The 71,804-nt window shown below is 44.1% G+C and overlaps 1 protein-coding gene across 2 annotated transcripts; it reads left to right on the top strand.

Moving 5' to 3' along the window:
• Nucleotides 1–39,565: 39,565 nt before the first annotated feature.
• Nucleotides 39,566–69,587, top strand: LOC106548636 (actin-binding protein WASF3). 2 transcript variants are annotated; one of them, XM_087727400.1, is made up of 9 exons: nucleotides 39,566–39,735; nucleotides 49,605–49,763; nucleotides 52,241–52,375; nucleotides 53,623–53,776; nucleotides 54,951–55,068; nucleotides 57,101–57,216; nucleotides 58,001–58,264; nucleotides 66,332–66,723; nucleotides 68,608–69,587. In XM_087727400.1, exons 2-9 carry the CDS (start codon nucleotides 49,631–49,633, stop codon nucleotides 68,763–68,765), a joined length of 1,470 nt encoding a protein of 489 aa, XP_087583526.1. In that variant the 5' UTR covers nucleotides 39,566–39,735; nucleotides 49,605–49,630; the 3' UTR covers nucleotides 68,766–69,587. The 2 variants fall into 2 exon arrangements, with proteins under 2 accessions (XP_087583526.1, XP_087583525.1); XM_087727399.1 differs by having other exon boundaries at nucleotides 39,570–39,735; nucleotides 57,101–57,276.
• The last annotated feature ends 2,217 nt before the right edge of the window (nucleotides 69,588–71,804 follow it).

Below are 71,804 nucleotides of genomic sequence, written 5' to 3'. Positions count from 1 at the left end.
CTTCCCTAATTGAGAATTTTAACATTCTTAAAAAATTGGAATGGTTCTGCATATATGATATTTTATTGAATACTTTTTGAAAAATTATATCTCCCCCCCTCTTTTTAACACAAGGACATCACTGGGGGCAAAAGAGACAACTCCTCTTGCATTTAAAAGGGTCATGGAAATATACCAAGGAGGAGAAATTTCCTGACAGTGAGATCAATGAATCAGTGGAACATCTCCTGGAGTTGTGGGTGCTCCAACATTGGAGGTTTTTAAGAAGAGACTGGACAACCATTTGTCCAGAATGCTATAGGGTCTCCTGCTTGAACAGGGTGTTGGACTAGAAGACCTCTAGGGTCCCTTCTAATTCTGATATATTGTTCAAAGGTAGCCAGCTGGATCCAGGTGTCTCTGAGTAGAGGCTTTCGATTATTAGCAACACACACTTTGAAATGTTTTGATGGAAAAGGCCCTTTCTCTGTGTCCTAATGGTTGCAACAAAGGATACTTTGCTATGTCTATTCTGGATTTAAGGTTAATGGAATGGGTGTAGATCCTTCAGCAGAAGGCCAGGCCTATAGTTAACTTTGCCTAACCAGGGGTTTCCAAACTTGGCAGCTTTAAGACTTGTGTACTTCAACTCCCAGAATTCCCCAGCCAGCTATGCTGACTGGGGAATTCTGGGCATTGAAATCCAAAAGTCTTAAAGCTGCCAAGTTTGGAGAGCCCTGGCCTAAGCTAGAGAGACTTGTCTATTATTTGGATGGGGGTGGGGGTGGGGTGGGGGAGATTTCCAGAAAACCCCAGAGCAGTCAGCTGGACTGAAAAACTTGAAAACACCCTGAAAGAACACAATCCAATGCTGCAAAGGAAACAACGTTTTGTGGCAATGAAGTGACCAAGGCTTGAACTCAACTCAAAAGAGACATCACTTACTTAGCAAGGGCTTCTGTTTCTGACAGAATACCCGTGCAATTCTGCTTCTTTTTATTAGACAAGCCTTTTTTTCTAATGGGACTTTCCAACTTTTAATGAACGCAACATGAGCTTTCAATGTTGCTACCCTGAGCAGCTGAAAAAGTAAAAACTCAGAAAAAGCAATGCTACAATCTAATTGCTTTATTCTGTGTAGCTTCCAATTCTGAATTCCAATTTGTTCCTAGGTAAGCAGTGGCCACTAACATCCCATGGACTGTCAGTCTCTTTCTTTCCAGTACTCTAGGCTTGGCAACAAAGAAAGGCCACTGCATTGCCCACTCTCGGGGCATAGTGCAGTCGGGTCATCTGGAATCTGGAAACTTGGCTCAACAGCAGTAATGGCAAGAGGGATCTTGGAGTCCTAGTAGACAATCACTTGCATGTGAGTCAGCCACGTGCCGCAGCTGCCAAATTAGCCAATACAAATCTAGGCTGCATCAACAGAGGGATAGAATCAAGATCACAAGAAGTGTTAAAACCACCTTATAATGCCTTGGTAAGGCCACACTTGGAATACGGTATCCAATTTTGTTTATTACAATATAAAAAAAGAAGTTTAAACTCTGGAAAGAGTGCAGAGAAGAAAAACAAAGATTATTAGGAGGCTTAGAGATAACAAAGAACAGTTGCAGGAATTGGGAATGTCTAGTTTAGAAAAAAGAAGGACTGGGGTGATATGATAGTAGTCTCCCAATATCTAAGGGGCTGCCACAAATAGGAGGGGGGGGTCCAAGAAATAATGGATGGAAATTAATCAAGGAGAGAAGCAACCTAGAACTAAGGAGAAATTTCCTGGCAGTGAGCACAATTAGCCAGTGAAACAACTTGCCTTCAGAAGTTGTGGGAGCTCCATCATTGGAGGCTTTTAAGAAGGGACTGGAACCATTTTTTGGAAATGGAATAGGGTCTCCTGCCTAAGTGGGGGGTTGGACTAGAAGACCTCCAAGGTCCCTTCCAGCTCTGATTAAATTACATTAAAATGTCCACCCTTGGGGCGCAGTGTGGTCTGGTCATGTGGAAACCTAGGAGATGACCGTCAAGTATCTTTGGGTGCAAAGTGCCTTGTTGCTTAGTGCTCCTGTCTGGCCCCAGCCAGCCTCCCCATCACAAAGCTGGCATTTTGCTGGGAAGCGATAAACAAGCCCCTCCAACCTCCTGGGTTGACTGTCATTCCCTTAGAACAAGGACTCCTTTCATTTCCAGCCCCCCTCCCTTCCCATCCCCAGCCTTGTCATCCAGAGCCTCATTCAGTGTACATGGCACAATACGACTTTGGCCAGCCAAGAGTGCCCAAACCTTCTGCTAACGAGACACATCGTTAAGCCTCTTTTCCTTCCGGCAGATTTATTTATCCCTCGTCTTGCTAGAGCAAACCATAGTCCCACTCTGTGCACAAGGCTGCCTTTTTGTGTCTGCAGGACAAGCTTTTTGCAAAATGCGATTCCTACTTAGGACAAACAAAAGAGGCCCATAACTGCCAGTGTCAATTTTTAGCATAAGGGCGAATTTGCAGGAGGCCGCAGGAGAAGAAATACCGGTATGCCTTTCTACAGACTCCTCACATCCCAGACATTTAATCTTTCAACTTCTCCCCTCTGGATGTGTCTATAAAGCATTGCATGCCAAAACAATTAGACACAAAAATAGTCCCTGCGCCCCGGCATCATTCTGCTGAACACCCAACTCCCACCCCACTGTCTTAGGCCTAAAGATATTCACCCAAGTAGTAAGGCTGTATTTCTATTATCCTTCTCATCTTCCCTACTACTTTCTCCTAATGATACCTATGATTTATTACTTCTTGTATCTTATGATTAATGATTGTAACTATGATCTATTCTATGATATATGACTTATCACTTTGCTGTATGCGTGTATACTGAGAGGTTATGCACCAAAGACAAATTCCTTGTGTGTCCAATCACACTTGGCCAATAAAGAATTCTATTCTATTCTATTCTATTCTATTCTATTCTATTCTATTCTATTCTATTCTATTCTATTCTATTCTATTCTATTCTATTCTATTCTATTCCTTATAGCATCCAATAACATTGATTTGCTTTTTTTTCTGAACTGCCTTTCTTTGCATGCACACAGGTTTCACTCACTCACTTTCCTTCGTGCCCACAAGCCAAGTTTTTCCCAGGTAAGTTAGCCCCTTTTCGTAGTGCATGACAGAATTGAAATCAGAAATGAAATCTGTGATGTTTCAGCTTTAAAGTTTCTTACAGCATGGAGAAGCTGAAAGTACTTGAAGAGAAAAGAAGTGGGAAGGAGAGGGAGAGACGGAGAGTGGGGGGGGGATCCATTTAGAAGCCATTAGGGAAAATTAAGTATTGTGGGAAAATGTTGTATTGCAAAACATTCCAGTCGGGAGAAGAAGGGCCCAACGACAGGCTAAGACATTCCATTCATGCCATTCTGGTGGCAGCTTCTGGAACTAAACTTACCAGAAAAGGACTCCTAACATTCCCTAAAATATACTTCTTGAAGTTACTGTCCAAACATTGCAAGACCATCACTCTCCAAAGGGCCGGATCAGCCTGGTGCACAGGAAGAGCTGGAATTCCATCTTCTGTCTCTGAAACAAAACATTTTCCAATATTTCCCATCAGGCCCCAGAAATAGGCAGCTACTGCCTTGACAGGAACTGCGCCACCCATTCACATCCAGGAGACTTTATTTGGTCGCATTTCTCACTCTTTTAAGCAGCTTCAGGTTGTGGAAATTGAGCATAATATTACAGGGGTGGTATTCACTTACAGACACAGCTGTCTGCACATGCACTTTGCTCGTGCGCACAGCTTGCACACAGCTTGCAAGCATGCCTGAATAGGATGGTGTAGAGCCAGGGTGGGTGAGCAGGCCCACCCACGATTTCCACTACTGGTTCGGGTGAAGCAGCCTGGTTGAACACAACCTCTGAGCATAAGGCTTAACAGGCTACTTCAGAGTGATAAGAAAGGGACAGCATCAAGATCACAAGAAGTTATAATACTACATTGCACCAGGGAGGGCACACTTGGCATACTAAGACCAGTTCAGGTTACCGTGACTGTAGTTTGGACAGCATCACCACCAGATGGATTCGTAACTGGCTGACCAACCGCACTCAACGTGTAATCCTCAATGGAACTGCATCTACATGGAGGGAAGCATGCAGTGGAGTACCCCAAGGCTCTGTTTTAGGCCCAGTACACTTCAACATCTTCATCAATGATTTAGATGAGGGAATAAATGGGGAACTCATCAAATTTGCAGATGACATCAAGCTGGCATGAATAGCCAACATTCCAGAAGACAGGCTTAAGATACAGAAGGATCTTGACACACTTGAACATTGGGCACTATCTAATAAAGTGAAATTCAATGGTGAAAAGAGTAAAGTTCTACATTTAGGCAAGAAAAACGAAATGCACAGGTACAGTATACAGTACAGTATAGATGGTACCTTGCTCAATAGTAGTAACTGTGAGAGGGATCTTGGAGTCCTAGTGGACAACCATTTAAATATGAGCCAGCAGTGTGCAGCAGCTGCCAAAAAAACCCCACAGTTCTAGACTACATAAACAGAGGGATAGAAGAATCAAGATCACGTGAAGTGTTAGTACCACTTTATAAAGCCTTGGGAGGCTACACTTGAAATACTGCATTCAGTTTTGGTCACCACAATGTAGAAAAGATGTGGAGACTCTAGAAAGAGTGCAGAGAAGAGCAACAAAGATGATTAGGGGACTGGAGACTAAAACACATGAAGAATGGTTGCAGGAACTGGGTATGTCTAGTTTAATGAAAAGAAGGACTAGGGGAGACATGATAGCAGTCTTCCAATATCTCAGGGGTTGCCACAAAGAAGAGGGAGTCAAACTATTCTCCAAGGCACCTGAGGGCAGAACAAGAAGCAATGGCTGGAAACTAATCAACGAGAGAAGCAACTTAGAACTGAGGAGAAATTTCCTGACAGTGAGAACAATTAATCAGTGGAACTGCTTGCCTCCAGAAGTTGTGAATGCCCCAACACTGGAAGTCTTTAAGAAGATGTTGGATAGCCATTTGTCTGAAATGGTATAGGGTTTCCTGCCTAGGCAGGGGGTTGGACTAGAAGACCTCCAAGGTCCCTTCCAACTCTGCTATTGTATTGTATTGTATTGTGATAGAAAAAGATGCAGAGGCCCTACAAAAGGCCCCGGGGGCCAGATCCAGCCCATGGGATGCTTAGATCTGGCCTATGGGGCCTCTCTGGAAACAGTGAAAGACCAGCCTGTGGTGCCTTTGCCAGCGAAAACAGGCTCCCAGACTCCATTTTTGGCTGGGACGGCCTCCTGCAACCTTCTGCCAGTGAAAATGGAGCTCGGGAGGGGCGCACCCCCCTCTCCTGAGCTCCATTTTCACTGGCAGAGGGTTGCAGGAGGTCGTCCCAACCAAAAACAGAGATTGGGAGCCCATTTTCACTGGTAGAGCACTCGGGCCATTAAAGGCACCCCTGACACTAGTGATGTTAAGCTCTCCCCTGATGCGTCCCTCAATGAAATAGAGTTTGACACCCCTGCCCTAGAAGGATGCAAAGAAAAGCCACAAAGATGATCAGGGTTCAGGAAGCTAAATTGTAGAATGAAGAGTTGAGGAAAGTAGCTCTATCCAGCCCATCAAAGCCCAGGCTTAGGGGAGGATTGATAGCTGTCTTGCAGTATCTGATGCCGGGTGTCACATGGAGGAGAGGATTGGCTTATTTTCCAAAGCATCAGCAGGCAGGATAAGAAATAATGGGTGGAAGCTCATTCAAGAGAGATCCAACCTAGAAGTATGGAGAAATGTTCTGACAATGAGAAGTATTAATTGATGGAACATTTTGCCTCCCAGAGTTGTGGGTACTTCATTGCTGGAGGTTTTCAAGAATGGACTGGACAGCCATTTCATTGAGGTCTCCTGCCTTGGACTAGAAGACCTCTGAGGTCCCATCCTATGATTCAATGTTCTATGTTCTTCCTCTTCTCATTGGGAAATAGATATTCTGCAAAAAGCCATCCTGGAGTTTTGAGAGGGGTCTCTAGAAGGGGCGTCAGACACGGAGGCTGGGTCGCCCAGATATTCCGTTTTCTGAATGGAGCATCTCTGATGTAAGCCAGTTTGCTCACTTGTGATTTAGGAGGGCAAATGCCTTTCATTTCTTTCTTTAGAAATTCTAAGACTCGTTTTTATCATCCTGTTTATGGCAGAAAAGAATGTAATTCATCTAAAAGAGCTATTTGCGTGTCTGCACACAACCAAGAGATTGTGATTCTAGCAGGAAGCCTGATGGGCCAGACTGGGGTTCAAAAAGTCAGAGACCTAATTAGAAGGGTGTCAAAGACACACAAGAATCCACCTTTTTGTTGCTAGCTACAATGTGTGTGTCTGTGTGTATAGCCTAGATCTGGCCTCCCTCTTCTAATTCAGTGACACTCTTAGGGCACCATATGGTATGCAAGATGGGCAGCATAAACATTCAATAAATAAATAAAATGCAAGAAGTGAGTGGGAACCCAAATCTGGTAATATGGTTCCCCCCCCATAATTGCCTTTAAAATGGGGGGGGGGGCACTTTCCATTGGATGACTGAAAAATTGTGGGAATTGGAATAGGACCCATTCTTATAAAACAAACAAGTGGAAATCCATTTTCATCCACGTCTTGCATAATCTCAGTACTTGTAGTCCTCAATTTTCAATAGTTCATTTAGTGACCGCTCAGTTACAACAGCCCAGAAAAAAGTGACCTCTGACTGCTTTTCACACTTATGACTATTGCAACATCCCCACAGTCCCATGATTTAAATTCGGAGGCTTGGCAACTGACTCATAGTTATGACGGTCGCAGTGTCCCCGGGGTCACGGCATCTCCTTTTGTGACCTCCTGACAAACAACGTCAATGGGAAAGCCAGATTCACTTAACAACCAGGTTACTACTTTAACAGCTGCAGTGATTCACTTAACAAATGTGGTAGGAAAAAATGTAAAATGTGGCAAAAGTCAACAACTTTCTCACTTAGCAACATAAATATTGGGCTCAAATGTCATAAGTCGAGTACTACCTGTAGAGGCCTTGTGCTGAGGGAGGCTGAAATGTACTGTATGTGAAGAATAATGGAGTGGCACAGCTGACTGGGGAATTCAGGGAGTTGAAGTCCACCCATCTTGCTGAGGTTGACAAAAACTATTCTACAGTAAACTGGGATGGAAGTTATCCAGTGGTTTAAAATGTCCCTTTTATACTTTTTCAGTGAGTTACTCTGTATAATTATGTGAGAGCATTTTATGTAAGTTTAGTCAGAAAAAGATGCCTCCTACTCCACAAATCTTTTTCCCAGGTAACTATGCATTTCACTGCAGCTTTAAATATTTCTTAATCCTGTTTTCCAACTCATGCATGAGCTGGGAAAATAGTTTATAACCATGTTCCAAACTAAAGCCTTCTGACAATGGGTGTTAGTATTCAACAAGATTGCAACCATAATTGCATCCCCTAACAACATAAAAACATCAGATGAAAATCCAAAACTGCAGTTCAGGGCCCAATAAAAAAGAGGAATAGTTCCATCTTGAAAAGTCTAAGGAAAGAAATCAAACCCCAGCCTGGTTCTTATTAACTGTTGCTTATAAATATATATATTTATTCAACATTTATCCCACCTTTAGTATTTTATAAGTAATAAGAGCCTCGGTGGTGCAGTGGTTAGAATGCAGTACTGCAAGCTAACTCTGTCCGCAGCCAGGAGTTTGAGCATGACGAGCTGAAGGTTGACTCAGCTTTCCAGCCTTCTGAGATCGATAAAATGAGGAGCCAGATTGTTGGGGGCAAAAGGCTGACTCTGTAAACTGCTTAGAGAGGGCTGTAAGGCACTGTGAAGAGGTATACGACCTCCCCGTCGAGATCCGTACCCTCACCACCATCCAGACCTTCCGCGCAGCCCTCAAGACCTGGCTCTCCCATCAGGCCTGGGGATAGGTTCCCAATTTTCCCGCCCGAGTGTTGACTGTTGAATGAAAGTTGTGTTTTATTATTTTCTTTTGTTCGCACATCGTTTGTCTTCTGATATTGCACCCCCTTCCCTGTGATTGTAAGCCGCCCTGAGTCCCCTCAGGGAAAAGGGCGGCCTATAAATCTTAATAAAATGTCTTTAAAAAAAAAAAAAGTCTAGTGCTATTATTACCTTCCCTGCCTTTCCCACTTCCTTCCTTCCGTCCTCTATCCCTCCCTTCCACTTTTTCTTCCTACCAAGCTGTGGAGGCACAGTGGTTAAAATGCCATATTAAAGAGCAACTCTGCCCACTGCCAGGAGTTCGGTTTCACTGGCTCAAGGTTGATTCAGCCTCCCATCCTTCCAATGTGGATAAAATGAAAACCCAGATTATTGGGGGCAAGAGGCTGACTCTGTAAAACTGCTTAGAGAGAGCTGTAAAAAGCACTATATGAAGCGGTATATAAGTCTAAGGGCTATTGCTATTGCTAAGTGCTAGACGTAACTCAAGGACAGTGCAAATGTGGTTGTATTGCCAAGCACCAGAAGTTCGGTCATGTAACTGGGGAGGCAACCATTGTAACTTCAGAATCAGATGCTAAGGAGCCCCAAGGTAGGTCTGTCATAACTTCAAACAGTTGCTAAGTGATCAGTTGCCAGTCAAGGACTACCTGTAATAAAAGTATGTCCCAATCTACATGGCCTTCATTTCCTAATCTGATCTTCTTTGTTGGTCTGATACCCAGGAGGCTTTACACAGCATCACAGTGGGCACAAGATGCCCTTGGAGTAGAAACCCTGAGCAAAGTGAATGCAGGTAGTCCTCAACTTACGACCACCTTTGAGCTCCAAATTTCTGTTATTGAGACAGCAGTTAAATGAGTTTTGACCCATTTTATGATCTTTCTTGCCATAGTTGTTTTATGATCTTTCTTGCCATAGTTGAATCATTGCAGTCATTAAGTTAATAAGACAGCTGTTACGTTGAGTGTGTCTCCCCCACTGACTTTGCTTGTCAGATTGCAAAATGGGATCACATGACCCCGGGACACTGCAACCGTCATAAGTATGAACCAGTTGCCAAGCATGGGTTTTGATCATGTGACCATGGGGAGGCTGCAATGGTCATAAGTCCCTTTCTCAGTGCCGTTGCAACTTCACTCATTAATAGCAATAGCAATAGCAGTAGACTTATATACCGCTTCATAGGGCTCTCAGCCCTCTCTAAGCGGTTTACAGAGAGTCAGCATATTGCCCCCAACAATCTGCGTCCTCATTTTACCCACCTCGAAAGGATGGAAGGCTGAGTCAACCCTGAGCCGGTGAGATTTGAACCGCTGAACTGCTGATCTAGCAGTAGCCTGCAGTGCTGCATTTAACCACTGCGCCACCTTGGCTCTTAACTGAGTAGTCCTCGACTTAACTGTTGTAAGTCGAGGACTAACTGCAGTCAGAAATGCGGTTGAAGGCCATTTTAGGTACAGGCCTGTATTTTTCCTTTCAGCACAAGACCTCTCATTTAGGAAGGCATTTTTTGGCCAGAGGCAGCCGTCCCAGAACAGAGACTCATCCTGTGTGGCCACAAGGAGCCTCCGCTGAAGAGAGATAAATTCCTCCATGGGTGACTCACGGATGTTCTTCATGCAGAAGACCAGATGGAGCCATCTTCAGTCTCACGACGTGCAAAGATATTTCCCAGCCCTTTTCCCCCTTGCTCCTCATTCTCAGTTTGATGAAGGAAGATCTGCTCTAGAAAATTAATCCAAAGGGCAAGGAAATGTTGAAATTCTCCTGGCTAGACCAGGGTTGGGTTTTTGTTTTTGTTTTGCATTTATTGAGTTGGTGAGGGATCTCAATGAGAAGGCCATCCTTAGTCAGCTTTGGCTAACCTCAAAGGATACCTGAGATCTATTTAGTTGGTCCTTGGATGGGAGATGAAGTGGAAAAGCTAAATGGAGAAGTAAAAATGATTTTGCCAAGACGACTAAATGGATACCTTTTATATGGTGAAATTTGCTTCAAAGGAAGCTTTATTTACCGTTTACAAACCTTGCACTTTGAGCAACAAGGATGATTAGAGGACTAAAGGCTGAAACATATAAAGAACAGTTGCAGGAATTGGGTTTGTCTATACTCTAGTCTAGTGAAAAGAAGGACAAGGGAAGACATGATAGCAGTCTTCCAATATCTCAGGGGCTGCCCCAAAGAAGAGGGAGGGGTCAATTCATTTTCCAAAGCACCAGAAGGCAGGACAAGAAGCAACGATGGAAACTAATCAAGGAGAGAAGCAACCTGGCACTAAGCTTCATTTCCATCTTCTCCTTCCCAGTCTTAAGGGAAGCCCTGGTGCTGCCACATCTGCCCCCACATCCCCGATCTCAATCTGAAGATGTGAAAAGGTGAATTGCCCAGAAGCTTGATATATTCAGCCAGATGTTCTCCAGATGCTTTCAGTTCCCATGCTTCTTCAGCCAGAATTGTTCACCACAAAGACCGAGGATTATAACAGCTGAAAGCCAACACATCTGGAGACCACTCCCCAGGCCTAAAATAAGGAATATTGCAGCATTAAATACGAATCACCAAAAGTCAAGTTTCTGGAGTGTGGGAAGGGAAAATACAGGTAGTTCTCAATGTACAACATTTCATTTAATAGCAACAGCACTTAAGACTTATATACCACTTCACAGTGCTTTTGCAGCCCTCTCTAAGCAGTTTAGAATCAGCCTATTTGCCCCCAGCAATCTGGGTCCCCACTTTACCAACCTTGGAAGAATGGAAAGCTGAGTCAACCTTGAGCCGATGAGAATCCAACTGCTGGCAGTGGGCAGAGTTAGCCTACAATAATGCATTCTAACCACTGTGCCACCAAGACTCTGGTAATGACAGTTTGAAGTTACACTGGCACTGAAAAAAGTGACTTATGAGCGGTTTTTGCACTTATGACAGTAATGGTTACTGTATTCCTGAATCACATGATCCCCTTTTGCAACCTCACAAACAAAGTCTAGGGGGAAGCCAGATTCACTTAACCCCACTACTAACATCAATCCCTTAATAACTGTGGCAAGAGAGGTCATACAATGGGCTAAAACTCACTTAACAACAGGAATTTGGGGCTCTGTTGTGGTTGTAAGTCGAGGACCAGCTGTACTTGGTGCATCCAGCCCCTGAGCAACCCCTCTGCCCACGGACAGTCCCCGGGTGGAGCTGAGGGCACCGGGGTGGGGGGAGGCTGCCGGAAAGCTTCTCTTCCCTGGAGACCCCCCAAAGGAAACCTTCAGCCCTTGCCGTGATTGGGGTGGGGGTGGGGGCACCTTGAGGGGCTCCCAGTGTATCTGGACAGACTGCCCATAGGGGAAAACCGGGGTGCTGGACCGGTTGGCCTTTGCGGGCGCCCCCCAACCGTCCTGGGGACCGGAGGCGACGGAGCCGCCCGGACGGACCACAACGGAGCGGAGACCGCTCCCCCGCCCCCTTCCACTTTCTCCCAGCGAGAGAAGGAGCAGGTGGGGAGGGGCGGGTGCGAAGATGGAAACGCATGCGCTCTGGCCGCACTGCAGGGCTCGCCGAAGCCGCCGGGCTGGGAAGCGCGGTCTCGCGCCTACACCACTCCCCACCGTCGGAGCCCAGCCGCGTGCCCGCGCAGAGCCGCGCGCAGCCGAGGCGGCCGGAGCAGCTGCGAGAGCGGCGGGCGGGAGCGGAGCTGCTGTTGCTACTGCTGCATCCTGAACCTGCAGCCGCGGGCCGGAGAATGACAGCCGGGAGGGCTGGCGGCGGCGGCGGCGGGAGCGGCGACTCTTCTCCCTCCTGCAGCCGCGGCTGAGCCGCCCCCGGAGCCAGCAGGCAGGTGATCCGCGCGCGTGGCCCCCGCTCTCCCCCACGCACGGCGGGCCCCGCAGAGGGCAGCCCCGGACATGCCCGCCTGGGCGCTCCGGATGCCTTTGCGCTGCGCTGCGACGGCGGGGCGGCTGCGGGGGCGCCCGGTTTGGCCCCTCCGCGCCCGGGCTCTGGCATTCCTGGAGCCCCGAGCGGGCAGCTCTCCGGAGGATGGGGGCGGCAGCCGCACTTGCCTTGCCCGAGTGGGCGGCTGCTGCGCTTGGCGAGACTCTGCGTGGCGTTCGGGGGGAGGGCAGAGTGGCAGGGGGGGAGCGAGGGTCGATTCCAAGAAGAGAAGCGCAAGGGCGTCTTTAGGATGGCTCCATGCCCGCCCGGCTGGGCTCCCGGAGACCCCTGCCCATCTCCCTCTGGCCTGGCAATCTTGGCCGCAAACACCCCCCCGTCGGGCCTTAGGAGAGGAAGGGAGCGCCGTGGAGCATGTGCAGAGGGTCGGCGCCTGCGATCCGGAGATGGGTTGGGAAGGGACAAGGATGGCGTCTGCTCCCGCGACTGTGAGTTGAATCGCCCTCACTCGCTCGCTCGCTCGCTTTGCTGCTTGGCAGATGCCTGGGTTGGTGTGGGGAGGAGACGGGAGCGCAAGAGGACGCAGAGCCAAGAAATGAAAAATAAATGATATGGGCGAAACATCCAGAGCTTCAGGCGCTGCGATCCTAAGAGGGTGAGCTGAAAAAAGCGAAGGTGGGAGTTAAGCCGGAGACCTTCTCCCGAGGAAGGGGAGTGTTTTACCTGCATCCAGCTGGGTCATTTTTGACCTCCCTTCTCCAGATGTGCCTGGCCTCTTACAGATGTGCTGTGACCCTGTCCCTTCCCCTGGGATTCCCAATGTGTCTGGAGGATCTCCCCCCCCCCAAAGGATGCTTTTGGATCAGTGCTTCCCAACCATGGCAAGGTGAAGATGTGTGGACTTCAACTCCCAGAATTCCCCAGCCAGCATGGCTGTAGGCAAAACCCATGGGTGGCTGGGGGATTCTGGGAGTTGAACTCCACAGTCTTCAACTTGCCATGGTTAGGAAGGACTGCTTTGGACCTCGAAGTGTGCAATTTTTTTTTGCAACCTGTAGCAAGCCAGCCCTGCTGGACCTGAAGGAGTGTGGTGGGGTGGATGGCAGCCACTCCATCTTTCGGGTCACCTACTCCCAAATCTTCCTTATGATGACATCACAGCATGGCTACCAATTCCAAGGATGAGTTCACAAAACATGTTAGTCTACCTTAAATGCGTTTGGAGTAATCTGACGCTTATAGCCGGGGCATAATTTTGGTTACGCTATTTTGTTAATCCAGATGTTAGGATTTTGTGTGTTGTTAGGACCCACTTCATCAGTTGACAGTTTTGGTCTTCTTGGGGTGTGTTTTCTTCCCTGTCCTCACTGCAGACTGATTCTCTTCGGAAATTGGGTGCCAGGTTCTTGGGAAGCTGCTTACACTTGCTTGCTTGGCCAGGCAATTGATGAACAACAACAATTAAGACCTCGAGAAAGAAAAGAAGGGAGACCACCTCTCCTGGTAGTTTGAAGGATCTTCTTTGTTTCTAGGGGCTTTCACAGCTTCCCACATAGCCGCAGGGATTCCTCTTTGGGTCTTGGTTTCAGATGCAATCCTTCTCCAGTGCTGCCTGTACCTAAACGCCTACATCTTCACACCAATGTTGGTGGGGGTGTGGGGGTAGACCATCTTGAGCTCATTTCTCCCCCCAGAGAAATTACTTTGGCTCTCCTTCAAATGCATTGCCACACTCCAAATCTCATTTTTCTTGAATTTCCAGTCTTTTGCAGCAGAGAAGAAAGAACATCCCTTAATTTTATGAAGTAATAGCTGTGAGCTTCAGTAAGGGAGAACTTTCCTGAAGAATATGTTGCATTTCCTCAAGCTTATAGGAGGGAAGGGTTGCACACCCTCCATCTAAAGCTCCTACTTCAGAAAATGGATTTATTTTATACTTTAAGAAAAAAAGGGGAATGGAATGGAATAGAATAAGAATGGAATAGAATAAGAATAGAATAGAATAATGAAATGGAATAGAATAGAATAAGGATGGATTAGAATAGAATAGAATGACAGACTTGGAAAGGACCATTGAGATATTCTAGTCCGATCCCTTGCTCAGGAAAGAAACCTTGTACCATTTCAAACAAATGGTTGTGCAATCTCCTGTTAAAAATTTCCAGTGTTGAAGCATCCACAAATTCTGAATTCTGAAATCCACTAATTAATTGTTCTCATTGTTAGGAAATTTCTCCTTAGTTTCAGGTTAGTTTCCATCCATTGCTTCTTTTTCCTGCCTTCAGATGCTTTGGAGATTAGGTTGAATCTTTTCTTTGTGGTGGCCCCTCAAATATTGGAAGACTGCTATCATGTTACCCCCTAGATCTTCTTTTTTATTAAACCAAGCATACCAATTCCTGAAACCGCACTTCATATGTTTTAGCCTCCAGTCCCCTAATTTCCTGGTGATTCCTGCTTTTAATCATGTGTTGCTGGTTCATATCTTCACACACACACACAAACCTGCTCATCTAGTGGGTATCACTACAATTATGCAATCTAATGCCTACCTCCAGTTAACATGATGAGAATAAATGCTCCTGTCACTTTTCTGCTGTTGGAAATCCTGTACCTGTTTTATCTGAACATAAAAATGATCTTTATCAATGTGACTTTAAAAAAAAGTTAAGAGGAACGGGGCTAAGGGATTAAGCAGTAGTTATTGCTACTGCTCTGATCAAGTTCCAATTCCTCTCCTTCCCCCAAATCCTGTGGGTATCTTAAAGAATAGCAGAAATACGGTTAAATATTAGTCACCTTGGTTTCCTCTGGGATCAGTACGGCTGGCTGGAGAAAGCCTCCTACCAGCTCTCATTCCATTGGATAAAATAGAATTTGCTTTAGAAATTCTCTCAAAGGAAAAGGGAGCCTGAGTGATGTTCTCCTGAGGGGGAAATGTTATTTGTGTGCTTGCTTGGTGATATGGTGGCCAGCTGGGGTAAGTGGGTGGATTTGCATGTGAAGGTTACACCATCTTCTCTGTGGTGGCCTGGAGCCCCCTTGGTTTCTCACATACCCATCCTCCTTTTCTCTTTCAGGAGGAGCAGTGCAGGAAACATAGACATCTTTGATGTTAAAAATAGGCATTTTAATTTTATGAAAAATATACATATACAGTAGCCTAGTACTGGTGGTGTTACCTAGTTGGGTAATGAAATATCTGCAAGAAAGCCACCAAGTTCAGAGAGCACCAAGGACCCCACAGTTCTCCTCCTCTCTGCAAACCTCCCTCCCTTCCAGCACTGATGATGTTACCTAGTTTGGTAATGAAACATCTGCAAGAAAACCACCCAGCTCAGAAAGCACCAGGGACCCCACATTTAACCCTGAGCTACAAATCTTCTCTTTTGTTGGTCCATTGACTTTTATTGTCCAGCATGACTTTGGACAGTTGAAAGTTGCAAAGAAAAGGTGTTTTTTGATGGGTTTTTTTTAGCAAGAAACTGGAGTATTAGCTTTACTCGGGGCAAATGCAACATTCCCTTCTAAGGCTAATGATATGATGTGGTCAGTTGTGACATGCTTTGGCCAGATGCCACAAAGGCATCTGGAGTTGAGCTTTGCCCCCTAGTGCAGGGCCAGGATGTTGGTGGAGCATGATATGTGTGCTTGTTTTATGCTACAAGATAGTTTTGTGAGGAGACTTGGCCATTTTTAATTAGTTATTGCCTTATGGCTTTTATGTTGTGTTATTTTACACCTTGGTTTTATTAGCTTCCTAGAGTTATTTGCTTAAGCTGAGCCCCCTTATGCATTCTGAAATGAATAAGTGCAAAAAGGATGTTTTTGCTAGGCTGTGCAGGTTTGGATCTGTAATCTAGGAGTTACTTTACAAGCCAACATATTGTTGCATGTAGCCTGCTAACTCAGAGCTAGAGGCAGTGTCTTCACACACACCTCAGCTCTCTGCCTTCCCTCACATTCACTAAAGGCCATGAGACACGTCAAGTGAGAAATCTTCCCCAGAGACATTTGCAATCATGCAAATAAATATTGCCCTTTTTCAATAGTTCCACTTCTTCGCAGAAACATTCCGATAAATTATCAGCCCAGAAATTGGATGGAGAATTTTGTGGAGCTGTTCTAATCAAAGTCATTAATTCCTCTAAAGACAATATAAATGCTGGATCTCAGTGGAAGCAGAGTCTGGATGCAACAGAGCGCTCCGTATTCTGCGCTTCTCTGTGTTAGAAATTGTAGAGAATATTTGTAGATTTAGGCAGAGATTTGTCCTCTGAGCTTGTTGCTTGACTCCCAGATGTTTCGTTACCAAACTAGGTGACATCTTCATCAGGGGTGTTTTTGGGTGAAGCATCCTGTTCATTTGCACAGGTCCTAGGAGGTTGGTTGGTCTGGTGGTTGGTTGAGTCACAGGACTGACTGAATCACAAGACTGGTCTCTGTGTGTATAAAATCTCATTTATTTATTTACAAATGTGTAAAATGCATAACTCACACAAGTCTTTTTCACATTTTACACATGCATAAAGTCCAAAAAACCCCTCATGTAATTATGCCTATGTAAAATCCCATTTGGATTTAATGGACACTCTGGTTTAATGGACATCTGTTAAATTGAAGTCCTTCAGTTTTTGGGGAATTACAAGGGGGGCTCTGTTGCTCTGTCTGCCATCTTGGTTCCTCCAAGAGATCTAACTGGCTACTGTAGAGACACAATGCTGTGGCTGTAGACTTGGTCCAGGCTAATTCTTCTTTAGATATCAATTTCCAATAGCATTTATTAGCTTGGCATGGAAAAGCAATTATTATTATGCTGAAGAGGACAACTGAAGTGTGAAATGAGACAAATTGTGCTCTGACCACAGATGATTGGCTCTGCTCCCACATAACTGAATGGATACTCTTGATCTGGGCATTTGGCCTGAACACAATTCAGTCTTCCAAAGGGGAGGTGGGGTTATTTTTTTCCCTTCAAACAGGCCGACAAGTCAGCAGGTCATTCTCCATCAGCTGCAATGGGGCACATGGGGGTCCCAATAGATCCCTTTGAGATAGCCACCCTCTGCTGTCCTGGGCTTCTGGGTTGTGAGAAAGAGCTATGTGCTCATCCTTAAGAAGCTGCACTGTCCCTTGGTGTTCGTGCTGGAATAGGACAATGTCAGCTGCCTCCTAGAGAGTCTTCTCAACTGACAACAGTAAGTGCTTGCAGGTCAAACCCCGTGCAAATAGAGTGTGTGTTCAGTGAGACAATGATGAAGCCAGGGCTGTCACTACTCCTTTATGGACCCAGGGTGGGCAGCTGATTTTCTGATGTCCCTTATTCTTTGGAAAACCGCATTAAGGGGTTTGAGGATACTTCCCAGACTTTAGGAATCCTGCTGCAGAAATTTCACCCACGGCTCAGCTGGACAAAAATGGATACACAACAGTATTGAGGTCCTTGGTGTTCTCTAAGCTTGGTTGTTTTCTTGCCAGTGGTGGGATTCAAATTTTTTTACTGCCGGTTCTGTGAGTGTGGCTTGGTGGGTGTGGCATGGCTTGGGCATAACCTATCTCTTTATAGGTTAGAGGTTTGCCCTCTCCATCTAGGGATTGAAACAGCTGAGAATAGATTTGTAGAAGTGGGAAGAGGAGCAACACGGTGGGCAGAAGAACAAGAAGACCGAATCTGGGATTGACTTTTATCTAGCCTCCTGTTCAAAATCTGACATTGACAGATGGCTGTGGCTAATTTCTGCTGAAATATTTCTCATGAAAAATAGTCATTATTTTCTGGATTAACAGTTTGGCCATTAGCATGACAGGCAGCTTCTTTTAAGGCAGAGCTGGGCAACTATTGCAGTTTTATGACCTGTGGAGTTCAGGTCCCAGAATTCCTGAGCCGTCATGAAGTCCATTCTTCTTGTTCTTGTGCCATATCCATCATCAGACGTTGGCAATCATGTTGGCGATCCTATGATTGAAGTCCATAGGTCACAGCATTGAACTTGTGAAGTTGCTATTGTTGCCCACCCCTGTTCTAAGGCATGGGGACTAGTCCATGACCTTTAGGCCACAACTGCTTTTGAGCAGCCATGGATGAAGCCCAAAACATCCATAGGGCTTGCATATCATCCCTATGCTGGTTTTATTGGGGGGGGGGGAAAGAGCAGGTGTTTAAGGGGCAAAATGAGGGCGTTCAGCCTTGCGAAGGCCTTAGGCACCCATTTAATCTCTTAAGTATTTTCCACCTTCATTGCTCCTCACAAACTGGATATTTTTTCAGAAGTGGGTGTGAACAGGGAAATTGGTGCTTTGTCCTAGTCTGGGGAATTTAAAGAACCGTTTTGGCCTCTTCAGACTTAAAGCTGCCATATGTGGGCTGCAGAAATCAAAACTACCAGTAGAGGGCAGAAAATAGTCTTTGGCATCTTTCTGCTGCCATCTAGTTGTCATATTTGGTTTTGCAGTCCAGATATGGTTCCCCTCTCCAAACTTGCAACTTTACAAAAAGGGTTCAACAATTTATCACAACTTCAGTAATCATCCTCCTCCTCGTTTGCAGGAGGAAAAGCAGCCCAAAAGCACTTGTATATAATAGAATGGACAGAAACTCAACCTATCCATTGAAAAATGTTGCATTTCTTGAAATGGCATGTATGTATGTATGTATGTATGTATGTATGTATGTATGTATGTATGTGGGTATGTTTGTGTGCAGTCCATGACTTATGACCCCAATTGAGCTCCAAAATTCTGTTACTAAGTGAGACATTTGTTAACTGAGTTTTACACCATTTTACAACTTTCCTTTCCACATTTGTTAAGTAAATAGCTGTAGTTGTTAAATTAGGAACATTGTCATTAAATGAATCTGGCTTCCCCATTGACTTTGCTTGTCAGAAGGACACAAAAGTGATCACATGATGCAGTGACACTGCAACCGCCATAAGTATGAATCAGTTGCCAAGCATCTGAATGTACATCATGTGACCCTGGGGATGCTGCAACAGTCATGTGTGAAAAATAGTCATAAATCACTTTTTTCAGTGCCGTTGTAACTTCGAATGGCTAGTAAATGAACTGTTGTAAGTGGAGGGCTGTATATTATGTTGCAAAAATATCTCTTAACTATCCTAGTTCCTTAGGAAGAATCCGATAACCCACAATACCAAATCCAGACAGAACTTTCTGGGAGGCAGAAATAAGAAGAAAGTTTCCCTTCCCTGGTGCTGAGCTAAAAGCCAGGCCCTGGAAATTTCTAGAAGTTGATTAGGTTGTTTTTTTATCTGCTAAGACGAGGGGGTGGGTGGCATGGGGGAGCACCATTTGCTAGGACAGGGATCTCCAACCTTGGCAACTTTAAGACTTGTGGACTTCAACTCCCAGAATTCCTCAGCCAGGAGTTGAAGTCCACAAGTCTTAAAGTTGCCAAGGTTGGAGACCCTTATGCTACATGATTGCCCTCTAAATTTAACTGGAGTAGAAGTCTTCCCTGGGCATCTAGCTATTGGTATTCCATAAGATCATTTAACTTCCGATAAGTGTATCTTCTGCAATTGCTGTAAATCTTGATCTGAAGCTCCCCAGGTTGGTAGCTTCTAACTTTTGTGTCCCTCAAGGCCTCAAGAAGGATTTATGGGTTGTGTGACAAAATAATTTATTTATCTCGAATCTGTTCATGAGCTGGTGATTGGTCTTCTCTTCTCCTGTGTTTCTCCTTAATTGTTCCAGTCAGTATCTCTGGCGTGATGTTTCCCAGAGGTGTAGAACAGCTTTCTCCATCATTTGTCACATTAGTGAGGGATAAATTGTAGTACAGTCCAGATTGCACAATGAAACTCTAAATCAGTTTTCTCCAAGATGGTGTTTACTGCAGCCCCCACAATCCCAAGCAAACATGGACAATCCTGCTGATTCTGAAAAGGAGAGAGAGGGGGGGGGAGAGGGAGAGGGAGAGAGAGAAAACACTTTGTTTCTTAATACAGGCAGTCCTCGACTTACAGCCATCCATTTACCAACCACTCAAATTTGCAACAGCACTGAACAAAATGACTTACAGCCAGTCCTCACACTTACAACCATCGTGGATGAAAATTTGGGCACTTGTAACTGGCAGGGGTTTGCAACAGATGCAGTGTCCCAGGGTCATGTGAGCATCATGTGTGGCTTCCAATAGGCACCTTTAACATGGGAAAGCAGGTTTATTTAAAGGCTGCATGGTTCACTTAACAACTGCAGTGATTTGCTTAACAACCCTTGGCAAAAAGGTCATAAAATTAGTTGTGACTCACCTAATAACTGTCTTGTTTAGCAGTGGAAATTCTGGTCCAAGATGTGAGCATGATCCGAGGACTACTTATATTTTGAAAATAAATGAGAGCTTCAGTGCCAGCAGTTTTATTCACTGTCGTCTGGTTCTCACCTGCAGGAGCCAAGATTAAAAGCTGGCACCCTCTACCCAGGTTACAGGTATCACAGCTTCCTCTCTAAACATTTCATTGGAGCTGCTCACACTGGCTAGAAAACAGGCAAGGGTGTCTCCAGTTTTAGTTCAGGAAAAAATGGTAGAAGTGTTGCTGTATGAGTCTAGAATAGCCAAAGAATCGGGTGGACTCTGGAACTACAACTCGCCTCATTGGATGCAGCTCTTGAAAGCTTCTGCTTTTTAATAGATTTGAAGAGGTTTAGTTGCAAAAAAGGGCTACCAGACTTCTGTATTCAGAGAAAGGGTATGGCCTTATTGCACTGTTTCTCAATCTCAGCGACTTTAAGACCTGTGGACTTCAACTTCCAGAATTCTCCAACCAGCTGAATTCTGACAGTTGAAGTCCACGGGTCTTGAAGAAACACTGCCTTAGTCCAACTGATGCAGTGCACTTACATTGGACTATAACTCCATAAGAAAGAAGATAAATAAGCATCAAGTTGTGTGAATGTTATCAAGGCACCACAAGAAACAATGGATGGAAACTAATCAAGGAGAGAAGCAAGCTAGAACTACGGAGGAATTTCCTGATAGTTAGAACAATTAATCAGTCCAACTGCTTGCTTTCAGAAGTTGTGAATCACTGTTTTTAAGAAGAGATTAATTAGCCATTTGTCCAGAATGGTATAGGGTCTCCTGCTTGAACAGGGGTTGGACTAGAAGACCTCCAGGTTATCTTCCAACTCTATTAAGCCTTTAGGGAAATTGCTTTAAGGGAATGAGACAACAATCTCTCTCCAGCCTTATGCACAGATCATCAATCAGCTTCCATCAGCACTAGAAATGAAGCAGAATAACATTAGATGCAGGGATTTTTCAAAGGTGGTGACCCAACTTGATTTTCTGCTATTGAAAAATCATTTGTCTTTCTGTTTTGCTTTCAAGCAATATCTCAGAAGTCCATTTATCATGAGCGAGGATGTATCTTTAAACGGATGGCCCTTTTGCATTTGTATTTCCCGTTAAAATTTCTGCTTGTTTCACTTGGTTATTCGTTCTCTCAATTGTTCCTCTGTATCTCTTTGCATGTATCTTTTTTAATAAGGTGGCAGCTGCTTTGGAAACCCCTGGTAGGGGAGAAGAAGCATGATATAAATCTTCTCAATAAGGAAACAGGATGTGTTATCCAGGCTTTTTTTATGCCTTTGACTCTTGGTGATTGCCTGGACTAGTCAGTATGAACAATTAATCAGAATAGCAAAATAACGGAAGGGGCCTTGGAGGTCTTCCAGTCCAACTCCCTGTTCAAGCAGGAAGCCCTACATCATTCCAGACAAATGGCTGTCCAGCCACTTCTTTAAAACCCCCAGTGATGGAACCTCCACAATGTCTGAAGGCAAGCCCTTCCATTGGTTAGTTTTTCTCACTGTTAGGAAGTTTCCCCTTAGTTCTATGTTGCTTCACTCCTTCATTAGTTTCCATCCATTGCTTCTTGTCCTGCCTTCAGGTGCTCTGGAGAATAGGTTAACCCCCCTCTTCTTTGTGGCAGCCCCTCAAATATTGGAACATTGCTATCATGTCACCCCTGGTCCTTCTTTCCACTAGACTAGACACACCCAATTCCTGCAGCCATTCTTCATACGTTTTTGCCTCCATCCCTCTAGTGATCTTTTGCTCTTCTCTGTACTCTTTCCAGAATGGAAAAAAAGGAGTAGAAAAACTGTTCAATGCACAGCTTTTGCCTCTCGAGTTGTGGGTGATTCATTGCTGAAAGTCTTCAAGAAAAGATTGGACAGCCTTTTGTCTGGGATGGAATAAGCTCTCCTGCTTATTTCCTTATAGGCCCTAAAATAAGCACTATTTTCAGGGGGTGCCTTACCTTTTTTCTCATGTACGGGAGGCCCTCTTCTGCTTGCTCGCAGCAGGGCAGGAGGCTGTGTGGCACACCGGTGCTGCCACCAGAAGGAGGAGGTGGGGTGGGTGGAGCTGTCCCATGTGCCCCGCATCAGCTTCAACAGCCCCGTCCAGCAGGACCCTACATGGTTGCTGGCCCACTTCTTCTGCTTGCTCGCAGCCGCAATAAAGGAGGAGGTTGAGGTCATAGTACCGCTGCCATGAGGCGAGGTGGGGCGTGGAACTGCCCCATGCACCCCACATTGGCTTACAATGAATGTATGAGGGTGTTGCTATTTTAAACCGTTTTCTTTTGTTATGTGTTCGTTATGTGTCTTTTTTTTCTCTCTGCATTTTTGTAAGCCGCCCAGAGTCCTTCGGGATTGGGCGGCATATAAATGTGGTTAATTAAATTAATTAAATTAAATTACCTGAGGGCCCCCACAGCCAGGCCACCCATGCACCACCACGCTGCTTGGCCTCCGGCTCAGTTGTGGCCGCAAGCAAGCAGAAGAAGTGGATCGGTAGCCACATGGGTTCCTGCTGCGCATGACTTCCAGTGTTTCTGCTGTGAAGCAGGTGTTGGCATGTGGAACTATCCCCCCCCCCTCGCCTCTTCTCATGGCACCAGGAGCAACCAGATGGAATGGGTGGCCATTAATATTCTAATGGGTTTGGTTTTATAGTTTTAATGTGATGTTACGTGTCTTTTGGTCTTTGATTGGGAGCTTCCCAGAATCGGTTGAAAGATGGGCAGCTACATAAATGGAATGACTGACTGACTGACTGAATGAATGAACAATTGAACGAATGACACTATTCCCCTCCTTATTTCTGCAGTGGGGCAATCAATATTTGGGGCAACCTTTGGACTTTTCTGAGCACAGAGCACAGAGAATAACTCCTCTCATAGGTTGCAGCTTCCCCCTCTTTGTCTCTGAATGGAGGCTACATCTTGTAGAGCAGTGTTTTTCAACCTTTTTTGTGCAAAGGCACACTTTTTTCATGAAAAAAATCACGAGGCACACCACCATTAGAAAATGTTAAAAAAAATTAACTCTGTGCCTATATTGACTATATATAAAGTGTTTTTCCCATGGCACACCTTACACTATGTCACGGCACACTAGTGTGCTACGGCACAGTGGTTGAAAAACACTGTTGTAGAGGACCTGCTGGGAGACAAGAGAGCATCCTGTTCCAGGAGTAGTAGTGGCTTCTAGGCTGAGCTTTCAGCCAGAAAGGGAGAAGATTCGTGGGGAGCATCATCTTTCTTCTCCTGACCATCAGCATCTTTTCCCACGTTCTTAGCTCTACAGACAAGCTTCTTCTCATCTCTAAATGTTTAGCAATCTAAAACCTCTAGACTGTGGACAATAAGAAACTCAACGAAACGTTTTGACTTGTCTTATAGACTTGTGAAATAAGTCCTTGAATCTGTCACCTAGTTTCTTTTAAGTTGCAGGATATTGAATTAGAACCATTGTCTCTGTGTGAGAAACCTTCCCCTTCCCCCCTCCTCCTCCTGATATTTTTTTAATAGTACCCTTAAACCCAGATGTTCTCTAAGTAGCCTGCTGGATTTTTATAAAGGGAAAGGCAGCATTTCAGTAGTTGAAATTTTTAAGATATCTCTTTATCTGAGATGAAATATGAAGGAAATATGAGATACAAAAAAAATATTACAGTAGTAAAATATTTGGATTTCTCTTTTCTAAAGTATTGGCATCTGTGGGTACAGAATTTAAAGTTTTCTCCCACCCGATCTGCTTCTTTAATTGATTTGCTTGTTTGCATCAAAGGCATCTAACTTGCCTTCCGATTCAATCCAAACAAAGCAAAACAAATCAGAGACATGACAAACAGGGGCTATCAGACTTCAAGCTTCAGAAGATGCCAACCATATTACAAATATAAATTGTCTGCAAAGTTGTAGCAACGAAATGGAAACAAAACGTGACGTGAGCCTTGCAGAGCCGTTTGGGACAGGTGGCTTTTCCAAGCCGCTTCAAATGCCACCCACAAAAGGAGCCCACGCAGGTCCCTTGGGAGGGCACATGTTACATCCACCCCTGAGCCATCCTTGGTCTCTCTAGGGAGGGGCCCTTCTGGGAAGGACATCTTCCTTTGGCTTTTTTAACTAATCTTCCAAATCAGGGATTTTCCAGCCTTGGCAACTTTAAGACCTGTGGACTTAAGACATGCAGCTCTTAAGGCTCATTAATAGAGGGAGAGAATCAAGACTCAGTAGAGCTTTGCTTTATAAGGCCTTAGTAGTAAGACCACACTTGGAAAATTGCATCCAGTTTTGGTCACCATGATATAAAAAAAGATGTTGAGACTCCAGAAAGAGTGCAGAGAAGAGCAACAAAGATGATTAGGGGGCTGGAGACTAAAACATATGAAGAACAGTAGAAGGAATTGGATGATGGGTATGTCTAGTCTAGTGAAAAGAAAGGCCTGGGAGTGATATGATAGCAGTGGTCTAAATATTTGAGGGACTGGTGAAGATGAGACCAACCTATTCTCCAAGGCACCAGAAGGCATCATAGCAAGCAATGGATGGAAACCAATGAAGGCGAGAAGCAACCTAGAAGTGAGAAAGTTCTTGACAGTGAGAACAATCAACCAGTGGAACAACTTGCCTCCAGAAGTTCTGGGTGCTCCATCACTGGAGGTTTTTAAGAAGAGACTGGGACAGCCATTTATCTGAAATGGAATAGAGTATCCTGGTCAAGCAGGGGGTTGGACTAGAAGACCTACTAGGTTCCTTCCAAATCTGTTATTGTGTTGTTCTGTTAACTTTCAGAATTCCAAGGCCAGCATGGAGTCGAAGTCCACAAAGTTGTCAATTTTCCTTCCTCTAAGCCAGGGGTCTCCCAGGGCTGGGAATTATGGGAATTGAAGTCCACAAGTCTTAAAGTTGCCAAGATTGGACATCAGTGATCACCAACACCCAGGCTAAATAACATACAATATTTTTGGATGTGTGTGTGACATGTGGTCCATCAATGATAGCCAACAATATCTGATCCTTTGGCAAAGATTGGACCTTCTGTATATGATTTACCAAGGAGTTACGGTTGGAGAAGATTGCAGGCCTTTCATTCATGCCAGCAGAATTCTAATGAGTGAGGAAAGCATCCTTAACCGTTCCATATGTTTTGCCTCGGCAGAAAATTTAATTTTTATTCTGGCGCATAAAGAGGAATCCCAGATTACAACAGGTCTCTTCTATCTTTAATCATTCATCAAATGCCTTTCTTGTCTTTTCTTCTGTCCCCCTGAGGACTCAGCTGGCTGCTGAAAAAGCACAAAGTAGAAAGATAGGAGGGAATGGTTTGAAAGGAACAAATTAGAATCCAGCCATACGCTCAGCAGCAAGAACTAAATTACGGCATTCAGAAAATTCAAACTTAACTCAGATGCATTGGCATCCATGTTGGTCTCAAATGTCTTTGCCTATCTATGGAAATACAGATAGTCCTCGATTTACGACCACAACTGAGCCCAAAATTTTTATTACTAAGCAAGACTGTTGTTAAGTGAGGCTTGTGGCTTTTGACCCATTTTACAATCTTGCTTGCCACAGTTGTTAAGCGAATTTGTTAACCCAAACTAGTAACATCGTCAATGCTATCATGGCAGCACTGATGATATGACCTAGTTTGGTAATGAAACGTCTGCTAGAAAAGAACCAAGGGCCCCTCAAAATAAACAGTGTTACTGGGAGGTTCCTGGGAGGACGGGGCAAAGGATGCCAGGAGGCTGCATCTCCAGCAGGGTCACCCAAGATACCAAGTTCATCCCAGCCACCCAGCTAAAGCAAGCAGACACAGTAGTGATGCCGGAAGGTGGTGGAACTGGAGGATCGCTTCAGGGACAATGGAAGGGCATCATTTCATACTGTGTGGGAATAATAACTCCTTCTCCACTCCTGTTTTACCAAGAAATGCCATATATTCCCTGTGTTCAGTCCCTAGTAATCTCACGGCTGGACTACTACACGGGGCTACTCCTGAAGAGCATTGGAAGCTACAGCTGGTGCAGAGTATGGCAGCATGAGTAGGTTTTGGGGGGGGGGGCAGAATGGCCCCCGTAGTACCATTGCTCCATGAGCTGCATTGGTTGCCAGTCTACTTTTAGGTGCAATTCAAGGTGCTGGTGATCACCTTTAAAGCACTTCCTGGCATGGTCCAGGTTACTTGAGGGACCCACTCCCCCCCCCCCCCGGATTGGACCATCTCACCTATGCTGCAGGTCCCCTCAGCCCGATTATTCCAGCTGTTGGGGTCCAGGAGGAAGGCCTTCTCTGCTGTGGCTCCTGCCCTCTGGAACATCTTGCCCCCCCCCCGATGTGAGGTTGGCCCCAACCCTCCTCTCTTTTCTCAAGAGCTAAAGATGCGACAGTAAGTCAGCCTGGGGCCCCAGTGGGAGATCGACCCAATGGAGGTGATTCAGTAATGAGAGATTCCATTTCCCCCCACACTCCCCGCATATGTCTTTGGTTTTAATTGTAACTTTTTATGTTTTAGCTGCATATGTAACTGTAAGCTGCCCAGAGTTACCCTGTGGTAAGATGGGCGGCTAATACATTTTATAAATAATGGAATGGAATGGAATAGAGAAGAGAAAAGAAGAGAAGAGAGAAAATGGAAAATAGAGAATAGAAAAGAATAGAAAATAGAATAGAAAATGGAATGGAACAGAACAGAACAGGAATAAAATAACAATAGAACAGAAAGAGTAGAGTAGAGTAGAATAGAATAGTAGAGAAAATGGAAAATAGAGAATAGAAAGGAATACACAATAGAATAGAATGCAAAATGGAAAAGAACAGAACATGAATAAAATAAGAATAGAACAGAAAGAATAGAATAGAATAGAGAAAATGGAAAATAGAGACTAGAATTGAATAGAAAATAGAATAGAAAATGGAATGGAACAGGATGGAATAGGAATAAAATAAGAATAGAACAGAAAGAATAGAGTAGAATAGAATAGAATAGAATAGAATAGAATAGAGTAGTAAAGGAAAATAGAGAATAGAAAAGAATACAAAATAGAATGCAAAATGGAACAGAACAGAACAGGAATAAAATAAGAATAGAACAGAAAGAATAGAATAGAATAGAATAGTAAAGAAAATAGAGAATAGAATAGAATAGAATAGAAAATAGAATAGAAAATGGAATGGAACAGAAAAGAACAGGAATAAAATAAGAATAGAACAGAAAGAGTAGAGTAGAATAGAATAGAATAGTAGAAAAAATGGAAAATAGAGAATAGAAAAGAATACAAAATAGAATGCAAAATGGAACAGAACAGAACAGGAATAAAATAAGAATAGAACAGAAAGAATAGAATAGAATAGTAAAGAAAATAGAGAATAGAATAGAATAGAATAGAAAATAGAATAGAAAATGGAATGGAACAGAAAAGAACAGGAATAAAATAAGAATAGAACAGAAAGAGTAGAGTAGAATAGAATAGAATAGAGTAGTAAAGGAAAATAGAGAATAGAAAAGAATACAAAATAGTATGCAAAATGGAACAGAACAGAACAGGAATAAAATAAGAATAGAACAGAAAGAATAGAATAGAATAGTAAAGAAAATAGAGAATAGAATAGAATAGAATAGAAAATAGAATAGAAAATGGAATGGAACAGAAAAGAACAGGAATAAAATAAGAATAGAACAGAAAGAGTAGAGTAGAATAGAATAGAATAGAATAGAGTAGTAAAGGAAAATAGAGAATAGAAAAGAATACAAAATAGAATGCAAAATGGAACAGAACAGAACAGGAATAAAATAAGAATAGAACAGAAAGAATAGAATAGAATAGAAAAGTAAAGAAAATAGAGAATAGAATAGAATAGAATAGAAAATAGAATAGAAAATGGAATGGAACAGAAAAGAACAGGAATAAAATAAGAATAGAACAGAAAGACTAGAGTAGAGTAGAATAGAATAGTAGAAAAAATGGAAAATAGAGAATAGAAAAGAATACAAAATAGAATGCAAAATGGAACAGAACAGAACAGGAATAAAATAAGAATAGAACAGAAAGAATAGAATAGAATAGTAAAGAAAATAGAGAATAGAATAGAATAGAATAGAAAATAGAATAGAAAATGGAATGGAACAGAAAAGAACAGGAATAAAATAAGAATAGAACAGAAAGAGTAGAGTAGAATAGAATAGAATAGAATAGAGTAGTAAAGGAAAATAGAGAATAGAAAAGAATACAAAATAGTATGCAAAATGGAACAGAACAGAACAGGAATAAAATAAGAATAGAACAGAAAGAATAGAATAGAATAGTAAAGAAAATAGAGAATAGAATAGAATAGAATAGAAAATAGAATAGAAAATGGAATGGAACAGAAAAGAACAGGAATAAAATAAGAATAGAACAGAAAGAGTAGAGTAGAATAGAATAGAATAGAATAGAGTAGTAAAGGAAAATAGAGAATAGAAAAGAATACAAAATAGAATGCAAAATGGAACAGAACAGAACAGGAATAAAATAAGAATAGAACAGAAAGAATAGAATAGAATAGAAAAGTAAAGAAAATAGAGAATAGAATAGAATAGAATAGAAAATAGAATAGAAAATGGAATGGAACAGAAAAGAACAGGAATAAAATAAGAATAGAACAGAAAGACTAGAGTAGAGTAGAATAGAATAGTAGAAAAAATGGAAAATAGAGAATAGAAAAGAATACAAAATAGAATGCAAAATGGAACAGAACAGAACAGGAATAAAATAAGAATAGAACAGAACGAATAGAATAGAATAGAGAAAATGGAAAATAGAGAATAGAATTGAATGGAAAATAGAATAGAAAATGGAATGCAATGGGATGGAATAGGAATAAAATAAGAATAGAACAGAAAGACGAGTAGAATAGAATAGAATAGAGCAGTAAAGGAAAATAGAGAATAGAAAAGAATACAAAATAGAATGCAAAATGGAACAGAACAGAACAGGAATAAAATAAGAATAGAACAGAAAGACTAGAGTAGAGTAGAATAGAATAGTAGAGAAAATGGAAAATAGAGAATAGAAAAGAATAAAAAATAGAATGCAAAATGGAACAGAACAGAACAGGAATAAAATAAGAATAGAACAGAAAGAATAGAATAGAATAGAGAAAATGGAAAATAGAGAATAGAATTGAATGGAAAATAGAATAGAAAATGGAATGCAACGGGATGGAATAGGAATAAAATAAGAATAGAACAGAAAGACTAGAGTAGAATAGAATAGTAAAGGAAAATAGAGAATAGAAACGAATACAAAATAGAATAGAATGGAAAATGGAAGAGAACAGAACAGAAATAAAATAAGAATAGAAGAGAAAGAATAGAATAAAATAGAGAAAATGGAAAATAGAGACTAGAATTGAATAGAAAATAGAATAGAAAATGGAATGGAACGGAACAGAACAGAACAGGAATAAAATAAGAATAGAAAAGAATAGAATAGAATAAAGAAAATGGAAAATAGAGACTAGAATAGAAAATGGAATGGAACGGAATGGAACAGAACAGAACAGAACAGGAATAAAATAATAAAACAGAAAGAATAGAATAGAATAGAATAGAATAGAATAGAGAAAATGGAAAATAGAGATTAGAATTGAATAGAAAATAGAATAGAAAATGGAATGGAACAGAATGGAACAGAATAGGAATAAAATAAGAATAGAGCAGAAAGAATAGAGTAGAGTAGAATAGAATAATAAAGGAAAATAGAGAATAGAAAGGAATACAAAATAGAATAGAATGGAATATGGAACAGAACAGGAATAAAATAAGAATAGAATAGAATAGAATAGAATAGAATAAAGAAAATGGAAAATAGAGACTAGAATAGAAAATAGAATAGAAAATGGAATGGAACGGAATGGAACAAAACAGAACAGGAATAAAATAAGAATAGAACAGAAAGAATAGAATAGAATAGAATAGTAAAGAAAATAGAGAATAGAATAGAATAGAATAGAAAATAGAATAGAAAATGGAATGGAACAGAACAGAACAGAACAGGAATAAAATAAGAATAGAACAGAAAGAATAGAATAGAATAGAGAAAATGGAAAATAGAGACTAGAATTGAATAGAAAATAGAATAGAAAATGGAATGGAACAGAATGGAACAGAATAGGAATAAAACAAGAATAGAGCAGAAGGAATAGAGTAGAGTAGAATAGAATAGAATAGAATAGAATAGTAAAGGAAAATAGAGTATAGAAAGGAATACAAAATAGAATAGAATGGAAAATGGAACTGAACGGAACAGGAATAAAATAAGAATAGAACAGAAAGAATAGAATAGAATAGAGAAAATGGAAAATAGAGGCTAGAATTGAATAGAAAATAGAATAGAAAATGGAATGGAACGGAATGGAACAGAATAGGAATAAAATAAGAATAGAACAGAAGGAATACGGTAGAATAGAATAGTAAAGGAAAATAGAGAATAGAAAGGAATACAAAATAGAATAGAATGGAAAATGGAACAGAAGAGGAATAAAATAAGAATAGAACAGAAAGAATAGGATAGAATAGAATAGAAAATGGAACATAGAGACTAGAATAGAATAAAAAATAGAATAGAAAATGGAATGGAACGGAATGGAACAGAACAGGAATAAAATAAGAATAGAACAGAAAGAATAGGATAGAATAGAATAGAGAAAATGGAACATAGAGACTAGAATAGAATAAAAAATAGAATAGAAAATGGAACAGAACAGAACAGGAATAAAATAAGAATAGTACAGAAAGAATAGAATAGAATAGACAGACCTCTTTTGAGAAGTCTGTCATGCTAGGGAAAGAGTAAGGAAAGAGGATGACTGGCAGACAGGTGGAACACTGTACCATGCACTTGATTGGCATGTAACCAATCAATTACTTGGGGTAATTGATACTACAATATTATATTAATATGATCTCTCTGTGTCTATCTATCTATTTATACAGTGTGTGTGTGTGTGCGCGCACGCGCGCACCTGCACTCTAAATGCCACTCATGCAACATCACGAAAACTCCAGAATGGTAAAGCCTACAGATTTGAAATTTGGCCCGTATGTTCCTTTTGGCTTCTAGGTGCTTGCTAAGAAAGGATTTTTTGAAATGACCATCCAAAAACTAACCAGGTTTGTCTTGCTTAGCCAGGATGCCCAGATATGTCATCCAGCAGTTTCTGCTACCTGATAAATTGAATGATGTTTGCACAAGGCATTTCCTTGTTTTCTTCTCTAATGTTTCGATCTGTTTTGCTGCTTGTATCTTTTAAATGGATGGCATTGATCTGAATTCTTTCCCTCCTTTTCCTTTTGCCTACCATGTTATGCTTTTAACTAAATGTCAGTCCTGGAAATGTCTTATTAAAGGGAAGCTGCAAAGCCTGGATGGCAAAATGAGAGAATCCCAACCTATGAGAGTTTGAAAGGAGCTCTGGAGCAGTTCACTTCTTTGCAGTCCAGCTAAGGATTCTATATTCTATATTCAGCTTATATTCCCTCCCCCCTCCTACCTCCTTTCATCTTGGAACTTAAGGAGAGAGTTGTACAGTCTCTCATCACTTAATGAGGTTTAGCAAGGAGCCTGCATCTGCCTCAGCCTGGGACCCTAAATTCAAGTCTTATTGAATTCAGATGGAAGTTAAAGTAAGTTTAACTAAGCAACCTAGAACTTAGAAGAAATTTCCTGACAGCTAGGACAAGTAACCAGTGAAAAAGCTTGCCTCCAGAAGTTGTGGGTGCTCCTACATTGGAAGCTTTTAAGAAGCGACTGGACAACCATTTGTCTGAAATGATGTAGGTTTCCTGCCTGAGCTGGGGTTTGACTAGAAGACCTCTAAAGTCCCTTCCAACTCTGCTATTCTAATTCAAAGTCTAAGTATGAGCAACTGCAGGCTGTGTTAGTGTGAGATTTCAATTCAATTCAGAGATTGAATTCAAAGGCATTTGTTTACAACATAGAATAATAGAGTTGGAAGGGACTTCAGAGATTTTCTAGTCCAATGCCCCTGCTCAAGCAGGGGGCCCTCTACCATCTCAGACAAATGGTTGTCCACTCTTCTTGAAAGCCCTCGATGATGGAGTACCCCAACTTTTGAATGCATGTTATTCCATTGCTTAATTTCACCATTAGGAAATTTCTCGTTAGTCTAGGTTGCTTCTCTCCTTGGTTAATTTCCATCCATTGCTTTTTGCCTTGCCTTCTGGTGCTTTGGAAAATAGTTTGGACATACCCCTCCCTCTTCTCTGTGGCAGCCCGTCAAATATTGGAATATCATGTCATCCCGAGTCTTTCTTTTCGTTAAACTAGGCAAACCCAATTCCAGCAACAGTTCTTCATATGTTTTAGCCTTTGGTCCCCAAATCACTTTGTTGCTCTTTTCTGCACTTTTTCCAGAGTTTCCGGAGTTGTAATCTAAATTTTTTTAGGAATCCATGACCTCAGGGACACTTGGGGATCATTTCATTGCTGGGGCCAGAGAAAGGGCTGTCTGTCACACTTGTAGGAATCAGAGTGATGTGTGAGAACCCCAGTATTTTTAGGTTGAGGTGGTCTTTGTTTATACACAGGATGATTTGTGTAAAGGGAGATGAAAATGACCGCCACCATTTTGGCTCACATAGTAGCTACCACTTTGCTTACATGCAGAGCAGCAGCCAGCATGTTGTGTTGTTAATTTCTTAAATCCACAGGCAAGCAAGGGGCCCATCAGGCTCCCCACTTCCTGCTCCCTGTGCTTGGAAACCCTTAATCCAACAGAGAGCAAACCCCACTCCCTTCTAATATTGAGAATGCTACCTAGCTGGATAAATGAAACATCAGCTAGAAAACAACCAAGCTCAGCGCACACCAAGGACCCCACAGTCCTCCTCCTCCTCTTCCAGTCTGCAAATCCCACTCCCTTTAGCACCGATGATGTTATCTAGTTGGGTAATGAAACATCTACGACAAACTACCAACCTCAAAGAGCACTAAGGACTCCACAGTCCCTAATCTGCAGGCAAGATTCCTATGAAAGCAATTTAGATCTTCTTTCTGTCATGCCGTATGCCATCATCAGCCTCCATTGCAGGCTCGGTTTTATGATCAGTGGCCTCCTTTGTCTAGCTAAGTGACAACAGACACCTCCCAGGTCCTTTGCCCCCAACACACACACCTTCTAAGATTAGGTGGGTCCTCATCTATTCATGCTAATTAAACCCTTCAGAAGGAGGAATCAGAAAGATTGGTCTTCTGCCCCCACACACCTTCATGAGGAACAGCACAGTGCTAATTAGGAGGAGGAGGAGGAGGAGGAGGAGGAGGAGGAGGAGGAGGAGGAGGAGGAGGAGGAGGAGGCTAGAGCAAATAATACACAGATTGATGCATTGCAGCCCTCTCCAAATCTAATGTTACGTTTATAGGATATTTGGATGCTCAACCCTCATCAGAGCCATCACTGGTCCATGTGGGCTGTGAATCCTCTGAGTGGGGGTCCGGTGGCTTTGAAGGACGTCACTTTGGTATAGGTAGAGATGGAAAAAGCTGACCTGAGAGTTGGAAAACACTACTAATTGTTTGCTATGTTCATCTAAGTATCCTTCCCTTAAGACCTAGAGGTATTTTAGACAGATAGCAATCTTTATATAGGTAGTCTTTGACTTACAACAGTTCACTTAGTGACCATGTGAAGTTGCAATGGCACTGAAAAAAAGTGACGTATGTCCATTTTTCACCCTTACAACCATTGCAGCATCTCCATGGTCACATGATCAAAGTTCAGACACTTGGGAACTGATTCAGACTTATGACGGTTGCCGTGTCCTGGTATCACGTGGTCCCCTTTTGCGAACCTCTGACCAGCAAAGTCAATAGAGGAAAACTAGATTCACTAACAACCATGTTACTAATTTAACAACCGTAGTGATTCACTTAACAGCTGTGGCAAGAAATATCATAAAATAGGCCAAAACTCACTAAACAACTGTTTTGGTCAACAAGAGAAACTTTGGGCTCAATTGTGGTTGTAAGTCGAGGATTACCTGTAATAGCATTCCTTCCCTTCCATCTGGGTTGAAGATTTTAGGAAGCCAAGCAGGAGTTTTCCTTTAGGAAGGAGACCATTCAGGCCCTCTCAAAGCAGAGCACCTGGGCTACCCTCACCTGGAGAGTCCCAGCAAGGACCACGCCTGCATGCTCTGCCCCTGGCAACGGTGAGGCTTCACTGATGTGTGGCAGTTGTTGGCTTGGAGGCCAATTAGTCCCTTTGATTTTACCAGTGACAAGATGGGCTGTTGGACTACAGGCAGTCCTCGACTTACGACCAGCAGTGGAGCCCAAAAATTCTGTTGTTAAGCGAGGCATTTGTTCAGTGAGTTTTGTCCCATTTTACGACCTTTCCTCCCCATATGATTAAGTGACTCCCTGAAGTTGTTAAGTTAATAACCCAGTTGTTAAGTGAATCTGGCTTCCACATTGATGTTGGTTGTCAGAAGGTCGCAAAAGGGGATCACGTAACTCTAGGACACAGCAACCGTCATAAATATGAGTCAGTGGCCAAGCGTCTGAATTTTGATCACGTGACCATGGGGATGATGTGGGTGTGAAAAAAACGACCATAAGTCACAAGTCACAAGTCACTTATTCAATGTCATTGTAACTTTGAACTGTCACTAACTAAACTAAGGTAAGTCAAGGACTACAGTATCTGTATTACTTTTGAATTACCTTAGAGCTGTGATGGTGAACCTAGGGCACAGGTGGCACATTGACTCATATCTGGTGGCACGTGAGCCTCCAGCGTGTATGCGCACACTGGCCAGCTGGTTTTTGGCCTTCCAGAGGTCCGGGAGAGGCCATTTTTCATTGGCCTCCCCCCCACCCCGAGGAAATACCAAACTCAGCTTGGAGGTAAGCAGTGTGGTGTGTGTGATTTGATTTGATTTGATTACATTTATATGCCGCCCTATTCCCGGAGGGACTCAGGGCGGCTGACAAATCAAAGGGAGGGAATACAGACAAGGGGAAAAACAACAAACAAGCAACTACAAAAAGAATTTAAAAACAATCAACAACCACACAGTTTGAGCGGGGATGGGAACTCGTCAACCCCAGGCCTGTTGGAACAGCCAGGTTTTAAGGGCTTTGCGGAAGGCCTGAAGGGTGGTGAGGGTCCGAATCTCCACGGGGAGCTTGTTCCAGAGGGCCAGAGCAGCCATAGAGAAGGCCCTCCTCCGGGTGGTAGCCAATCGGCATTGGCCGGTAGATGGGATTCGGAGGAGGCCTACTCTGTGGGATCTAATAGGTCTGTTGGAGGTAATTGGCAGCAGGCGGTCTCTCAAGTACCCAGGTCCAATACCATGAAGGGCTTTATAAGTGACGACTAGCACCTTGAAGCGTATCTGGAGATCAATGGGCAGCCAGTGCAGCTCGCGGAGAGAAGCTTGGGGGGAGTTGTGCATCATGCACATCTGGGAGTGCACTTTGCGGTCATGTGCACGCTATCGCACATACACCCTCACATTTTTGGCATCCAACAACAAAAAGGTTTGTCATCACTGCCTTAGAGTGACTCAACAAGTTCCAGCAAAGAGTTCATTTTGCTTCTAGTGGGAAAAGTTTCTTCAGCCCGAGAAGGAAAGTGGTAGAATAGAATAAGAGCCCCATAAGATTTGAAGGCATAAACACAGTGCCCTCTCCTGTTTGCAAGCAGCTTTTGGATCAAACAAACTCATAATTTGATGACCTGAAGCTAAGAAATGACACTGAATGGAAATTCCCAGGACAGAGAATGGGGAAAAAAATAGTCCATTGGAGACTGAACTACCTGAAGTTTCCTGCGATGGGCGGAGCATATGAGGCCACATGGATGATGTCACTGTTACGTAGATGTAAGCCAATTTGGTCTAATGCAGTGTTTCTCAACCTTGGCAACTTGAAGATGTCCGGATTTCAACTCCCAGAATTCCCCAGCCAGCAAATGCTGGCTGGGGAATTCTGGGAGTTGAAGTCCGGACATCTTCAAGTTGCCAAGGTTGAGAAACACTGGTCTAATGGTTATGGCACCAGGATAGAAACCAGGAGACGGGGAGTTCTAGTTCCACCTTTGGCATGAAAGCCGGTTGGGTGACTTTGGGCCAGTCACTCTCTCTCTCAGCTCATTCCACCTCACAAGGTTGTTGTGGAGAAAATAGGAAAATGAAGGAGTACAGGCAGTCTTTGACTTACAACCACAAAATTTCTGTTGCTAAGCGATACATTTATAAGTGAACGTTGCCGCATTTTACAACCTTTCTTGCCATAGTTGTTAAATGAATCGCGGCAATTGTTAAATTAGTAACGTAGATGTTATAAGTGAATGGGGATTCTCCATTGACTTTGCTTGTGAAATGGTTATAAAATCACAGGACCATCCTAAATATGAACCACCTGCCAAGCACCTGGATTTTAATCACGTGACCCTGGGGATGATGTAGCGGCCGTAAGTGTGAAAACGGTCATAAGCCCCTTTTTTCAGTGCGGGTGTAATTGTTGTAAGTTAAGGACTGCCTGTATTAGGTTTGTCCATCATCCTGATAGTTATTTCTAAAAGTAACAAAGGTACGATATAAAAATATATAAAATAAAAGCTGCCGCTTCCCATTTTAAGGGGGTGAAGGTGCCCTCTGTGTGACATCATGGTGCGCTTGTCACTTTAGCATCATCCTAGCTTGCTGCAGATGCTGCTGCCCAACTCCCTCCACCTGCCATCCTCTGTGAATTTAGATCAACTGGAGCACATCATACAGAAACACACAAGGAAAGTAAGAGTGAGGGAGCTGGGCCGTCCTTGATGATATACAACTCGGTGTCATCCTAAGGATTATCAGCAGATTAAAAAAGCTGAATGCTACAAATTCTTGGAAGCTCTCAGATTCTCAGCTGCTTGGTTTGTGTAGATGAAAAGTTGTTCCCATTTCTATCTTGGCTTCCACCAACTTAAACAACTCAACAAACAACTAAAAATAATTTACTGCAATTCCCTGGGATGCATCCTTGAGTTCCTTGTCTCTAGGATTCAAGACAATGTTTGAACGATGCAGTCGGCCCAGGCAAGATTGATCATGGGTGTTGCAACTCATTGATGTTTAGGTACACAAGTGGTCCTTCATTGAATGACTGCTCCTTCAGGGAGCATTCAAAATTAGGACTGTGCTGAGCAAGGAGACTTATAACCAGTGCTGGGTTCCGGATCCTGTTGCAACCGGTACAGTTGCAGTGGGACCCGGCATCCACCACATGAACACGCGCAGCATGCACATGCGTCCTTACCTCTTGCGATGCCTGCGTGACGCTCCAGCTGCTCAGCAGAGTGTTGTGCAGGCGCTGTGTGCTCTGTGCGCATGTGTGGAAATGCCGAAGGGCTTAAATACAGGTAAGGAACTCGGGCGGGCAGGCCCTCTGGAGCACTGTACTGGAACGGTATCCGGTGCTCCGGGCAGGCACCAGTACACCATACCGCGGGCGTGCCACCTGCAACCCATCACTGCTTATAACTAATCCTTGCAGTTGCGGTCGTCACTGTCTGTTGCGGTCATATGATGGTGATGTGGATATTCAACAGCTAGGTCACAATTATGATATTGCGCATCCTATGGTCAGTCACCATTTGCAACCTTTCCTGCTGGCTTTCCAAATGCAGAATCAGTGGGGAAGTTGGTTGGAGGGGCAAATGGGGATCATGTAACATCCTGCTTAATGCCAGCAACCGCAACAGTTGCAATTGCCATTGTAAATCATTGCAGTTGTGTGATGTCTTGCTTTACAACCCTGCTGCTTGGCAATGGAGTTGGCTCCAGATGTTGGCTGTGACTGAAGTTTGCATCCAGATGGGGAAATATTTTCTGCTGCAAGGCTGTGAATGGACCCTTTTCTTCATTGACGAGAAAGCTGCAGCCTGCAAAGCTGGGATGAAATTTCCTTTCCCCAATTCCAGCCTGCCAAGAGATCCCTGAGATGCAGAGTCAACCTGCCCACATTTTTTTCCCATGGCTTCACCTGCTCCCTCGGGGTCAAATGGTGCTCTGCGTGATTTGGAGCAAGGATCACAGTGTGAGCCTGTCCATTCCTTCTGCAGCTGCGCCTGCTTGTCCTGGTTGTCAAATAAGGTTGAAACATGAAAAATACTTTATGTCAGCCTCTGTTTTGCTGCTTGCTTTCAGCTGCCATTGAAACTGGGAGGTGGGGGCATTATATGTGGGTGGGGAAGTGTCAGCACAGGAGTGACTGTATAAAGGGAGGTGTTCTCACCATCTACTGCGCATGTTGCAGATAAGGGATTTGCCGCGAGGCCAACTGTTCGACATACCAGCCTGATGATGCTTTTTGAAGACGTCTCCCACATGACACCTGTGGGGTGTGCTGATTGGACTGGCTGGGGTTACTAGGGGAAGGGGGTTGGGTCACATATTGATATCTATGCTTGCACACGCTTTTGCCTCAGACCTTGCTTTGCCTAGCTACTATCTAGTCATGACCAGTAAAAGTACTCTTAATTCTACAAAATGGAGTTGAGTGGTTTCTTTCTTGGTTACTGAGTGAAGCAGCCTTGACACTTTCTGTTGGTCCTACTGAGAAAGTTTGCTTCCCACTCCTTGGAGCTCTTGTTGACAATCCCTTAAATATGAGCCAGCCGTGTCCAGCAGCAGCTAAAAAAGCCAATGCAATCCTGGGCTGCATTGACAGAGGGATAGAATCAAGATCATGTGAAGTGTTAGTACTGCTTTATAAAGCCTTAGTAAGACCACACTTGGAATACTGCATCCAGTTATGGTCACCATATTATAAAAAAGCTGTAGACGCTCTGGAAAGAGTGTAGAAAAGAGCATCAAAGATGCTTAGGGGACCAGCGGCTAAAATATATAGAATGGATGATTGCAGGAATTGGGTTTGTCCAATCTAGTGAAAAGAAGAATGACAGGTAGCAGTGATAGCAGTGTTGCAATATTTGAGGGGCTGCCACGAAGAAGAGGGGATCAACTTATTTTCCAAACACCAGAAGGCAAGACAACAATGGATAGAAACTATTAAGGAGAGAAGCAACCTAGAATTAAGAAGTTTTCTAACAATGAGAACAATTAACTAGTGGAAGGGCTTGCCTTCAGAAATTGGGGAAGCTCCATCACTGGAGGCTTTTAAGAAGAGACTGGACAGCCATTTGTCCAGAATGGTATAGGTCCCCTTGCTTGAGTAGGAGGTTGGATTAGGAGACCTCCAAGGTCCTTTCCAACTCTTGTTATTCTGTTCTGTTATTTTCTGATTGTTGTTTGATGCCTGCCCCTATACATGTCTGTGCCGTTTCCTGTTTCCTGCAGCTCTTAAATTGAGAATGAGGAGCAGATGAGGGTCACAGGAGGAGTAAAGAGGAGGCTCTGATACCTTGGAGGAAAAAAAAAAAAGATTGGGGAGCAGTGATCCATTAAGCTTCCCTTCAACTGGGCAAGACCATGGACTGCTCAGGCTTCAGTGTCTTTAATGCTAGTCTGGGGTAAATGCAAAACCTTGGTAAGTGTCAGGAGAATTTCCAACTCTTGTTTGCACTACAGGTAATCCTTAATTTACAACAGTTCCTTTAGTGACTGCTAAAGGTTACAAAAAAGTGACTTAGGACTATTTTTCACATTTAACGATGGTTGCCGCATCTCCAGGGTCTTATGATCAAAATTCAGATGCTTGGCAACTGACTCATATTTATGACAGTTGAAGTGATTGTGTAATCACCTTTTTGTAATCTTCTGACAAGCAAGGTCAATAGGGAAATCAGATTCACTTCATAATCATCTTATTAACTTAACAACTGCGGGGACTCACTTAACTGGCAAGAAAGGTGGTAAAATGGGTCAAAATTCACTTAACAACTGTCTTACTTAGCAACTGAAATTTGAGGCTCAATTGTAAAGCCGAGGATTACCTTAAAGGCTCCTCAGAGGGTTGTGAAGCCTTTTCTTCCAGGTCTCTGACCACTTGGACTAAGTTCTTGTTTAGGAGATAAGCTAATAGGCCTCCCTGCTATCATTTGGATATTTATATCTCATTTCCTCTCCATTCTTCTTCTGCCTTACTTGCAATCTGTCACAGGAAAGCATTTTTATTAAAACACATCTGTTAACCTATTAGAGGCTAGACTAGACTAGCAAAGTAGATTTACAAATGCCAGCTGGCTGTCAGAAGGCATTTAACTCTTTCATCTGACAAAGCATGGACAAATTCAACCACAGTTTCAGCTGGGAAACTGAGCCTCCTAAAGCAAGCTAAATCCAAAAAAGAAAATCAAATTCCTGGAAGTTTGGCATTCAGACAAATTAGTCATCAGTAGACACATAAAAGGGATAAACCACATTTGCGCAGCATTCAAAAGAGATAAGAATAAAATCTAGAAAGAAAATAAAAAGAATAGAACACATCCCCTCCAGCAGCCAACATCCAGATAAGCAGAGATTAACACCAGACAAATAGTCAACCAGAAAATAATACCCTAATGGCTTACCAAGGACTTACCTGGGCAGAGCCAATTCTAAAGGGCACTTGGCATACCATTATGCCATATGTATTTTTCTCTGTTTCTAATACAAAACATGAGCTTTGCTGTCAAGCACTGGGGAAATCAGGAGATTCTGGCAGTTCAAAGGAATATAAAGATTTTGCAAGCTTAAGCTTCTACAAGAATCTGACCAACTAGCAGTCAAGGGAAATGAGTGGGAGATAAGGAAGGCATTCAAGGTGGGCTGGACTTAAATCTCTTCCCTCAGGCTCAGCCTCTTCATCTTCTACATCTGCTATGGAATCTGATTCTTTCATGTGAAGGCATTGCCTGATTTGCAAATTCTTACTTAATTTTGCTACCTTGAGATGCTACTTTCTATGCTCTCTGAGCCTAAAGAACAAACAAATCTCTTTTAGTACAGATGTGTCTCTTCTCTCTATCTCTCACCTTCTCTCTCTCCCTTCTTTGTTTAATGCATTAGCCAAAATGCTGTGTAGGACAATTGCTAATTGAAAAATCACCGGACAGTTCTCTTCTTCTAGCATCTTTGTTTATGCTCTGCAGCAGGAGTGATGTGAATTCATTGATGCTGACCCCACCTTACCTTTGCGGTTCTTCCTCTCTTCATCCAAATGCCTGCATTTAATTTAGTAGCTTCAGGTGTTAATTAATCAGCCATTCCATAATGTGCAATTTCCAATGCCGACTTGCTAATGAGACTTTCAAGGTAAACCTGAAGATGAACTGCTTTGCGGGGAGGAAACTCTTCAGGTCTTTGCTGCTAAATGTCCAGGTGTGAAGATTTCCTGTTAAAAAGTATTTAAAACTATTAAACTTGGATGTTTGTCAGCAGAAAGCCATGGATTAGCATCCTGCTGGATTGATGTTTTCACTGAGAAGGTTCTTCAAAACAATGTTGGTGAAGATTTTTTTTTTTTAATAAAGTATTTTTATTAGTAAAAGAAAAATACAACAACCAATAACTGGTAAAAGACAATACAACATCCACTGTTTCGCTTTACATTTGACTGCGTTTCAAGACATTCCCATAATATCAAAATCATTATAGACATCAAAGGTTAGGTATCTTCTTCCCTCCCTCCCTCTTTCCTTCCCTTGTTTCTTCTTTCCCACTCCCCTTCCTTCCCTCCCTCCTTCTCTCCTTCCCTCCTTCCTTCCCTCCTTTCTTTTCCTTTCCTCCTTTCCTTCCCCTTCCCTTTCCTCTCTTCTTCCCCCCCTCCTTCTCTCATATCTTCCCTCCCTCCTTTCCTCCTTCCCTCCTTCCTTTCTCTTCTCTTAAGTTCCCTCCTTTCTTCCCTCCTTCCCTCCTTCCTATCTACTCTCCTTCTCTCCTTCCTTCCCTCCCTTTCCCTCCTTGCTTCCCTGCCTTCTTCCCTCCCTCCTTCCTATCCCACTTTCTTCTCTTTCTTCTCTCCTTCCTTCTTTCCACCTCTCCCTTCCCTTCTCTCTTTTCTCTTCCTCCTTTTTAACCTTCCCCCCTTCTTCTGCCTTTCCCTTTTTCCTGTTCCTCTCCTTTCTCCTCTCCATCCTGTCTTTCCTACTACCCCCCCTCCCTCCAATCTAACCTTTGTTGCATTTACATATTTTCCTCTACTGAGGACGACCCGGTTCTCTTTCCTTTCCTTATTTAAAAAAGGCAAGCTTTACAAGATGCAAGATGAAGAATTATTTTCATCTCCCATTGCTCATCTCGCCTTAGTTGGTGAAGATTATTAGCGCAACACAATCAGGCCAAACTTCTCAAAAACTGCAGTTTCTCAGAATCAATCCTTCGATGTCGTCCGTCTTTGAATTCACTCTCATGGCATGAAGTAAAGTAACTTGTACAAGGAGTAAGACCAATTTATGGAGACAAAAACTCTCAGTAACTCTTAGATATGTTCTACCTTCAAAAGCTGTCTCCCTACTGAGGAGTAGTTGCAGGAGACAGGAAGGTCCTGACCTGTGGCCTTTGTTACATGCAGTAGGCAGTGAATGCTCCATCACTGGAGGGTTTCAAGAAGAGTTTGGACAGCCATTTGTCCGGAATAGTCTAGAGTTTCCTGCTTGTGCAGGGGGTTGGACTAGAAGACCTCCAAGGTCCCTTCCAAGCTTTCTTGCTACAGTTAAGTGAATCAATTGCAGTTGTTCAGTTAGTAGCATGGTTGTTAAATGAATCAGACTTCCTCACTGACTGCTTGTCAGAAGTTGCAAAAGGTGATCACATAATTCTGGGCAGGGGTGGGTTGCTCCCTGCATTACTGCCAGTTCAGTGTGCACAAAAAAAGTCAGTGGTTTGGAGTGCCCACTAGGGACCTAAGTCCAGGACCCCTTAAATTCCATTGACTCTTATCCACAGAGGTTTGCCTTGACCATTAGTAAAACAGATTCTTGTGTGTAGGAAGTAGTAATAAAGAAAGTGCTTTCAACTCAATCCCTGTTCCTGGTTATTTGGACCTGACACTTAAATCCAGATTCGAAGTTCCAATGGTTAATACCCTCCCTTGGTCACATCACCACATTTCTGGCTCTCAGCAATAGGACTACATTAACGGCCATTGGCAGTGCCCCATGGTCACGTGATTGTGTTTTATGACAGTTTTGCCAAAAAAACTGCATTTATTTCCTGTTTACCGTAAAACTGGCCCATAGCAAACCATGGATCTGCAGCATGTCATTTTACAATTGTGATGTTCACTTCAGGCACAGTGGTGGTGCAGTGGTTAGAATGCAGTACTGCAGACTAGCTCTGCTGACTGCCAACTGCCAGCAGTTTGAGTCTCACCAGCTCAAGGTTGGTGAGCAACATGGCTGCCGAGCCCTTCGCTCCGGCGTCCATACGGGAAAACAGCCAAAGAAGGAGAAATTGCCCCCAGAAATTGAGCTAGAGAGAGACCAGGGCATGAGCGATTTCTTGGGGGGTCTGGTGCTGGCAGCGGACTGGAGGGATATTGCTCTCCAAGGCTGCCTTTTAAGAAAAACGCCGACGCCGTTCGGGGGCGCCCGGAAGACGCCGCGGCCCAGCTGATTCGGAAAAGCGTTTTAAAGATGCCGCCCGGGTGCCGTTTGGAAGGCGTCGCGGCCCAACTTGGCTGGAGACGTTGGGTAATACTGTTTGGAGGTTCGTTTGCGACCCGGCTGGCCTGAGAGAGCCTCAACTCTCCCCCATCTGCTGGCTGAGAGAATCTCCCCCCCCTTCTGCTACTTTCTCTGCCTCGTCTGTGTCTCTGGTTGCTGTGGCCGTTCCTGAAAACGCAGCGGCTCGGCTTTTAGGGGCTGTCATCAGGGCTAGGCGAACCGAGCGGCTGGCTTTCCATCGCCGCTGCAGCCTTTCCCCTCCCTCCCTTGACATCTGCGCTATGCTTTGCTCTGAGGAAGGGGTAGCTGGATTCCAACATCAAAGTGGCTAGGCTGGATGGCTAGTTTTTGCCGCTCCCACTGCAGTTTCTCTTAGGCCGGTGCGGGAAGAGGTTCCTGTAGGAGAGCGAGCTCCAGGGGACCTGAAGAAGAAGCAAACAGCTGAAGAAGCAAACAACTGGGTCGCCGCTTTCGGGCGGCCCTCGTATGATGCCTTTGGGCGGTGTTTTTCAGCTTTTTCGGCACTTTCAGCTGCGCCTTCCCGACCGTGAGGACTGTGAGGAGTCTTTAGATTTGCACTGGACTATCCATCGCCCCAGGGAGAAGGCGGTCAGCCTGGGACAGCACTGGGAGAGAATGGGAGGTTGTTTTCATCTGCTGCTATTGCACCCCCCTTCCTCTCCCCTCGGCTTGGCCTCCCCTGTCGGTGCATTCTCCCCTCCACTGGGCCGTCGCCACTGCAGGGCCTTTTGCTGTTTGAGATTTGACTCCTCCCTGAGTGCGGCTTTTGGACTTTTTGGATTGCATTTTCATCTGCCCTTTTATCTGCACTTTCATCTGCACTTTCATCTGCCACGGCCATCGTTGCCTGATGCCGCCTTGGACCTGCTGCCACAGATAGCGCCACTACTGGACGAGTGGGGGTACTTACAGTACGTAAGAAGGCCCTCTCCTTTCCTCAACCATCCTGGACTTTTTGGACCTTCTTTTTCTTTTCTCCTCTTCTTTCTTTCTTTTGTATGGGATATGCATGGGATACGCATGTGATTGAGTGAATGGTCCCCCTTTTATTGATCTATTTTGCTGTATTTTATGTGTTTTAACTATCACGTGGGGACTGTCTGAGTGAACAAATGAGTGTGCTTGATTCGGAGGGCCTGCCGGGGAACGCGGGAGCCATAGGGGTGGTTGAGGGAACCACGGACACGGGAGTGGGCCGGAGCATCACGGTCGTAACAGGGAGGGGCAGATATGGCGGGGACTTTAGGGCTGGCCATTACTGGGGAAGGAGGGCTCGCTACGTCACAGAGATCCCTCCTTCCGGCCCTATGAGTCCAACTCCAAGGCCAGATGGCGCGAGTAATCAGGACCCTGGTCTCAGGCTGTTGTCGCTAAATGCCAGGTCTGTAATTCACAAGGCCCCCCTCGTCCGGGACTTAATTTTAGACAAGAGGGCAGACCTGGCATGTATTACTGAAACCTGGCTGGGCCCGGAGGGAGGAGTCCCCCTCGTAGAGATGTGCCCAGAAGGATTTCAGGTGCTCCATCAGCCGAGAGCCCAGGGAAGGGGTGGAGGTGTGGCTATTGTTATCCGAGAGTCTCTAGTACCTCGTAGGATCCCTGCTCCGGAGCTTGTCGGGTGTGAGTCCCTGCTGGTGAAGTTGGACCTCAAGGGTCAAGTGGGTTTGCTGTTAACGTACCTGCCTCCCAACAGCGTTGCAGCAGCCCTCCCCTCGCTCCTCGAGTCGGTAGCCGAGCTGGCAGTTGAGTTCCCCAGGCTTATGGTTCTGGGGGATTTCAATTTGCCTTCGCTCGGTGAACACTCTGATGGAGCGCAGGAGTTCATGGCTTCCATGACAGCCATGGGCTTGACCCAGGTAATTCGGGGCCCAACCCACTCAGCGGGTCACACGCTCAACCTCGTATTCCTCTCGGAGCAGTGGACTTGTGATCTTGGTCTGAGGGGTAGTGAGATCATACCCCTGTCATGGTCAGACCACTGCCTACTGAGGCTTGACTTTCGGAGACCAAACCTCCACTGTAGGGAGGAGGAACCGACCAGGTGGTTCCGCCCCAGGCGACTTATGGACCCCTTGAGGTTCCAGACGGAGCTTGGGGTTATTCCTGATACTCTCGCCCACAGTCCGGTGGAGACCCTGGTTGCTGCCTGGAACTCGGCAGCGTCGGAGTCTCTTGACCGGATTGCGCCACTACGGCCACTCCGAGGCAGTGGATCCAGGAGGCCTCCTTGGTTTACCGAGGAACTCCGGGAGAGGAAGCACCGGAAGAGACGCCTAGAGCACCTATGGAGGTCCAACAAATCCGAATCGAGCTGAGCACTTCTAACATCGTGCATCAAGGAATACATCAGGGCAATTAGGACGGCAAAAAGAGCTTATATTGCCACCTTGATCGCCTCCGCTGAGTCGCGCCCAGCCGCCCTGTTTAGGATAACCCGTTCCCTCCTAAATAGGAGGGTTACGGAGGATCCCCTGCAGGGTAGGGCTGAGGACTATGTCCAGTTCTTAGCGGACAAAGTTGCTCGGTTTCGGTCGGAGTTGGACTCCGATTCTGCAGATCCAGCCGAGGCACAAGGGGATAATCTGGTAGACCACCCCTGGGTTGAGTTTCAGGATGTTGCCCCTGGGGACGTGGACAAAGCCATGAGAGCTGTGAGTGCCTACACATGTGTACTGGACCCGTGCCCCTCCTGGCTGGTTGCTAACAGCAGGGAGGTGACACGGGGCTGGATCCAGGCGGTTGTTACTGCCTCCCTTCAGGAGGGGGTCTTTCCCCCCGCACTTAAAGCGGCGGTGGTGAGACCCCTCCTGAAGAAACCATCTTTGGATCCAGCCGTTCTTAACAATTATTGTCCAGTCTCCAACCTCCCCTTTGTGGGGAAGGTTGTTGAGAAGGTGGTGGCCTTTCAGCTCCAGCGGTCCTTGGAGGAAGCTAGCTATCTTGACCCATTCCAGTCTGGCTTCAGGCCTGGCTACAGCACAGAAACCGCTTTGGTCGCATTGACCGATGACCTCTGGAGAGCCAGGGACGGAGGCTATGCCTCCATCCTGGTTCTCCTTGACCTCTCAGCGGCTTTCGATACCATCGACCATGGTATCCTTCTGCGACGACTGCGGGAGGTGGGGGTGGGAGGCACTGTTTTGCGGTGGTTCTCCTCTTACCTCTCGGACAGGTCGCAGTCGGTGTTAGTTGGAGGGCAGAGATCGACCCCTAGGCCCCTAACATATGGGGTGTCGCAGGGTTCGGTCCTGTCCCCCTACTTTTCAACATCTACATGAAACCGCTGGGCGAGATCATTCGGCGGCACGGGATAAAATACCACCAGTATGCGGAAGATACCCAGTTGTATCTGTCCGCCCCATGCCAACTCAATGAAGCGGTGGAAGTGATGAACCAGGGACTTGAAGCTGTTAGTGACTGGATGAGGGCTAACAAACTCGTGCTCAACCCAGATAAGACCGAGTGGCTGTTGTGTTTCCCTCCCACCAATTTGGCTAGTATTCCATCTCTCAGGCTGGGGGGTCAAACACTACGCCCCTCAGACAGGGTCCGCAACTTGGGAGTCCTCCTGGACCCACAGCTGACTTTCGAACATCACTTGTCAGCTGTGACCAGGGGGGCATTTGCCCAGGTTCGCCTGGTCCACCAGTTGCGCCCCTACCTGAACCGGGAGGCTCTCACAACAGTCACTCGTGCCCTTGTGACCTCTAGGCTGGAATACTGCAATGTGCTCTACATGGGGCTGCCCTTGAAGAGTATTCGGCGACTTCAGCTAGTCCAGAATGCGGCCGCGCGAGCGATTGTGGGTGCACCTCGTTTCACCCACATAACACCTATCCTCCGCGAGCTGCACTGGCTACCTGTCGATCTCCGGGTGTGCTTCAAGGTGCTACTTGCCACCCATAAAGCCCTCCATGGTAGTGGATCTGGATACTTGAGAGACCACCTACTGCCAATTACCTCCACATGACCTATTAGATCTCACCGGTTAGGCCTCCTCCGAGTCCCATCTGCTGGTCAATGTCGACTGGCAACTACGCGGAGGAGAGCCTTCTCGGTGGCAGCTCCGACCCTGTGGAACGATCTCCCCGTGGAAATTCGTATCCTCACCACCCTCCAGACCTTCCGCACAGCCCTCAGAACTTGGCTATCCCGTCAGGCCTGGGGTTAAGACTACAACCCGCCCGAATAGTATGAATGTTGTGTTTTAATTATGTATTTGTCTTATATGTTAAAAGTTTGTCTCCCCCCCCCCCTTTTTAAGTTGTAAGCCGCCCTGAGTCCCCCCAGGGAAAAGGGCGGCATATAAATAAACTTTAAAAAAAAAAAGGTTGACTCAGCCTTCCATCCTTCCCAGGTCAGTAAAACGAGGATCCAGATTGTTGTGGGCAAGATGCTGACTCTGCAAACCGCTTAGAGAGGGCTGGAAAGCCTTGTGAAGCGGTATATAAGTGCTATTGCTATGAAAACTCATAAAATCGAGTTGGTCACATGATTGACCTGCTTTACAACTTCACAACTTAAAACCATGATGAGCAGTCTCTGTTACAAACAGAAGCCAGAAGGTTCCACCAATTACCCTCTTTGACTAGTAATGGATCTCAGTACAACTGCAGTGATTCACTTAACAATCATGGCATAAAGATCATAAAATCAAGCATGGATCACCTAGCAACCGTGTAATTTAGCAACAGAAATTCTGGTCTCAATTCTGGTTGTAAGTCAAGGTCTATTTGTAATGCTCTCCCAACACTAACATCTCCAGCATCTTTTAAAGCCACTAAGAAATTGGACACCACTTGATGCTTTAGTTCCCCTGCTAGGAAGTCATGAAGATTGCTCCAGCAGCTGGTGCCCATGGTGAAGGGTGGTGGGTCAGGCAGTTGTCTGATTTATATGCTGCTCCTCACTCAAAGCAGCTGGGCTTCCTTTAAGGATGGACAATATTCTCTTGAGAACCTGCTGAGGGGAGGATTGGGAACTGATCAAGCAACACAGAAAGAAAGGAAAAGTTAGAATCACATTTGTCTCTGCAGTTGCTTTTATGCCGGAGGGGACAAACCCTGCTCTCAGATTCCTGGTTGTTGGTTTCTGTTATTTATGCATAATAAAAGAAGGCTCGTAATGTAAAATGATGAAAAGATTAGACCAACCCTTTCAATCTCAGCAACTTTTAAGATGTGAGGATTTCAACTACAGCATGGTTGGCTGGGGAATTCTGGGAGTTATGTGAGAGTTGCATTCACTCCACTCAACCCAGGAAACAATCATTTCAAGCTGAAATAATGCACTGGGTTCCAAATTGGAGAATGTCTTCAAGAAAGGACTCTCAGCGGCCCCATAGAATGAAAATCTTGTTTATTCTCTCTGCAAACTCATGAAAATTCTTCTTGGTACCCAAATGTAACCAAACGTGAATGTATCTCTCCCTATTCCTATGTTAACTTTGGGTACTTTCTTTCCCCTCCTTACTTATTAAATTGATGATGTCGCCTAGTTGGGTAATGAACATCAGCAAGAAAACAGCTAAGCTCAGAGAGCACCAAGGGCTCCATGGTTTTTCTCCTTCTTCTCCCTTCCTCTCCTTCTCCTCTTTGCAAACCCCACTCCCTTTTAGCACTGATGATGTTACCTAGTTGGGTCATGAAACATTTGCAAGAAAACAGCCAAGCTCAAGAGAGTACTAAGGACCTCGCTTATTAAATTTCTGCAAAGTTCAGTTCTTAATGAAGGCACCTTGGAAGTAACATTTTGAAAGAAAATGAAACCTTTTCTCTTCTCTTTATCACAGACTTGGTCCACTGACTCCTCACCAAGATGCCGTTGGTGAAACGCAATATCGAGCCCCGCCATCTTTGCCGGGGGGCCCTTCCTGATGGGGTGACCAGCGAGTTGGAGTGTGTGACCAACAGCACTTTGGCCGCCATCATTAAACAGTTGGGAAGCCTCAGTAAGTGGGCAGGTTTCGCACAAACTCCTTCACCCCCGTTAGTCAAAGCAGACCGAAGTAGGGTGCAGTTGCACCAGGGAATTGGGCTTGAGAGTTTCCAAGTCCCTTTCAGTTCCATGAATCTTAATTTTATTTAATTATTTAATTTAATTTTTAAAAATTTATATGCTACCCATCCTGCCAAAAGGCAACTCTGGATGGTTTTCAACCAAGTTGAAATATAATTCTCGGCTGCATTAATAGAGGGGTAGAATCAAGAACATGTGAAGTTCTAGTACTGCTTTACAAAGCCTTAGTAAGGCAACATCTGAAATCCTGCATCCAGTTCTGGGCTCCACAGTATAAAAAAGATGTTGAATGCAGAGAAGAGCAACAAAGAGGATTAGGGAGCTGGAGGCTACGTCTTTGGTTCAGTCTATTGCATCAGGCCAGGAAATGGGCTAATTCAGTAACCAGCCTAAAGTAACGTAAAGGTAGTCCTTGATTTACAACAGTTTATTTAGTGACCATTCAAAGTTACAAGGGCAAAAAAGTGACATGACCATTTTTCACAGTTATAACCTTTGCAGCATCCCTATGATCAAGTGATCAGCATTTGAATGCTTGGCAACTGATTCACACTTATGACCACTGCTGTGTCCTGGGGTCACATGATCCCCTTTTGTGACCTTCTCACAAACAAAGTCACTGGAGGAAGCCAGATTCACTTAACAACCAGGTTACTACCTTATCAACTGCAGTGATTCACTTAACAACTGTGGCAGGAAAGGTCATAAAATGGGATAAAACTCACTTAACAAATGTCTCACTTAACAACAGACATTTGGGACTCAATTGTGGTCGTAACTGTACTGGACTCCGAATAGAAACAGGCCTCAAGAAATGGCTCTGAGAATAAAGGGAAAATGTTGTTTACTCTCTCTGCAAACTGATAAAATCTCTCTGGTGACCAAATGGAACCAAACTTCAGTGCATCTCTCCATATTCCTCATTAACTTTAGGTACTTTCTTTTTCCCCTTACTTATACTTTACCTACTGATTGGATGCTGCAAGAAAAAATAATAATAAAATTGATGCTTTTAACATTTTTATTAGAAGAACTGGAAAAAGAAGGAACTAGATTTTGAACCCATTCCAAAATAACCTATCAAAAATTCTCAGCAGCCTGAACCCATTTTAAGATGGACTATGAACACCCGGCTGCTCAATATTATTTGCAAAGTACAAATAGCATCACCTGCCTTTTGCCCAACATGGGGGGATGGGTGTGTGGGTGTGTGCAAGATTTGAGATGTAAGAAGTCACAATTATTTCACATGTGATTTGGTTTAAAAAGAACAACCCCAGGTTTGCACCTTTCTTCAGTGCTGTGCATCATTTTGATCCCCTTCCTTGGACAAAGTGACCAACAAAGGAAATTATCATATTGCAGTTTCACGCTTTCCGAAGGACTGGAAATTGTCCCGCTAGGTCCATCCAAGAGTTCAGAAACCCAGAACAAATTGGAGTTGCTCACATTGATTAGGGAGGGAGACTTTTCCTCTGCTGAATTTATATTGCCTATCTGCATTGATTAATTATCTGCAAAGCCAACAGTAGCATTTGAAGGTCAGCTGGTATTGAAGGCTGGTGTTCATACGGCTTTTTCCAGCAGAGTATAAACAGGGGGTCCCGTGTGCCTCTAAAACATTAGTGAATCATCTCTAGAGAGAAAAGGTTAATGCTGGGAATGTTTCCTGGGATCTTATCCCACCTAAAGGGGGCAGGGTGGCCTAGTGGTTAAGATGCAGGGCTTGTCAACCAGAAGGTTAGCAGTTTGAGACCCAAGCACCGTGTGACGAGGCGAGCTCCGGTTACTTGCCTCTGCTTCTGCCTACCTAGCAGTTAAAGAACATGTAAATGTGAGTAGATAAATAGATACCACTTTGGTGGGAAGGTAACAGCGTTCCATGCACATGTAGTCGACATGTAGTCATGCTGGCCATATGACCACAGAAGTGATGATGTGATCCCCTTTTGCGAACTTCTGACAAGTAAAGTCAATGGGGAAGCCAGATTCATTTAACAACCATGTTACTAATTTAACAACTGATTCACTTAACAACTGTAGGAAGAAAGGTTGTAAAATGGGGCAAAACTCACAGCAACTGTCTTGCTTAGCAATAGAAATTTTGGGCTGAATTCTGGTCATAAGTCGAAGACTACCTGTATCTGATTGGCTGACTAGAGAGACCATTAGTCCAAACTAGGAACGGTACTAGTTATGGATACCATCTGGAACAATGTTTCTCAACCTGTGTGACTTAAAGATGTGTGGACTTCAACTGCCAGAGTTGAAGCCCACACATTGGCTGTGGAATTGTGGGAGTTGAAGTCCACTTATCTTAAAGTCGCCCAGTTTCCCAAAACCTTTTTTGAAGGCCATCTCTATCTCTGCAGACCTCAAATGGGCTTCTCTTTTAACTCCTCCTCTCAGGCAGACATGCTGAAGATATTTTTGGAGAACTCTTCAACGAAGCCAATAGCTTTTATTTGCGGATGAACTCCTTGCAGGAACGGGTGGATCTTTTGGTGATCAAGGTCACTCAGCTGGACTCCACAGTGGAAGAAGGTACTGGGGGCGGGGGGGGGGTGTTCAAATTTAGGAAGGTTCTCAGTCATCCAGGTCTTGGTTGCCCCAAAGAGGCTTTTTCAAAAGGCAACTGGACTTTGTTTTTCCTTGAAGACGTTTTGCTTCTCATCCAAGGCGCTTCTTCTCTTCTGACTGAATGGTGGAGGATGGAACGAACTGATGCCTGCCAGGGATATGAATCTTTCTATTCTCCACATTCAGTCAGAATTGAGAAGTGAAAGACCTTTAAGGGAAAACAAGTCCAGTTTTCTTTTGAAAATGCCCCTTTGAGATGATGGTCTGATTGAATAGATTTTTATAGTTCAGCCTAGCCTTTTTCTCTGCTGCTCCCTGTCTGAGTCATATTTCATCCCCGCTTCGAGAAATATCATCCCCACCCACGCCCCCTCCTTATTATCTTCTGGCAAAGATGACTTTGTAAGTCACAACCACATTGCCTGAGATTGTGTGCAAAATCCAACCACCTTGATAGTCGATGCAAGAAGATTCTTCTCCCCTCACTCCACCTTTTAGTGAATTATTTAGTCTTAATGATATAGACTTATTTTTTTCCTAACTTTCTGCATAGCACACAATATAATAATAGATTTTTACTTATGACAGTCTTTCTGCTTTCTATCGTCTGCTGACTAAATACCAGTTATTAATAAAATCACATTTAAAATTGTTGATAACTGTCAATATCATGCATCAACTATTCAGCAGGGTGTTTATAGAGATTCTCAATCATCCAGGTCAAGGTGTTTCTTCAAGAGGCAGCTGGACTTTCTCATTTTTTTCTTTGAAGACGTTTCAATTCTCATCCAAGAAGCTTCTTCAGTTCTGACTGAATGGTGGAGAATAGAAGGATTTCTTGCAGTCATCTGGTCGTTAGTGCTCTCTCTGAGAGTTGGTGGCCCTTGGAATCACCTGATAAGTGCAATTGGTTGTGGAAGTGACCTCAATGACTCTCAGAAAGAGTGATAATGACCAGAGGACTGCAAGGAATATAAATCCTTCCATCCACCATTCAGTCAGAATTGAAGAAGCTTCTTGGATGAGAAGTGAAATGTCTTCAATGAAAAACAAAGAAGGTCCCATTGCCTCTAGAAAAAGCACCTTTAGGATATTCAGCAGGTTTTGCAGGGGGGCATGTGTGTGTGTGTGTGTGTCTCTGTGTGTGTGTGTTTTGTGTATGAGACAGGATCCTAAGCATATCCTAAACAGCGCCTGATTTGTGTTTCCAGTCTCCTTGCAGGATATCAACATGCGGAAGGCTTTCAAGAGCTCTACCATCCAGAATCAGCAGGTGGTCTCGCGCAATTCGATCCCTAACCCTGTGATGGAGATGTACCAGCGTTGTGATAAGCCTCCGCCCTTGAATATCCTCACTCCATACAGGTAGAGCGGGGCAGGGGCACTGCTGGTGGCTTTGCATCCATTAGAAGGCATGGCTGGCTGAGGAATTCTGGGAGCTGAAGTCCACAGGTCCTCCAGTGGCCAAGGTTGGAGGCCCTGCCTGAGAGGAAGGACTTTGACCAGCAGGAGGCTGTCACCTAGAGGTCTTTATGACAACAGTTGCACAAGGTGGAAGGTCTGGGAAAGCCTTGGGGGAGGGCTACAGCAATCCTCACAAGTTTATGATCAATTTATAATTTGGATTATGACAAAAGTGGGGATTTATTGATTTGTTTCTTTTATTGATATGCTGCCCATCTAACTTTGAGGTGACTCCAGGTGGCTTACAGCTAAGGAAACCTTTGGAGAATTATTGCTTAAAGCCTCTTGCATTGGGACATTCTCTCTCTCTCTCTCCCTCTCCCTCCCTCCCTCCCTCTCTCTCTCTCCCTCTCTCTTACTTTATGAACTAAGCAACTGTCAGTTGCCCAAATTTCAAGAGAATATTTATTCTGCACAAAATATAGGAGATAGTAACTCTATAAAATTAGGGCATTTTTTGGAAACCTGACAGTGGGACTTTTAGGATTCTGCATCTCAATATTCTTGCAGGACTCCACCATTCTCCACTTCTTCCCCTCCTCCTCCTTCTCTTCCCTCTCTTTCCCTCTTTCCTTCTGCATCTCCTCCCTCTCCCTTCCCTTCCCTCATTATCTTGTTGGAAAGAACTCAGAAAAGGATTTTCCTCCTCCTCTTCCTCCTCCTGATTTCTCGTGGTTTCTTTATTTTCTCTTTGTTCTGAGCTGCTGGATCCCTTAACATCAGGCTTTCTCTTGAGTAAATATGATGATTAAAATGTTCTGCTGTAGAAGCAAATTTCCTTTTGCCACCTTTCTTTCTCCAAACTTCTTTTGTTGTTCTGAAATTAAAGCTGCTGCCTGAGGCCCCTCACCCCCTTCCCTTGACTGAGCGTCTTGACTATGTTCTGTCTCTGCCCATCATAATCAAGTCTCTCTCTCTCTCTTTCTTTCTTTCTTTCCTCCCTCCCTCCTTTCTCTTTCTTTCTTTCTTTCTTTCTTTCTTTCTTTCTTTCTTTCTTTCTTTCTTTCTTTCTTTCTTTCTTTCTTCTCCCCTTGCTCTCTCCCTTGCCCTCCTTTCCTCCTGCTTGCTATTTCAGAGATGATAAGAAAGATGGCTTAAAATTCTATACGGACCCATCCTATTTCTTTAACTTGTGGAAGGAGAAGATGTTGCAAGCCACAGAAGACAAGAGGAAAGAGAAACGCAGGCAGAAGGTAAAAGCAGCTGCAGAGCCTGGAATTCCTGGCCCAGTCCAGGAGGTCCTTGACTTACAACCACAATTGGGATCAGGTGGTTAAGTGAGTTTCTCCTGATTTTACAATTCTAATGAACTAATCCCTCTATAGCCCCTCCCCTACCCAATGAAGCCTCTGGGATAAGAAGTGAAACGTCTTCTTCTTCCTCAAGAAAAAAACCCAGCCCAGCTGCCTTTTAAAAAAGTGTCTTTGAGACAGCAATGACCTGGATGATTCAGGATCTCTGCAGAGTGATTTTATGACCTTTTCTGCCACAATTTGTGAATCACCACCGTTGTTAAGTGAATCCACTTTTCCACCACCCTTGATTTTCCTGGTTGGAGGCCAGCCGGGAAGATTGCAGATGGCAATCACAGGATCCCAGGATGCCACAATTGTTGTAAATATATGCTGGTTGCCAAGTCTGCAGATTTTGATAATGCAACTGTCCTGCGTGTTACTTTTTTCAGTGCTGTTGTAACTTTGGTCACTAAACAAACAGTTGTAAGTCGAGGACTACCTGTACAGGTAGATGCAGCTAAACCTCCATCCAGAATGGTGTTTTTTATCAAGAGGCAACTGGATGTTCTTTGCTTTTTCTTGAAGACATTTCACTTCTCATTTCACAAGATTCAGCAGTCCATCTGCATTTAAAAGACACAGGCTACTCTTTCAAAGACAGCAAAGTCCACAATTTGGACAGAGAGGACGGCTGGTTTGAAAGAGGGGTCAAAGAGGCCGTCTATGTCAAAATAGCCCTCTCTCAACAGAGGGGGAAGGATAGGACATCATCTATCTCCAGTCTACAACACAGTCCTTTCAGCAGTTCCAAGAAGGCTCCACACACATTTGCACCACTCAGGTGACCCTGAGGACACAGACAAACCTCCAGGTGGCCTCAATGACTCTCTCAAAGGATGCAAAGGACCAGCTGTCTGCAAGGAGTATAAATCCTTCCATTCCCCACCATCCAGTCAGAGCTGAAGAAACTTTTTGGATGAGAAGTAAAAAGTCTTCAAAGAAAAATCCAAAAAATCCAGTTGTCCCAAAGGGACAACCTCTGGGATAGCCATGACCTGGATGACTGAGAATTTCCATAGATCTCCATCCAGAAATAACAGAAGACAGAAATATGTTTATGTGGCACTAAGGATAAAATTCCTGACAGTGGTGCTCCATCACCGGAAGTTTTCAAAAAGAAATTGGATATCTGTTTATCTAGGATGGTATAAGGATGCCTATTTGGCAGGGGGTTGGACTAGAAGACCTCTAAGGTCTCTTCCAGCTTTATGATTTTATAAATCTCACTTTTTTTAAACAAAGAAAATAGGTGTGTCCTTTCAAATTTGCTTTCCCATTCCCACTCATTGTAGGGTCCAGCACCACAGGTAACTCAGCAAAGATGTGCTGCAAATTTTTATTAGTTTATCAAAATATAAAATACAAAAATACAAAAAGAAATGAGAATGATAGGAAAATAGGGAAGGAGACGGAAGAAAGGAAAACATGTAGGAGAAAGGGGAAAAGAAAAAAGATAAGTATTGACCAACGACTCCTTTTGGTTCAGTAGAATAAAATAATAACATGAAATCTCAACTTTTTAGTTTTATATGATAATACATACTAGTTATTTCTATAATGACAAATCTATCTAATCAGCAAACCCAAAAATTAAAAAATTCATTTTACCCACCTCAAGCACAAAGTCCAGAAGTAGTTTCCAAGTAGAAGCAAAATTAATTGTCTTATTTTCTTTAATCAGAGCAGACAATTTAGCCATTTCTGCTAAGCCCATCAACCTTTGCAGCCATTTGTCCATTGTGGGAATCACAGCAGGAGTGAGGAGGGAAGGAGAGGATTCCCCCCCCCCCATGATCCTTCATCAGGGCCAGGTGTAGACTAGGCTGTGTTTTACAATTGGGATGGGGGGGGGGACTTTGCCCCAGCTCTTGGGAGCCATCTGGGAAGTCTGATGTCTCTTCTTTCTTCTTTCCCATCCAACCCCCTCCAGGAGCAGCGACTGGTTGAGGATTCCACACGGGAGGTGAAGAAAGTGCGGAAGGCGCGCAACCGGCGACTGGAGTGGAACATGATGGCTTACGATAAAGAATTCCGTCCAGATAACAGGTTCTCACCATCCCCATATCACATGGCTTCATCGGAAGGATCACTGTCCCCAGATAATAGGCAGGTTTTGTGAATGACACATCTCGCTTGGCCTCCTCCGTTGCTTTGACTGCCATGTCTTGCTTGGCTTTGTGGTTTTGGCTTCCAAGGGCTTTGGTGGAAGAGAGCATGCAGGCCTTTGGGGTAGGTGGGAAATCTGTGCCATTCTTTAAAAGCATGAATATCTGCTGCTCAGGGACTGCTGGATTGGGGCGAGGGGTTGGCTGGATTGATGTGGTGCTGAGCCGAGCAGTTAATGGCACCATTTGGAAGATGTGGAATTGTGCTTGCACCACCTTTGCTGCATGCTTCTCATCTGTCCCTTCCCCTTCCTTTCTTTCTCCTGTCCTCTTTCCCTCTATTTCCATCTCCCTCCACATTCTATTCCTCTTTCTCTTCTACCTTCTCCTCTTCCTCCACCTCCTCCTTCACCTCTACCTTCTCCTTCATCTATTCTTCCTCCTTCAACTTTACCTTCCTTCTCCTCCTCTATCTGTACATGCACCTCCTCCTCCTCCTTCTCCACCATTATCACCACCTCCTCCTCCTCCACCACCACCTCCTCCTCCTCCTCCTCCATCTCCATGCTTGCACATGTTAACAGTATGGCTTTTGGCACACCAAACCCTTGGTTCCAAGAGGTAATAGATACCATCAAGTCCCTGCCATCAATTGGATCCTCTGCTCGTCCCCCCCATTCCTGCCCTCCAGGTGGACAACCTCTTGGTGTTTTTGTCTGCAACAGATCTTATGCATCCGATGTAGCTGATCATTCCTACCCAGCCAGTCCTAACCATCCTGGCCAACAGATGATGGCTCCAGCCACACATCTGGCCACCGAGAACAAAGAGGTGGTCCTGGTGGCCACCCAGGTCCAGGATCAGATCTTCAGGCCCTCGGCAGTGGGAAGCCGGCAGAACAGCCTCAGCCGCGTGCAGCAGCCCCATGTGCCACAGCCACCCGAGACCATGTTAAATGGACCACGACCTCAGATAATCAAGGACTATGGGTATGGATTCTGGTCTACTTCCTTTTACCTGTCCATCATGACTTTCCCCCTAAGCAGGAAGAGTTGAGTTTTTTCTGAAGCTCCCAGGTGGAAAAATTCCTCTTTCCAGAACTACAGAAATGTGATGTAATTTATTCTAGGGGTGGACTTCAGAAACCAGATTATAACCCCTTTCTTTTCCTTTTTTTTAATGGACGGGCCCCAAATAAGATTCAGTGCCCTGAAATCACCATTGGAAAATGCCACCTAGAGGTGGGGGGCCTCCAAACTTGGCAATGTTAACCCCCAGAATTCCCCAGCCAGCATAGCTTAAAGTCTTAAAATCCACAATCTTAAAATCTTAAAGTTGCCAAGTTTGGACACCTCTGACCTTGAATGAACTCCTTTGATGATCATCTCTTGACAGTCCTGAGACATTCAATAATCCCTGTCGGATGGCAGCAAAGGAAGGTCCCTCCTGGCGGGTGCTCCTTATTTCAGCCAACTGGGGAAGTGGGAGATTTCTTTCTCAGGCCAAGCCTGTTGAGGCCCTCATCCTGGGAACCTTTCAGCCATCCCCAACCAGAGCTCTCAAAGAGAGGCCAGGCTGCCCAGTGGCATATCTGCTTGCGTCAACAGGGTTCTGTCCCCTTCATGAACATATAGGTCATTGTCAACGTACAACCACAACTGAGCCCAAAATTTATGTTGCTAACCGAAACATCTGTTAAGTTAATTTCCCCCCATTTTAGGACTTTTCTTGCCACAGTTGTTAAGTGAATCACTGTAGATGTTAAGTCAGTAACATGGTTATTAAGTGAATCTGGCTTCCCCATTGACTTTGTTTGTCAGAAGGTCACAAAACCAGGTCACGTGATCCCTGGATGCTACAACCGTCATAAGTACAAGTCAGTTGCAAGCATTCGAATTCTGATCAAATGGCCATAGGGAGGCTGCAACAGTCATAAATGTGAAAAAAGTTCATAAGCCACTTTTTTCAGTGCTGTTGTAACTTCGAACGGTCACTAAATGAACTGTTGTAAGCCGAAAACTAACTGTATCATCTATGAGCAGCCTGTCAAAGGAGCTGACTTTCCCCTTTGCTCAGAAAACACGGAGATCCTTAGAGCAATTGTTGCTGATGTGACGTCATAAGCCACGGGTGATATTTGTTTATCCTCAAACCTGCCCTTTTCCCATCTAACGTTTAATAACCAGCAGTCCGTTTTTCCCAGCTTTTCAAATTGACACCTGCTCAAATAGGGCCCCAATCCAGGGCTTCTCTGTGCCCCAAAACCCTTCTTGGCTTTTTGCATGGATGCAGAATTCATTCTTTCTTTGGCTATTGGAAAAGGTTGTCATCCATTGGCTCAATTAGCCAATTAAAAATGAATTAAGCGTATCACTTGGGACAGGATTAAGAATACAGGTAGTCCTCAATTTACAACCACAATCGAAGTCAAAGTTTTTGTTGCTAATGAGACAGCTGTTAAGTGAATTTTGCCCTGTTTTCTGACCTTTCTTGGCACAGTTGTCAAGTGTATCACTGCAGTTGTTAAGTCAGTAACACGGTTGTTAAATAACTCTGGCTTCCAGGGCAAAGCCAGGAGATCACGTGACCCAGGGACACTCCAACCATCGTAAAATCGTGCCAGTCCCCAAGTGTCTGAACTTTCATCTCGTGACCATAGGGAGACTGCAATGGCCATAAGTGTGGAAAATGGTCATGTTACTTTTTTCATGCCGTTGTAACTTTGAATAGTCACTAAGTGAACTGTTGCAAGTCGAGGACTACTTGCAAGGAGCTTCTACATGGGAGTGATTTCCTCTAGCAGCCTTCCTCTGCCTCCAGACAGGGATCTATTTATCGTCCATGATGAGCATTTTGGCTGAGAGTGGATCTAGAAGAATGTGCAAAGGCCAGGATTTCTCAGCTGAGAAGCGGTTGCTATGGGGAATCTTCCAGCCAGTCTTTCCGTGTTCCAAGGCAAAGCAGAATCATTCCTCATTGTTCTTATTATAAATTTGTTCCCTTCAGCTTCCACATCAGTTTATCCCTGGCACGAAACCTGTTAGGGGTTTTTATACTCTTTTGTTTGAACATGACGCATCTTATCTATTTTCTTGGAACAGGCTTTGTTTGAAAGTCTTTCCATAACACGATGTGATTTTTGGCTAAAGTTTCTTTAATTTCATATGTTTTTATGCCCATTATCTCCAATAAGTGAATTTTTGCAACTTAAGGTTGTTGTTTTTAAGTTAACTGTTTGCAAAATTTGGTAAATTGTGTATCATTGGCAGATTGATTCAGGACTTTTCAACACAATAGCTTTTATTAAAATGTGAATTATTTCCTTAGGTTGGCTGAAGAAATGACTCACATTTTAATAAACCCAATATACAAATTTCTCATGGTGCTTGCTTGTATATTAGACTGTCTAGTAAGTGCTGCTGAGGCATTGCATTTCTGCATTCCTTTTCATTGGAATTAAAAAGTATCTTCCATTCTGCAAATAATTTAATGTTATATTACTCTACAACTGGCAACCTTCTCTCTGGTCCTAATTGATTCGCTTTCAGTGTAATCATGTCAGTATTGATAAATGGCCCCTCTAATTATCCCTTAATTATTCCACTTTCTTTACCCAGCGGAATTTCAGTTATTGGTTTCTTTCCAATTAGAACTGTTCTTTTTTACTATAGAAAGAGGTCCACGGGCCAAAAGGGAAGGAGAACTTAAGAGAATGCATGGAAGGTTCCTTTCCTCGCTAAAGAAGACATAGTCACAAGGATGTAGGACCTAAGGGGGAATCTCCCCATTAAGGCCAGAGTAATTTACAAGCATCAGTAATGTAATTGAACCTCACCTAACAAGCAAGTGTTGGCAGTTGTGCTTTACAACCAAGTCAATTCTAGGAGGAAAAAAAGAAGACAACAAAGACAATAGGAAAGCAATGGGTTATCAAGAGATGGATTCACTTCACTTTCACCTTTTAATTGTTTGGATTGTGTAGATGTCCACTTCAACAGATGTTTATGTATCCCTCAGCCTTTTACTGTAATACTCCACTTGGCACTGAGGTCTTTAGGGACATCATCTCGCCCTCTTATAGGAGATTCTCCACCTGAACCTATGTAGTGATAGGACTACCACCATGTCCACCTAATGTTAAGGAAGAGGACTTATTTCCCCAAAAATAAGACCGGGTTTTTTATTAATTTTTGCTCCAAAAGATGCATTAAGGCTTATTTTCTGGCTAGGTCTTATTTTGGGGAAATATACTAAACATGTCCATCCGGTTGATAATCTTAACTGGGGCTTATTTGGGGGGCAGGGCTTATAATTACAAGCATTTTGAGAAATAATTATGCTAGGGCACTTATTTTTGGGGAAACACAGTAGTTTGGTGTACTGATTATAGCACCAGGTTAGATAGTGGGAGAGCATGAGTTCTAGTTCTGCGCAGATGTGTAGAGTGTCCTTGGACCAGTCACTTTCAACCCTAGAAAGAAGGCAGAACACTTTCATAGGAGAAAACTGCACAAAATCTATGAGGTAAACCAATGCTACTTTTATTGTAAAGCTATAGTAACCAAATCTTGCAAATCTGAATGTGCTTCCACCTCCCTCTATCTTTGGGCAAATGAGGGAGGAGCTTGTCTGAATTGTTTTTGTCAGGGTTCCGACCGATGCCCTAATTAAACCATGAGCATCAAGCCAAACTTCAAAAGAAATCCAGTTATTTATTAGGAGCTTCATGTCGTTTGGGACCCTGTTTCCACCTCCCCCCAAGGTGTGTCATCAATCACATTCCCCAAGGAAGCAATTTCAAGGGTGGTGGAAATCACTCCCTCTGACTACTGTGGGTCATCCTGGAGATGACCTTGGCTTTGCCAGATGGAATGTGCTTTGTTTTGACTGAAATGCAAGTTCCTTGATGCAGCTGCAAGGCTTGACCCCCCCCATCCCCCAGCCCATAGCAACTCAAGAGCAGGTCAGGAATGCTTTGTGAGTTGACAATTTTCTCAAGTTGCCTTCTTGGACCAGGCTCAGGTCCCCTTACCTAAGCAGTGTCTTGGTAGACACCCTTCCTTTTGCCCTTGAGGCAATTCCGCCGGCCCTATACCCTATGTAGTCAGCAGCACTTGAAGGTGAACATGCATAAAAAGGGAAAAGTTCAGTGCCTCCTGCCCATTTGTATTTCCATGTCAATGCTACATTAATGGCATGCATAGCTTTGATCATGGCCAAATAAGCATAAATTTATGTTTATTGAGAAACAACCTAGAACTAAAGAAATATTTCCTAATGGTGAGAGCAATCAACCAATAGAATAGTTTGCCTTCAGAAGTTGTGAGTGCACCATCATTGGAGGTTTTCAAAGAGACTGGACAACCATTTCTCAGAAATGGCGTAAGATCTCCTGCTGAAGCAGGGACTAGAAGACTTCTGTGGTCCCATCCAATTGTATTATTTTATGTTCCAAATAAAACAGCAATTCCATGCTAAATATCGGGGGGGGGGGGGGAGTGTCAACAAACAGGACTTCAGGACCATGGACAGCAGCCTCAATTGACACTGTAGAAAAGGGTTGCTCAATCCCTGGGCCCTGGCCCACATCCAGGTCATGGCCTATTCGGAATTGGGTCACATGAATGACCGGGTGTGCATAGCTCAACTGGCACAAGCAGTGGGTCGGTAGGTATTTACATGCATGTGCACCGGCCCGCCTCTTACACAAGGTGAGCTGCACGGACGGTCACATGTTCTCCTGCTAGCCACTCACATAGCCCAATTCCGAATAGGACATGGCCTGGTAGTGTGCTGCAGCCCAAGGATTGGGGACTTCTGCTGCAGACAAAAATGCATTTCATAGATTCCTAGGGCTGGAAGGGACCTTGGAGGACTTCTAGTCCAACTTCCTGGTCAACACCATCCTGGACAAATGGAATGCTTTCAAGCAGTACAATCCTCATCTTATTTAAAGGTAGCCAAGAGGTATTATAATGCAAAGCACAGATTAGAATTGCAAATGATATTCAGAGAAATGGTTTCTTGCAGGAAAAGCACTTGTCTTTCTTGGTTAGAGCATCATCTAAGGTAATTATCTTGTGGGCAGTAAAAGACAGCAGCGTATTTTAAGGTAAGCAATAATTATGGATCAGATGAATATAGAAACAGCCCTGGTCTTCCTTTTCCTTGCCTAGAGACAAAAGGAGCAAATATTAGGACAAATCTGCATTCATTGATTATGTGGGATAAAAATGCATCGGTTGCAGGAAATAAAAAGCTTTAAAGGACACTCAATGGATTTAGGAAGCTTGAACCATCTTGCCTTAAGAAGCTTCTCTCTAAATTAACATCGAGGAAATGGGCGATCCAGAACTGAAAGGCGGAATGGAATTGAGTCAGCTGAGGCTGTTTTATATTAGACAACCTGTGATCTGCTGGCTCATCATTTCGGAGAGATTTCCTCACGAGATTCCTCAATCTCTTCAACCATGGCAGAGCTTCTAAGGTACAGGTAGTCCTCAAGTTGTTAAGTGAATCACTGCAGTTGTTAAGTCAGTAACACGGTTGTTACCATATTTTTTGGACTATAAAACACACTGAATATAAGACGCACCAAGATTTTGAAGAGGTAAATTTAAAAAAAAGCTTTTGCACTCTGCAGGCCTCCCAAATCCTCTGCAGGCCTCGTTTTTGTGAAAAATAGGAAATGCAGAGTTGAGAGGCCTGCAAAGTGCTCCTGGGGGTTAGGGGGGAGCAAAAACGAGCAAAAAATGGCCCACTTTTTGCAAAAAAAACAGGGCATATATAGGCTTTGGGAGGCTTGTAGAGTGGTCCTGGGGGCTGTGGGGGAGCAAAAACCAGTCCATTTTTCACTCATTTCTACCCTCCCTAGCCCCCAGGAGCACTCTGGAAGCCTCCTAAAGGCTCTGCACGGCCATTTTTGCAAAGAGGATAGGGTTTCGGGAGGCCAAAAATGCTGTATTCAGTGTATAAGACGCACCCAGATTTTCAGCCTCTTTTTGGGGGGAAAAAGGTGTGTCTTATACTCCCAAAAATACGGTAAGTGAATCTGGCTTCCCTTATTGCCTTTGCTCGTCAGAAGGTCGCAAAAGGGGATGACATGACCTAAGGACACGGCGACTGTCATAAATATTAGTTGATTGCCAAACATCCAAATTTTGATCATTGTGCTGCAATGGTGATATGTGTGGAAACTAGTCATAAGTCACTTTTTAGTGCCATTGTAACTTCAAATGGTCACTAAATGAATTGTGGTAAATTGAGGATTAGCTGTACTGGAAAAGTTCTTAAAAATTCAGGGAGGCATTCAGAGGTGAACCTGCCTTCAAAGTATCCCATGTCGAACTGCACAGCAGAGTCAAAGAGCAGATGTTGACCCCAGGAAATCTTTTACACCATTTCATATTATGTCATAAAGTGCTTTGTCATCATTTTAGGTCTTAAAATGTTTTATAAAATTTGCCAAATTTCAATTCCATGGGAATCACGTTCTATAAGTTAGCCCTTAGTTTAGTTGAAAGGTTTAGCCCTCGATGCCCTTTTTTTAACCGGTTAAAGGTTGCAGGCAAGAGAGTTTTAATAGCATAAGGATGAGCCCCAAGGCTCATTATAAGTGCAAATCTTTCCCAGGTAAAAATAATGGATTATCAGTCTGATTTTTGTGTGTGCAAGCTTTCCTAAACAAGGTGTCCTCTAAAACACTGGTATCTCTAGAGGAGGAGGGGGGGAATTAACATCTTGATATCATTTTGCAATTAGTGCAAATGTTGCATTAATGGCATAATTCATATGATCATATATAGGTAGGCCTCAACTTACAACCATTCATTTAGTGACATAATGGGACTGAAAAAAGTGACTCATGACCATTTTTCATACTTATGACCATTGCAACATCCCTATTTAAACACTTGACAACTGACTCATATTTATGACAGTCACAATGTCCCGGGATCCCATGATCCCATGTTGTGGCCTTCTGACAAGCAAAGTCAATGGGGAAGACAGATCCACTTAAGAACCGTGTTACTAACTCAACAACTACAGTGATTTACTTAACAACTGTGACAGGAAAGTGGGTAAAATGGGGCAAAATTCACTAAAGAATGCTCTCACTTAGCAAAAGAAATGTTGGACTCCATTGTGGTCATAAGCCAAGGACTATGTGGAATGTGTCGAAGGCAGAAGCAGAAGCAAAAAAGAGCAAGAGAGAAGGCCGAGAAGGCCAAGAAGGCCTAGGGCAGGGGTGTCCAAAGAGCCGAGGTGGCGCAGTGGTTAAACGCAGCACTGCAGGCTACTTCAGCTGACTGCAGTTCTGCAGTTCGGCTGTTCAAATCTCACCGGCTCAGGGTTGACTCAGCCTTCCATCCTTCCGAGGTGGGTAAAATGAGGACCCGGATTGTTGTTGGGGGCAATATGCTGACTCTGTAAACCACTTGGAGAGGGCTGAAAGCCCTATGAAGCGGTATATAAGTCTAACTGCTATTGCTATGCTGGCTGGGGAATTCTGGGAGTTGAAGTCCTCGAGCCTTAAAGTTCCCAAGTTTAGACACCCCTGGTCTAGGGCTTTAACCATGGGTCTTCTGAGCCACCTCCCCAACCTCTTCAGCAAAAAGGCAGAGAAAGTTAGGCAAGGAGAGCTTGTTGGAGCTTCTCCCAGTTAGTTTTCTGGTTCATTTTATGTGTTGGGAGACCACACTACTGGGCAACCCTTCCCTCCCATGAAATGCCTTTGTTTTGATGGGATGAAAGCTGGAAATGGCTTATTTAGAACATAGAATGCGTTGGAAGGGACCTTGGAGGTCTTGTAGTCTAACCCCCTGCTCAAGCAGGAAACCTGATACCATTCCAAATGGCTGTCCAGTCTCTTTTTGAAAGTCTCCAGTGATGAAGCACCCACAACCTCTGAAGGCAACTTCTTTCCACTGGTTAGTTGTCCTCACTGTAAGGAGGTTTCTCCTTTGTTCCAGGTTGCTTCTCTCCTTGCTTAGTTTCCATCTGTTGTTTCTTGTCCTGCCACCTGGTGACCTTCTTTCCTTTCCTTCTCTTTGCAGTCCTCAACCAGTGCCAATGGCAGACTACTTTGTGCCACCTGCTCCTCCGCCCCCACCCCCAGTCATCCCTTCTGCTCAAACTGCCTTCGACAGCCCCGTCTCAGCACCTTCGGCCATGGCACCAAATGCTGCACCTTCAGTTAGCCATGCCACCTATGCGCCTATCCCTCCCCCTGCTGTGCCCTGCCCTTATTCTGTCTCTCCTCCCCAGGCTGGCCCCATGGGACCTCCTGTTGCACCTCCCCCTCCACCTCCTGGGCCCCCCACCATCTCAGCCTCCCCTGCACACACAGTCTCCCCGCCTGCCGTGACAGTGGAATCCCGGAAGCAGGCGGTGCCCCTGATTCCAATGACTGATGCCAGGAGCGACCTACTCGCTGCCATCCGCCGGGGTAAGTCAGTGCCTTTTGCTTTGCCCATGATTTGGACCCACCTGCAGCATTTGAGCTGATGCACTTTAGTGACCCTGATTTTCCTTGGCAAAGGAAGCAAAATTAGGAGAACATCATCCCATCCCCCACACCAAGGGGTGGAATGGGACAGCTTGCTGTAGCCAACTTGCCATGGTCGTCTTGCCATGGTCAATTCACCGTGGGCAACTCACCATGGAACAACTCAAGAATTCAATTTAAATGTTTAAAATAATTAAAACATTATTTCAATTTTTGTCATTTACATTTCATTTTGTCCCTCCTTTTGCATCCTTTCTTTTGTGATTCTATTCCACCTTTTCTTGGGTATTAGTGTAACTCTTGTCTTGCAGTGAGTTTTCCTTCAGCAAGTTGGCCATGGCAGGTTGGCTGCAGATGGAGGTCAGATGCCCCCTCTCCCTGAACTATAGGAGCCCACAATTGCCTTATGTGCCTTGCCTTGTTGAGGGTCCCTTCGTCCTTGGGTGGGGTTAGCAAATGGATCCGTTCTTAGTGCCATCACTCGAACTAAGAGAGACCTGGGGATCACTCTGTATAGTTCGTGAACGGTCAGGGTTCCAACCAATGCCCTAATTAAATGATGAATCTCAAGCCAAGGTTCGAAAGAAATCCAGTTGTTTATTAGGAGCGTCATGTAGGCACGTACTGAGTGGAGCCAACTCTAACCTCACTTAATTCGCTCCTTGGCTCTGACCCTGCCTACCCCTCAAGATGTGTCATCAGTCACATTCCCTAGTGAAGCAATTTTGCAGGTTGTAGAAGTCCCTCCCTCTGGCCACTGTGAGTCTCTGTGGAGATGGCCTTGACATTTGCTGGCTGGAATGTGCTTTTGTTTTGACTGAAGTGCAATTCCCTCGCTGCAGCTGCGAGGCTCGATTCCCCTTCCCCCTCCCATGGCAACTCGAGAGCAGGTCGGGAAGGCTTTGTGAGTTGACATGAACACCTTGAAAGAAGTGGTGGGTTGGGTTTCAAAAGCATGCTAGAAGTTTGCAACAAATCCACCAGATGAATATTTCTCAACCATGTTCTAATCCAATTCCAACCTTCCTTTTTTCCTGTGGCCCCCTTGTCCAGATCTCTTCTCAGATAAGGACATGCAACTGGTGCTTTTTTCTTATGTCCACAATAATAAAGGAGAATATTTGTAGCTTAGGGTTGAAATGAGGTGTCCTTGGTGGTAGTCTCTGAGCTTTGTTCTTTTCTTGCACATGTTTCATTACCCAAACTAGGCTATTGAATATAATGAAACATCTGTAAACCAAGCTCAGAGAGCAACAAGGACCCCACGGTATTTGCAGTTTTATACACTTTGCTTTTTTGTGGCCTTCTCGGCATGTGTTCTGGGCCCCCATTACCTGTTTCCACCCCAGGCTCCCTTGAAATGTCCTCGTGCCCAAGTTGAGAACTCTTGCTTTAGATCAGGGCTCTCCAAACTGGGCAGCTTTAAGACTTGTGGACTTCAGCTCCACAGCATGGCTGGCTGGGGACTTCTGGGAGTTGAATCCAGAAGCATTAGACCAAAGCATCACACAAAAGGGGTGAAATTCAGCAGGTTCTGACCAGTTCTGGGGAAGCGGTAGCATAAATTTTGAGTAGTTCAGAGAACTGGCAAATACCACTGGCTGGCCCCAGAGTGGGATGGGAATGGAGATTTTGCAGTATCCTTCCCCTGCCAAGCCCTCCAAGCCATGCCACACCCACAGAACAGGTTGTAAAAAAAAATGACTTTCACTACTGGGTACAGCCAGTCTGAGCCTTCATCTGGGGCTTGCTAGATCAGCTGTTGCCAGGAGTCTGCTTCCTTAGATTGACCTGGAGAAAAACCTTCCCTCTTCCCCTCCCCAGGAATTCAGCTGCGCAAAGTCCAAGAGCAATGGGAACAGGAAGCCAAGAAGGAGCCGGTGGGGAATGACGTGGCCACCATTCTCTCCCGAAGGATTGCTGTGGAATACAGCGAATCAGACGACGACTCAGAGTTGGATGAGAACGAGTGGTCCGATTAAAGAAGGGGCGGTGGGCTGCCTTTGGAGCAGGGGGGGGAGGTCTCCCAGGTTTTTTCCTGCCACCTTTCTGCCACCAGGCTTAGGCGACTCAGTGTTCCTGGCAGGTAAATCACGGCTGCCCTGAGCAGCTCAGCCTCCAGGAGCTTTGCTTTTGTGCCATGTTGTGTTGTTGACAATGTTTTGAGGTAGCCTCTTTGTGGGCAGTCAGGCATTAGGGATCCTTATCTTTTGAAACACTCAGTTGGGGGACGGGTGGGGGAGGAGAAGACTGGCTTTCTCCTGAGTTTTCCCAGTGGTGAAAATGACACCCGAATTTTGTTCAACATGCTAGAAAAATGGAGCGACCTTCCCTTAGCCCTACACCATGCAAGGCAGGGGACCCTTTGCAGTCATTCCCACCCAAGATTCCAGCCTGGGCCTGACAGATTTAGACAGCCATCAATTTATGGGGATAAATTTAAGCCAACGCCCTTCCTAAAGAGACCCATTCCTCAGAGCGCACAAAAGGGGGTGCGAAGAGAGGCTTCTCTCTGTGGAAAATCCAGTAATTTGGTTTCCAAAGTTAGTAAATCCTTCTTAAGTTTTTCTCCATTGCTTCTAGCACTTTCAACTAAGCTCCAGAAAGCAAATTGGCTGGGACAAATTGCTAGCACTTTACAAGGGAAGGGGAAAAACAGGATGACAGACAGTAGATTTCAGATTTCCCTAACCTGCTGAACACAACCATAACCCCCAGCTTGCAAATTCAGCAGCTGTGCTAACTGCAGCTTCTGAGAGCCTGAATCCACAAATCCTTCAGACCTCACATAACAGCATAGGATTCCATGGGCCATGGTTTATTTTGCAAGCCATGTTATGGCCAGTAGGAAGAGTTTGAGCCTTGCTACTTTTGGCAGTCAAGCCTGACCATAAGCCAAGTTCAGGGAGAGATGGCAACGGTTGGACAAAGGGCAAACAATCCCAGTTCAGATGTGACCAAGGGGAGTTTGAGAAAAAATCCCAGATTAGCAGCCATTGAGGGAGACGAATTAGCATTGCAAGATTTTTTGACTCTACTTGTAGAAAACATGAATCCTCTGTTCTTCAGAAGACTATTCTGACTCCACTTAGTGGGAAGATAGAATATTTATTTTCCCACTTTATTATTAATCTGTCACCCAGGTGAATGTGTGAATAGTGAGCCATGAATGTTTCTAACCATAAGAGTTTCAAATGTCCGAGGGAATCAGCAAAACCAGGCCAACAATTAATTTGCTGAGTTATTTTGCATTCTGATCTATAATTAAATTTTCTCAATGTTGCCATGGAGAAAACACTACATTTCCTTCTCCTTCCCCCCCCCTTTCCCCTAATTGTGAAGAACTAAAACCAAAATTGCTGTAAAATTGCTTGTGCATCCAGAAAAAAGTTTGCAAAATATTAATGGGAAAATTCTGATTTTTGAGCTGATATAACCAAATATGATAAAACTGTCAACCATCACAAACAGGGCAGGATGGTTTTAGGTGCTTGTTTCTTTCCAGAAAGATGCTGTGTACCTTTCCTTCCTGGTTTAATCATCTTAAAATCCTTGAGCAGCCTTGAAAATTAAAATTTTCCACCAAAGTAAGTTGATATTCACACACTTTCATAAATACCCAATTTTATAGTTGTGCCTATTTGGAAGTAAGTCCTGATTGAGTTTCACTGGGCTTACACTCACTAAATGTACATAGGAATATAATGGTAATTTTTAAGAACATAACAGTATTTGGCAGTGAATGAAAACAAGTGCCAATTCCTCTCTCCTAAGATCGCCTTTTTTTTTACTTATGTTTTTCTTTTATTCAGAACAAAGTTAAAATACAAAATATAAAACTCAGAACAAAACACAAAGCAGTCAAAACATTAAGAAAGCGTAACAAAAACCACACACATTTTTAATGTTCTGACTGCTTTGTGTTTTTCTTTTATGTCTTATTGGGATTTTTGTATTTTGTAGATCACTTAATTTTTTTAATTAGGTGAGTGTGGGGCTGTAAACTGCCCCTAAATTCATGGTTTTTCACAGCTTTGGGTTTTATTGGAGGGAGGTCTGAAGTCCCCTTTTGATTTATGGCTATGCAAGATTTGAAAAGTTGCTTCAGTGTAAGTGAATTCAGGCCTCTCTGTAGCTCATTAATACAACTGTATCTTTTTTCAGGATTGCACATCTGCTACAGAGGTCGCTCCACGGTAGCCTCCTCTTTAATGATGTGGCTGCTTTCAGGCTTGCTTTAAGTTTTGGATTCAGACCTCAACATAATTTGAAGCAATTTGGGATATTGAATTCAAAGCACCGCACAGCCCTATTCTATTTTTTTGTGGGGGGTAGAATTTGGTCCCAAGAGGTATAGTGCATTCTTTTAAAGCAAGAGTCTCCAAACTTGGCAACTTTAAGACTTGTGGATTTCAACTCCCAGAATTCCTTAGCCAGCCATGCTGGTTGGGGAATTCTGGGAATTGAAATCCACAAGTCTTAAAATTGCCAAGTTGGAGAACTTTATTTTTTAAAGCGAAAGAATGCGCTGAGTCTTGAGGTTGCTTAATCACGCTTCTTAAATTCTGCCCTCAGATTCTAATCAAAAGTATACAAGAGTTTGCATAACAGGAAGATTCTGCTTTCCTCCTTCGACAATCAAGATAAACTAAAGTCTTTCCATTGCCAAGAAGTGTTAAGGAAATGTCTGTCTCTCAATTTTTGGCATATGCCATTTTTTTGGGGACTGCTACATATTGTCTAAATTGGTTGGCAATTTGCCTTTGTCAACCGAGGGAGACCAGTTACATTAATGGATACCTGATTATTCTGAAGAAGGTTAGTGAAGGCTCTGCTGTAGCCCTCCAAAAATATAAGTACCCTTTTTTGTCCAAGAAAATTCTCCATACCTCCAGCAAGGAATTGGGATCCATGTAGCCTGTAGTAGTCCTTCAAGGAACAGATGTATACACAGAGCTTTGACTCCCTGAAATAAGCCTTGTGAAAAGTATGCCTATATTTTGCCCACTTCTGCCTCATTG

The sequence above is a fragment of the Thamnophis sirtalis genome, unplaced genomic scaffold, assembly GCF_051295495.1.
Source record: "Thamnophis sirtalis isolate CommonGarterSnake01/CBP01778 unplaced genomic scaffold, rThaSir2_p1.2 scaffold_13, whole genome shotgun sequence".
NCBI classification, from domain to species: domain Eukaryota; kingdom Metazoa; phylum Chordata; class Lepidosauria; order Squamata; family Natricidae; genus Thamnophis; species Thamnophis sirtalis.
The sequence above is the reverse complement of the archived record's forward strand: the minus strand, read 5'-3'. Positions and strand labels throughout refer to the sequence as shown.

Bases quoted from the DNA above. Each gene is read 5' to 3' on its own strand.
- LOC106548636 (XM_087727399.1), top strand. From the start codon at position 49,631: ATGCCGTTGGTGAAACGCAATATCGAGCCCCGCCATCTTTGCCGGGGG. The intron at 53,777-54,950 runs GTAGAGCGGGGC...TTGCTATTTCAG, and splicing joins AATATCCTCACTCCATACAG to AGATGATAAGAAAGATGGCT. The intron at 57,277-58,000 runs GCAGGTTTTGTG...TGTCTGCAACAG, and splicing joins TCACTGTCCCCAGATAATAG to ATCTTATGCATCCGATGTAG.